Source organism: Saccopteryx leptura, chromosome 1 (genome assembly GCF_036850995.1).
Source record: "Saccopteryx leptura isolate mSacLep1 chromosome 1, mSacLep1_pri_phased_curated, whole genome shotgun sequence".
Taxonomy (NCBI): domain Eukaryota; kingdom Metazoa; phylum Chordata; class Mammalia; order Chiroptera; family Emballonuridae; genus Saccopteryx; species Saccopteryx leptura.
The window spans coordinates 14,356,934-14,418,832 of NC_089503.1; the positions used below are offsets into that span (position 1 = coordinate 14,356,934).

The 61,899-nt window shown below is 36.1% G+C and overlaps 3 protein-coding genes and 1 pseudogene across 3 annotated transcripts in view; all 4 read left to right on the top strand.

Moving 5' to 3' along the window:
• The window catches only part of LOC136388599 (olfactory receptor 5B3-like), a 939-nt gene extending 182 nt beyond the window's left edge, over window positions 1-757 (top strand). The window contains exon 1 of the mRNA XM_066360419.1: window positions 1-757. This exon is cut by the window's left edge and continues 182 nt beyond it. Within this exon, the coding sequence (XP_066216516.1) occupies window positions 1-757 (757 nt within the window).
• Window positions 758-26,804: 26,047 nt separating this feature from the next.
• LOC136387916 (olfactory receptor 5B2-like) lies at window positions 26,805-30,589 on the top strand (annotated as a pseudogene).
• A 17,968-nt stretch (window positions 30,590-48,557) lies between these two features.
• LOC136388600 (olfactory receptor 5B2-like) lies at window positions 48,558-49,505 on the top strand. Its single transcript, XM_066360420.1, has one exon. The coding sequence runs from the start codon at window positions 48,558-48,560 to the stop codon at window positions 49,503-49,505; it is 948 nt and encodes a 315-aa protein (XP_066216517.1).
• A 7,839-nt stretch (window positions 49,506-57,344) lies between these two features.
• On the top strand, window positions 57,345-58,305 carry LOC136388602 (olfactory receptor 5B3-like). The gene has a single exon (XM_066360421.1). It carries the CDS (start codon window positions 57,345-57,347, stop codon window positions 58,281-58,283), a length of 939 nt encoding a protein of 312 aa, XP_066216518.1. The 3' UTR covers window positions 58,284-58,305.
• Window positions 58,306-61,899: the final 3,594 nt, after the last annotated feature.

Consider the following 61,899-nt stretch of genomic DNA (forward strand, 5'->3'; position numbering starts at 1 on the left):
CGGTAACCTGTCTCTGGTGGATTTGTGTTACTCCTCAGCTGTCACCCCTACAGTCATAGCAGGATTCCTTCACGGAGACAAGGTCATCTCCTACAATGCCTGTGCTGCTCAGATGTTCTTTTTTGTAGCTTTTGCCACAGTGGAAAATTACCTGTTGTCTTCCATGGCCTATGACCGCTATGCAGCAGTGTGCAAACCCCTACATTACACCACCACCATGACGACAGGTGTGTGTGCACGTCTGGTCATAGGCTCTTATGTCTGTGGTTTCCTGAATTCCTCCATCCACACTGGAGACACTTTCAGTCTCTCTTTCTGTGAGTCTAATGTGGTCCACCACTTTTTCTGTGATATTCCGGCAGTCATGATTCTTTCTTGCTCTGATAGACATGTTAGTGAGCTGGTTCTTGTTTATGTAGTGAGCTTCAATATTTTTTTTGCTCTCCTGGTTATCTTGATATCCTACATATTCATATTTATCACCATCCTAAAGATGCACTCATCTTCAGGGTATCAGAAGGCTCTGTCCACTTGTGCTTCCCACCTCACTGCTGTCTCCATCTTCTATGGGACTCTTATCTTCATGTACTTACAGCCCAGCTCCAGCCATTCTATGGACATAGACAAGATGGCCTCTGTGTTTTATGCTATGATCATCCCCATGCTGAACCCTCTGGTCTACAGCCTAAGGAACAAGGAGGTCAAGAGTGCACTCATGAAGGTTGTTTTAGAGGTAAAATTTTCTTTGGGATTATAACTTTAACATTGTGCTGTGTAAAGTAATCTATTTCATTAAGACCACAGTAAAATTAAGGTTTCAAAGTAATATCTTTATCCACTCAAAAGTCTCTAAGTTAAGATGTCTTGAGTCCTGCTTGTCAAAAACCTTATTAAGGATATTAGTTTATTCACTTACTCTAGATGCATTCATCTCTACCAAATCAATGCAAATACACACAAGTAAAGCCACAAAGGAGACCATAAGCAAAGTGCACTTATGTGCCTCAAGGGGGTACCTGCATGTTACAGTAAAAATCAGTAATGTTGTACTTTTTGCTTCGGAAAAATGTTTTGAAATTTTTAATGTTAATATTTCATGTTTACTTTTGTTGATTTGAATGATATTCTGTTACTTCCCCATTTTTTTATCCTACTTCATTCACACCGATTTTCTTCTTATTTTTGCACAATCTGACAACTCTAAACACGTTCCTGCCTCATGGCATTTGTCCTTGCCCTTCCCTGTGTGAAATGTTCCCTTATTCCATTAAGATCAGTACTTAAATGTTACTCTACCTGTATTATAGATATTTTCCCTGATGACCTTTTACAAAATAATCATTCTTTACTTCTATATACATTGTCCTTTCACTCTGTGCTATTTATCATAGTCCTTATGAATTATCATCTATTGAATGTTTATTTCTTCACTCTATTTTATATCTTGCCCAACTAGAATGTAGACTCATGGTAAATTCCCAATAAATGTTTGCTAAAATAACAAATTAAATACTTAAGCTCTGAGTCCAATTGTATCAATATGGCAAATCTATAAATTACTGATTATAGTGTATCATCCATAACACAAGAATATGTATAGTACATTTCAAGAAGCAGAGCTAATTTTCTGCTTTGCTGAAATACATTTATGTACGTTCTCACTCATTGTGTGCACTCCAGTGCTTGACACAAGGATTGCCTGGATCCCATAAGCAAATGAGTCACCTGCAACAATCCTATAATTTTACTTAGAAGTGATGTCTCATTAAGTGGCAAGGAAAACATCAAACAAATACAATTCAGTAAATCACAAAAAACCCATTGAATATGAATGACATTATTTAAAAGTTTAGTATCTGATTATATGTTAAAATACTTTGTACATCTGAAATGATTCTAAATATATAGAATATAAACATGGTAATATCTGTCAATAACAAAAATATAGCATATTTAATATGCTAGTACAGACCATAATTATGGTTTTAATTTTAATCCTCAGGGAGTTTTATGCTATACAAAGCATAGCCATGTAAATGTGTGCCCTTGTCTAATTTGTTATCTCTATAAAATAAGAGACTTCAGTATCTCAATATTTGTAAAATTGTGCTTGAATATGTTAATATTTGGCATGCTAGTACTCTTGGAGCTTGCTAGCATAACACAAACATTGACTTCTGTCTTTATGGTGATATTTCCTCTCTTGGAACCATTTCTAATTATTATTTTATTTATCTTTTAACTTGAGTTTATTGAAGTGATAACGGATAACCTAATTGTACAGGTTTCAGGTGCCCAGTTCTACAACACAGTTTTGTATACCGTATTATGTGTTTACAGCCCTCTCCAAGTCAACTTCTGAATAATTATCTTAAATAATTTTTTAATTTTAGAAATTTTTTCAAAAAAACCATGTTTATTGAGAGGTGATTGATTTAAGAAAATATAATTGGTTTATTTACAGTTACAAAAAATTAAAAACAAAGTAGATGTTCAATGTAATCTTGTGGGAGTCTGAATAATGGCTTGTAGAAGATCATCCTAATTTCTGAAACCTTCTAATATTACCTTATATGGCCAAAAAGAATTATGTAGATGTGATTAAGGTAAGGATTTCAATTAATTTTAATTTAATTATTTGTATGGCCCTTAAAGGCACTCCCATATATATTATAAGAAGTCAGTGAGATTTGATAAGAGATAATTGATAAAAGAGGAGTGACCAATGTGACCTTGGGAGAAAGAAAATGATGGCTCTTCCAACAAATTAATTTTTGTCCAGGGAAACTGACTTTGGACTTCTGGATTCCACACTGTGGACTAACCATGTGTTGTTCAAGTTTCCAAGTGTGTAGTAATTTGTCATACCAGACAGAGAAAACTAATAAAATTCTTGCCTACTTTTCCATACAGGGTACATTTGTATAGCTAAGAAACCAAGACTGACACAATATTATTTTCTAAACTTCATATTTTATTCAGATTTCACTAGTTTTTCCATTAATATTCTTTCTTCTTCTTGCATTTAATTGTAGTGTCTTTTTTCTCTCTTATGGTCTTTGAGAAGCTGTGTCTTTTCCTGTTTTTGATGACCTTGAGGTGTTGAGAGTACTAGTCAGGTATTTTATAGAAAGTTCTTCAGCTGTGATTTTCTGATATTTTCTCATGATGAGACTAGGGTTATACTTTTCAAGAGACTAACATGACTCATTACTTCATATAAACAAGATTTGTCTCTTTATTCCCCTCATTTATTTACTCAGTCATTTATATTGATGTGTTCTCATTTATTTATTTCATACTCTGGATAATAACCAATATTAGGTTATTTAGTTTTTGCTTAAATTGTTCCACTTTCACCGTTTGTTGCTCTTTCAGTTTGTTCCTGTGTCCCTAGGACATAGTTCATTCTTTTTGGGTTTTTTATTTTATTTTTTCTTTTTTTTAACTGTAACTCTCTTGTTTAACAGTGAGAGACTTGATTCTCAACAAGTCCTTTTCATTAATCTATTGGTGTGACTAATTCACGAGTAAATCAGTTTCACAATTGCTAACCTATTCCCTCATGAGAATCAACTTTAGTTACTAAAGTACAGTAGTTTTATGGGCTTTTTTACCTTTAGCCTGCCTATACATATTTATTACAACATTACTCAGATCAACTCATTTTTTCTATCTGTATTCAGTGAGGTTAACTGATACCTTTGTAGTACAATTTTTTTAACAGACTGTTCACTCATGGGATTCTCCTGTGCTCCTGTCTGACATTTCACAGGTATATATGTTAAATTTCATGCTTTGCTGCATGTAGTTCTATGAGTTTTAACAAATGCAGAGTCATGTGTTCACCAGCCTAATACCATGAAAAAAGCTCACATTAAAATTTCCCTCTTTATCCCTTTTATAGACAACCACTTTTAACTCTTCAATCCTTGGAAATCATTGAGTTTTTCCCCATCCTTGTTATAAAAATGAAATCACACAACAAGGACCCATTAGGTCTTGCTTCTTTCTTCTTAAAATCCATGTTGGGCCATTCATATTGTTGTATGTATCAATATTATTGATACATAGAGTTTTATCACTTAACAGAGTCCAGTTTAATGACATCCTAAAGTTTGTTTAACCATTCATTTTTTAGCATTTGTTGCTTCCAGTTTGGCTATAATTAACTTCAATAAAATTTTTCAAAACATTTCCGTAGAGGTAAATGGGGGAACATATGATTTCCCTTTACATTTAACATTTAGGGGTTTTATTGTATCTGAACTGACAACAGTTGCAACAAAATTTGTTGAAAGGAATGTATTTTATCCATGCACTTGCTTTGCATCTTTCAGAAAAACTTAGTTGATTATATATTTGTGAGTCATTTCCTTTTTTTATTGAGAAGCGGGGAGGCAGAGAGACAGACTCCCACAGGGCCTCAAGCCAGGATCCAACTGGCAAGAACACTACTGGGTGATGTTCTGCCCATTTGGGGACCACTCTGTTGCTCAGCAACCAAGCTATTTTATTGCTTGAAGCAAGCCTGTGGAGCCATCCCAAATACCTGGGACCAACTTGCTCAAACCATTCAAACCATGGCACAGAAAGCGAAGAGAGAGTAAGAGAGAGAAGCAGATGGTCACTTCTCCTGTGTGTACTGACTGGGAATCAAACCCAGGACTTCTACACTCTGGGCAAACATTCTACCATAAACCAACTAGCCAGCGCCCTGTGAATCATTTTTTGATGTTATAATCTCTTCCATTTATTTATGGGTTTATCTTTTCCTTAGTGCCACTCTATCTTCATTATATGGTATAATAAGTTATAAAATGAGATGTTTAATATTCATACTTTTTCTTTTTCATAATTAGTTTTACTTATTTACTAGTTTTGACATTACATATACATTTATAATGAATATGTCATCAATTATTACAAAACAAAAGCCTTACTTGGGTTTACCCTGTGATCATATGGACTCTGCAAAGCAGTCAACTTTAAGTCTTCCAATCCATTACTATGGTATACCTTTGCACTCATTTCTCTAAAACTTCATTCACAGTATTTTATATTTTTCTACTTTTAAGACAAATACTTTAAGATGCTCAAAGAACCAAACAAAATCTTGGACAAAGAACTAAAGTAAATCAGAAAAATTGGTTCTCAAAAAACAGAGAATATTAATAGACAAAAATTATAAGAAGTAACCAAATAAAAATTTTGGAGCAATAACCAAGAAGAAATGAGGTAGATATCAAAAAGGATCAGATTGCCTAATTTCAAAACTCCATATATTAACATGCGTTGAAGACTCTCCTTTCTTAAACTCATTTTTTTTCTTTCATTGCTCTCATCTCATAGTTGAATCACAGAGATCAAGGATTAAAGGTCTATAATTTGTTAGCTGCCTTTAGCTTCCATGTCTATTTTAGTGTTAAGAAACATGTTCAATGTTTTATAAAAATATGGTCTTAATTCATAACAATATTTCAAATCTTTTTAAGCCGAATTTGATGTTTTTAGAAGGAAACATCATTCACTAATTATTTTCTACCATTATCCTCTTATCTCTTTCACTTTACAAGCCTAGCCCCTAAAGTCATTAGGTTTGTCAATCTTTGGCAAACATAACTGCTTGTAGAATATAATGTTTTGTAAACAATAATAAAATCTATAGGTATATATAATTATATTTAGGTATGTATCTTATACAAATGTATATAAATAAACATATTATGTGAAATAGATAATATTATAACTCCCATTTTACCATTAAGAGATCTGAGGACTTAGGAAGGTATGTAAATCTCTACAACTGCACAACTAGCATAAAGATAATTCAAGATTCACTATTCAAATTCATATGAGACCAAATAAAAAGCCTATATTTTTTGTCACCTCACCATCAACAATTATAGATATATTAGTAATAATAAGGATGAAGATATGGGGAAAAGATGACAATAAATTATGACAATTCAATTGCAACATTTCTGTAGTTTAAAGGAAGTTCATTTTACTCTCTTTCGTTTTTTTTTAAACTGCAGTGAATGGAAAACAGGTAGTATATAAGGTGAAATTAAGACTCACTCAATAAGAGAAGTACTTTTTTTCTTTTGCAAAATATTTTAAGAAAATAAACAGAATAATATTTCATAAATATCACTATACTTTCTATTGATGAAATTCTTACATTTAAACCCTAGCCTCAAGTCACAGTTTCAGAAAAAAATGTCCAATATATTTAGTTATGTGCTTAAATAACTTATAGGAGGTATAGCTGCCCCATGGATTTTGCATTACAGTTCTCACTAAAAATGTGCATAAAACATAAAAGTTTACCTTGCTGCTGAAAAAGAAAGATAGTCAATCCTGAATAGTGGTTCTGAAATCTGAGAACTACCTATAGAGTAATGCATATATACTCTTGGTGATGTCCTTTATCAAGAACTAGTCAAAGATTCCAAGATCTCTAAGACAAGTAAACATGAAGGAAAGCCTCAACATAAAGTCAGAAAACTGGATACAAGTCACAAAACCACCATTAATTTTTCCTGTGCTTATGGAGGAGTCACGTGTCTTTTCCTTACTTCTAAAATAATGAAATTACTTCTACCATATAATTTACAGAATTGTGTCAATGAATAGCAAATGAAGAAAGCTCTGTAAAACAAAGAAGGGTTATCATTTTAAAGTCCATCGATATAATACTAATCTTGAGATGTTTTCCCTGGATATGATTGTAGGCTCATAGAAAATCCTCACTTCAGGGGTCAGATAGAAGGCCTGCACACAATAACAACTACTCACATCAACATGAGTAAATGATGACCAGCGGGGCTCAGCACACAGTCTAGTTCTTTTAAATGGATATCTCCTTGTCTCATATTGGAATTTTAGAGGCTGGCTTACTGGAATCAAGAGGGAGTCATAGAGACATGGAATTCTTTGAGGATGTAACCTACAAGACTTCTACAGCTCTCATCTCAACTTCTTAGAAAAGAATGAGAGGAGATGATGTCAGAGTGATGACGCGGTAGGAAGCGATACCGAAAATCTCCCCAGAAACTCAACAAGTTCTTCAACCAGAAACAGAAAAACCTATCCTTGGAGTCTTCAGATGCTTCACAACACACCCGAAGGTAGGGTCGAGCGAAAGATTGGCTAGATATATGGTCAAACCCCGGGGGAAATAGGGAGTAAGAAATGCTCCGCCTTCCTCTCTAATCCAAACAGGACGGCTTTCACTGAGAACTGAGAATATAGAAACTAAGGCGGGCATAGGGAGTGAATAGATCCAGGCCGTGGTACAAACAACCAAACCAGGCTGTGGCACGGAGATCCAAGCCCCGGAAAAACCTGGGCAATTCAAGCTAACATGCGCGCCAAACCCAGACAAAGAAAGACAAGTGGGGCAGCCATTTTCTGCATCTCCTGGTCGGCGCGTGTGGATAGTGGGCAAGAGATTCCTACGAACACTTCAGGGGTGGGCGCCGCCCATGCTAACCCACAGAGAAGCAGAGTCAGAGGCCTCTGTGTGAGCAAAAAGCGGAATCTCCTAGGAGCCCCAGCACCCTGAGGGGACCGGGCACGGGGAGGGAGCTGGAGCCAACTCCAACGGCGGAACTTTTCTGTGCGGGAGGAGGGCTTTCTCGGAGTGAGAGGCATACTGCCTGAGCCTGATATTCTGGTCAGCGCACACGGAGAGTGGGCAGGAGATTCCTCTGAACTCCTCAGGGGTGGGCGCCCGTGTTTTCCCACAGAGGAGCAGAGTCAGAGGCCTGTGAGCGGGCCAGGAGTGGAAGCCCCAGCACCCTGGGAAAGCTGCACAGGGACAGAGCGAAAGCCAATTCCAATGCCGTAACTTTTCTGTGTGGCAGAGGGCTTTCTCGGAGTGAGAGAAAGCCTGATTCCAACTGGCCTGATATCCAGGTCGGCGCGCACGGAGAGTGGGCAAGAGATTCCTCCGAACTCTTCAGGGGTGAGCGCCCGTGTTTTCCCACAGAGGAGTAGAGTCAGAGGCCTGTGAGCGGGTCAGGAGAGGAACCTCTGAGCTGCCCCAGCACCCTGAAGGGGCCGCACACAGGGATAGAGCAAGAGCCAATTCCAACGCTCGATCTTTTCCGTGCAAATAGGAATTTCACTCAAAGTGTGACACGGCTGGTCTGACATCCTGGTGGACGTGCACAGAGAGTGGGCAAGAGATTCCTCCGAACGCCTCAGGAGTGGGCACCCGTGTTATCCCACAGAGGGGCAGAGCCAGAGGTCTTTGAGTGGGTGGAAGCCCCGCCTGATTATGCTAGCAGCTCTGACTGACTGAGCCTTACTCAGAGCCCTGTGCTGAGTGGGAATAGAGTGGGTAGTTGCCAGCTCTTTGAGCCTCTTACTGTCCAGGCAGAGGCAGCAGCAACCCCATAGCTGGATTATCAGGCTTCTAATTGTGGAAGGAAAGACTAGGAGAGAGGCTCTAGGAACACTCTCACAGTGAGAGACCCTCTCACTGTTGGAGCCTATAAACACTAATGAGCCTCAACTGCCAACGAGACTGAAGCCCAATACATGACATCGCCATAGAGAATTATCAACTGCAAACCTCTTCCAGAGTGTGCCACAGGGGCAGAACCCGGGGTACAAAGTCACCGACCAGGAAGAGAGACAGAAAAGAAAAAGCAAGATGATAACCTCTCAAAATCAAGAATAATCTGCAGACTTTATAACCTATCCCATTTTATTATATTTGTTCGTCTGTGTCTCTTTTCTTCATTCTTGATTTTTTTTTTCTATTCCAATTTGGTCATTTAATTCTCTCTCAGTCTTACTCTTGCCTCTCTTTGAACTACACTACCCATAAGTGTTACATCTCCCATTATCTTTTCTTTCCTCCTCCTTTCTCTCTATGAGGGTTGCAATCCAAAACCCCTAACTCTCTCTTTCTCTCTCCTCCTTTTTCTTTTTTCTTCTTTTAGTGGTTCCATCTTTTCTCTCTCTCTCTCTTTTCTCCCTCTATATTAGTCTCTTCCTTTCTCCTTTACGTCTTCTCTCATTCAAACCTCAATAACGAACAAATTATCTTATCTGGGACTCAAACTTAAGTTTGTGGCATTTTGGAGGGTTTTTACTTCACCTTTTTAACACATTAGCAGTGCTCCCATCCCTGGCTCTCCATTTTATCTAGTTCTTATTCCACTAAATACAATAGTAATTTTTTAATTTTCCACCCCTTTTTCCTGTTTCCCTCTTATTCCTCTCATCATAACTCTGAGTCAGCCAACACCTAAAAGCAAATCATTTTATTCTTGACCCAAATTTTTTCCTTATTTGCTTTTTGTGGGTCTATACTGCCCCCCTTTTTATATATATATATTTTTTCTTTTATTTATTTATTTTTCTTTTTTTTCTTTTTCCTTTACCCCTTTATTACTTCTCCCCAATTCAGGCCCTCCACTACAGGTATTGTTTGTTCTATTTAGTACAATATAATTCACAGTTCATCACAAGATTTTCTCAAGAAAGAGGGGAGAGGAGAGGAGAGGAAAAAAGGAGGGGAAGGAATAATTCCCTTTTTTCTCAAATTTTTATCTTATTTTATTTTTCTTTATTTAATGATTAATTTTTAAAAAAAACGCAATTTTTTATTTTTATTTTTCTTTTTTTCTTTTTATACCTTATAAAATCTCACTAATGCTATCAAGAAAACCACCCTCAGATGCCATTAAAGAAGAGAAAATCGAATATCATGAATACAAAAGAAAGAGAGGTAACACAGAGAGATGAGGAAAAATCTATGGAGAAAAAATTTAAGATATTGGAAACCTTGGAGTTAAATGACAGAGAATTTAAAATAGAAATCCTAAAAATACTCAGAGATATACAAGAAAACACAGAAAGGCAATTTAGGGAGCTCAGAAAACAACTCGATGAACACAAAGAGTATATCTCCAAGGAAATTGAAACTATAAAAACAAATCAAACAGAGACGAAAAACTCAATTCATGAGCTGAAAAACGAGGTAACAAGCTTAGCTAATAGAACAGGCCAGATAGAAGAGAGGATTAGCGAAATAGAAGACAAGCAACTTGAGGCTTAACAAAGAGAAGAAGAAAGAGATTCAAAAATTAAAAAAAAATGAGATAGCCCTACAGGAATTATCTGACTCCATCAAAAAGAATAACATAAGAATAATAGATATATCAGAGGGAGAAGAGAGAGAAAATGGAATGGAGAACATACTCAAACAAATAATAGATGAGAACTTCCCAAGCCTGTGGAAAGAACTAAAACCTCAAATTCTAGAAGCAAACAGAACTCCAAGTTTTCTTAATTCCAACAAACCTACTTCAAGGCACATCATAATAAAATTGGCACAAACCGACTGCAAAGAAAAAATTCTCAAGGCAGCCAGGGAAAAGAAGAATACAACATATAAAGGAAGGCCCATTAGATTATCATCAGATTTCTCAACAGAAACTCTACAAGCTAGAAGAGAGTGGACCCCAATATTTAAAGTCTTGAAAGAGGGGAACTTTCAGCCACAAATACTATATCCATCAAAGCTATCCTTCAAATATGAAGGAGAAATAAAAACATTCACAGATACAGAAAAGATGAGAGAATTTATCACCAGAAAACCCCCACTCCAGGAAATACTAAAGGGGGTTCTCCAATCAGATACAAAGAACAAAAAAAAATAAAGCCACAAGTAAAAGCTCCAAGAAGAACACAATAAAACCAAATTTAAACTGTGACAACAACAAAAAGAAAGGGGGGAGAGGATGGAGATTAACAGTAACAAAGGACAATGTAGTGCAAAAGTACTCACAAAATAGTGTGCTACAATGAACAGGATAGGAACCCTTTTCATTACTTAATGGTAACCACCATTGAAAAAACCACCACAGAAGCACATGATTTAAAAGAGATAGCAACAGAGGAAAGATGTATGGAATACAACCAAATAAAAACAAAAGATAGAAAAACGAAAGAGAAGGATCAAACAAAGCACAAAACTAACAGAAAGCAATCTATAAAATGGCAATAAGAAACTCACAAGTGTCAATAATTACACTAAATGTAAATGGATTAAACTCACCAATAAAAAGGCACAGAGTAGCTGAATGGATCAAAAAAGAAAATCCAACTGTATGCTGCCTACAAGAAACTCATCTAAGTAACAAGGATAAAAACAAATTCAAAGTGAAAGGCTAGAAAACAATACTCCAAGCAAATAACATCCACAAAAAAGCAGGCGTAGCAATACTCATATCTGATGATGCTGACTACAAGACAGCAAAAGTACTCAGAGACAAAAATGGCCATTTCATAATGGCTAAGGGGACGCTGAATCAAGAAGACATAACAATCCTTAATATATATGCACCAAACCAAGGAGCACCAAAATATATAAGACAGCTACTTATTGACCTTAAAACAAAAACTGACAAAAATACAATCATACCTGGAGACCTCAATACACCGCTGACGGCTCTAGATCGATCATCCAAACAGAGAATCAACAAAGATATAGCGGCCTTAAACAAAACAATAGAGCACCTGGATATGATAGACATCTACAGGACATTTCATCCCAAAGTGACTGAGTATACATTTTTCTCCAATGTACATGGATCATTCTCAAGAATTGACCATATGTTGGGCCACAAAAACAACATCAGCAAATTCAGAAAAATCGAAGTTGTTCCAAGCATATTTTCTGATCATAAAGCCTTGAAACTAAAATTCAACTGCAAAAAAGAGAGAAAAGAATGAGAGTATACACATGCTTTCATATTACCAGCTATTTCTTATTTTTTCCTATTTTCTAATTAAAATATAATTTATAAACAATAATAATATCTATAGTTTTTTGTGTACAAATGTTCAAGTTTTGTTAAACATATGTGGTTATGTAACCATTGCTGCAATCATCATATAGAAGAGTTTCATCAGCTAAACAAAACCTCTAAGCTTTTCCTTGTGATCAACCCCTTCTCCTACCCACTGCCCCAACCACTAACTGTTCTGTCCATATAATTCTGCCTTTGCAAGGGTGTCTTATAAATAAAATCATAGTATGTTAGCATGCTATATTTGAGATCCATTGATATCATTAATGTATTAATTTCTTAGAACTGCCATAAAAAGTACCACAAACTGTGTGGCTTAGACAACAGAAATTTATTATCTCATATTTCTGGAGGTTAGAAGTCTAAGATTCAAGTGTCAGTAGGGTTGTTCTGTTGGTTCCCTGTGAATCCTTTAAGAAAGAATTTGTTTCATGTCTGTCTCTGAGACTTTGGGTGATTCACTGGAAGTTGTTGGCATTTCTTGATTGTTGTTGCAAGGCCATGATCTCTATCTTTATCTTCACACAGTGTTTTCTTTTGTGATTGTTTGTGTTCAAATTTTTTCTTAGGTAATTTTTTATTTTTTTATAATGTATTGGGGTGACATTGTTTAATAAGATCAGATGGGTTCCATGCATATTTCTAAGATAAATGATCAATATATTGAACTGTGTGTCCACCACCCAAAGTCAAATCATCTTCAATCACCATCTGTTTGACCCTTTATACTTTACTACCACCCATCCCCTTTCTTCTGGTAACCACGATACCGTTGTCTGAGTCTATGAGTTTTTGCTTACTTGATCTTGTCTGTTCACTTGTAGCTTTTAGTTAATATCCCACATGAGTGCTTTGTCCCTGGCACCCTTTCGATTCTTCTACCTTCCAACCTCCCTGTTCATTCCCACTTGCTCATCTTCAGATGTTTCAACACACCGATCTCTCAGATATGTTGGTGCATTGAGCAGGGAATCTTTGTTGAATTAAAGCTGTTCAAACTGTTGAAAATTCCAAGGAGAGGGCAAGAGGATGGCTCATATGTCATTCTTCTAACAACACCTCCCAAATTTTTTCTTTTTTAAAAAACATGATTCATACTTGATTTGAAGTTTACCCTGTTCTATAATGACTTAATTTTACCTAATTAAATTTACAAAAATTTTATCATCATCTGAAGTACCTAGTGTTAGGATTCAACAAATCAATTTCTACAGAACACAATTCAACTCATAATCAATCAGTAGTAAAATATTTTTTATTCTTGCTAAATAGTATTACATTACATAAATTTCACAGATCATAACTACATTTCCCATTTGTAGGTCACCAAGGTTGTTTCCAAGATCTGGTTATTTGAATAAACTTACTAACCATCAGCTTAAAGCTGTTTGTGTAAAAATAAATTTGTGTTTCATTTACATAATTTATATGAATTAGCTTGCTTCATCAGATGATAATTGTATGTTTTACTGAATTGAATTCAGTGTTTCCTTATCAATCTTCTACCTTTTTTTCCATTATTAAATGTGGGATATTGAAATGACCCACTATGATTGTGTTACTATTTCTCCCTTCCAATCTGTTTATATTTACTTCATACTTTAGGGATATTTGATGCATATATATTTATAATTGTTATACCTTCCAGAAGAATTGACCTTTTTTAATCATTAGATAATATCTTTCTTTGTCTCTTTTTATGGTTTTTGCGTTAAAGTCTATTTTTTTTAATCTTTTTTTTTTCTTTTTTTTTAATTCATTTTTAGAGAGGAGAGGCGAGAGAGAGGGAGAGAGAGAGAGACAGAGAGAGAGAAGGGGGGAGGAGCTGGAAGCATCAACTCCCATATGTGCCTTGACCAGGCAAGCCCAGGGTTTTGAACCAGCGACCTCAGCATTTCCAGGTCGATGCGTTATCCACTGCACCACCACAGGTCAGGCTTTAAAGTCTATTTTGTGGATTCTATGACCACTCTTACTCTCCCAAGTGTGAAATAATTGCACAACAAAAAAGTCAAGGCAAACCTCTAATACTACAAATGGGAACTGAATGGGAAATGGTAGCCCTTATTCACTCAGCTTAGCCTGATAGGAATAGTGTTTCTACAACATAGACCTGTGGAAGATGAGAGATGCCAGCGCCCTCGCTGTCATAAGGTGAAACTGTAGCTCTACACTGATATCTAAATTTAGAGAGAAATTCTGACTTCTTGAGCTCATTTCCTTGAAGTAGAACTTCTACCAAAGAGCTTGGGAAAGAGGTAAAAAATAGCATGCTCATGGTCAGAAGGCTCCGAGGTGCCAAGTTGGGCTGGCTCTGGGCACTTGAGGTCTGCCCTCCTTGGTCACATGTAGTTTGCTCTTGCGATGTTTTCAGGTGTCAATTTACTGCTTCGGTCAGATGTGACTCTTCCCCAAAACCTAGAGGAAAGCAATTACAAACACAGCCATGTTTGGAAAGAGCTGTAAAACAATTGCAATTATAAATGCCAGTGTGAGTTCCTGGCCCCTAGAAGAAATTAGATGGAAAGGAATTAATAAAACATAAGGCACAAAGTATAAAAATATCTGGCAGAATTTCAAGATGGCAGCAGAGTAGGCTGATACACAACTGCCAGCTACCACCGCCAAACTGGATTACCAATTCATTTGGAAACAATCATTGTGAAAAACTAACTTTAACTAAAAGAACAGGTTTCAAAAACCAAGTAGCACAAAAGAATCCACACCAATTCAGGTAAAGTGTGTGGGAGGGACATGGTGGCTCCCCTGCTCCCAGAAGTGAGGGAAGACTGAGGCTGAGGGGCCAGAAGGGCTCTCATTAAAAGGAGAGAGACTCTAAGTGATGGGGGCCTTCAGTCTCAGGACCAGAGACCCAGCTAAGAAACCCAGGGACTGGAGGAGACAACATAGAGTGAGGAAAAGAGTGAAAGTTTTGTATGTGGGAAGCATCTGGGTATCCTTAAAGTGACAGAGCAGAAAATATTGCTCACAGCCACCTGCCTGGGGCTCTGGGGGTAAGGAGGGCTGAGAGGACTGACTCGGCTTGCATGAGAAAAGAGGGGAGACCAAGACAAATGTAGACAAGTAGAGGAGTGCCTGGGATGACCTGAGTTAAGTTGATTCATTCTCCTTTGTGGAGGTGGTCATAGCTGGGGGAGGGGTTGATCCTTCCACCCAGCACAAGTCAAAGTGGTTCTGGGTGTCCCACTTCCAAAAAGCTCTCCAGCTCCAATAAGCACAAAGGACACAGTGAAAAGAAGGTAGTAAGGGAGAGGGGCAGTAACTCAGGTTTCCAGAGAGACCTGAGCTACACCTCCCCTTTCTGAAACCAAGAATGCATCCCACCCCCAAAAAGCAACTGGCAGAACACGCCTTCAGATTCTCAGAGGTCACACCCACCACATTCCTGTATATAGTTTCAATTAAGACCCTTGTTGAGATCAGCTAACAAGCTCCCTGTTGAGTTAAGCAAACTGAAAGCAAGCAAACTGAGTCATTAAAGTGGCTCACCTAGTTACAGAGACTACAACTCAAACAAGCCTGCAAACCACAAACAGAAACAGTGGGAAGACAGGGTAACTTAAGACATATGAATCAACAAGAAAAATCCCCAGAAAAAGATCTGGATATAATCAAATTACCAGATTCAGAGCTTAAAATAATGATTGTTAGGATGCTTAAGGATCTCAAAGCTACAATGAATGAACTTAATGAACACCCAAATAAAAAAATTGTAAGCATCAAAAAGGACACAGAAATCATAAAAAAGAACAAGATAAAAATGACAAACACAATATCAGAAATGAAGACAACACTAGAAGGAGTTAAAAGCAGGCTGGATGAAGAAGAGGATCGAATCAGTGACTAAGAGGACATGATAAGCAAAACCATGGAAGCAGAACAGCAAAAAGAAAAGAGGATCAAAATATCTGAGGAAAATCTAAGAAAGCACTGTGACAACATGAAGAGAAACAATATCTGCATAATAGAGGTTCCTGAAGGAGAAGAGAAAGAACAAGGGATAGAGAACCTGACTGAAGAAATCATAGCTAAAAATTTCCATAAATTGATGCAGGAAAGAGTCACACAGATTCAAGTAGCAGAAATAACCCCATTAAAAAATAACCCAAAAAGCCCTACACCAAGACACAGCAAAATCAAAATAGCAAAGCAAAGAGATAAAAGAATACTAAAAGCTGCAAAAGAAAAGCAGTCAATCAACTACAAAAAAGACCCCATAAGGATGACATCTGACTTTTCAATAGAAACACTTGAGGCCAAAAGAAAATGGCAAGAAATATTCAAAGTAATGCAGAACAAGAACCTACAAGCAAGACTTCTTTATACAGCAAGGCTATCATTTAAAGATGAAGGAGAAATAAAAAGCTTCCCAGACAAAAACAAAACAAAACACAACAAAACAAAAAAATTTAAGAAATTTATTACAACCAAACCAATGTTGCAAGAAATGTTAAGGGACCTTCTGTAGACAGAACAAAGTAGAAAATAAATCTAGTAAAAGAGGAAAGTAGATTTAAAGAAAAAAATGGGAATAAATCCAAATACATATCAATAATAAGCTTAAATATAAACACATTACATGATCCAATCAAAAACCATAGGATAGCTGCATGGATAAGAAAACAGGACCCATACATATGCTGTCTACAAGAGACACACATCAAAACAAAAGATGCACATAGATTGAAGGTAAAAGGATGAAAAAAATATTTCATCTAAATGGAAATGAAAAAAAAGCTAGGGTAGCAATACATATATCAGACAAAATGGACTTTAAAACAAAGGATATAGTAAGAGATAAAGAAGGCCACTAAATAATGATGAAGGGAGCAATTCAACAGGAAGATATAACCATTATAAATATCTACACACCTAATATAGGAGCACCTAAATATATGAAGCAGATTTTGATGGACATAAAGAGCAAGATAAACAGCAATACTGTAATATAAGGGGATTTCAATATCCCCACAAACATCACTAGATAGATCCTCAAAAAAAATTAACTAAGAAACAGTAGACTTAAAGGACACACTAGATCAACCTAATTTAATAGATAACTTCAGAACCTTTCACCCTAAAGAAGCAAAATATACATTCTTTTAAAGTGCTCATGGTACATTCTCTAGGATAGACCACATGTTAGGGCACAAAAGCGGTCTCAACAAATTTAAGAAGATTAAAATCATATCGAGCATTATATCTAATCACAATGGCATGAAACTAGAAATCAACCACAACAGAAAAACTCAAAAATTCTCAAACACATGGAAACTAAATAGCAGGTTGTTAAATAACAAATGAATTAACAATAAGATCAAATAAGAAATAAAAAAAATTTAGAAATGAATGATAATGAGCATAAATTAACTCAAAATTCATGGGACACAGCAAAAGTAGAACTGAAAGAGAAGTTTATAGCACTACAGGCATACTTTAAGAAGCTATAAAAAGCTCAAATAAACAACTTAATCCTGCTTCTAAAAGAACTAGAAAAAGAACAGCAAGTAAAGCCCAGAAATAGTAGAAGAAATAAAATAATAAAGATCAGAATGGAAATAATGATATAGAGCAGTGGGTGGTTCTCAACCTTTCTAATGCCATGACCCTGCAATATAGTTCCTCATGTTGCGGTGACTCCAAACCAAAAAATAATTTTGGTGGCTACTTCTATGATTCGGAATGTAAATACCTGATATGCATTATGTATTCTCATTGCTTTAGGCAACCCCTATGTTTTGGCCATTCCACCCCCACTGGGGTTGCAACCCACAGGTTGAGAACCACTGATATAGAGGTTAAAGAAACTATACAGAGGATCAATGAAACCAAGACCTGGTTCTTTGAAGAGGTAAACAAGATCAATGAAACTTTAACTAATTTCACCAAGAAAAAAAGAGGACTCAAATAAATAAAATTAAAAATGAGAATGAAGAAATAACAACTGACACAACAGAAATACAAAATATTGTAAGAAAATACTATGAAGAACTGAATGACAAAAAACAAGACAACCTAGTTTCTTAAAACATACAATCTTCAAAAGATCAATCTGAAAGAATCAAAACACCTAAACAGACTGATTACAAAAAATGAGATCAAAACAGTTATCAAAAAATTCTCCCCCAAAAAAAGTCCTGGGACTGATGGTTTTACAAGTAAATCCTACCAAATATTCAAAGAAGAACTAACTCCTATCCTTCTCAAGCTATTTCAAAAATTCAAGAGGAAGGAAGACATTCAAGCTCCTTTCATGAGGTGAGCATAATTCTGATTCCAAAACCAGGCAAAGACAACACAAAAAAATAAAATTATAAGCCAATATCCCTGATGAATTTAGATGCTAACATCCTCTATAAAATATTAGCAAACAGGACCCAGCAATATATATTTTAAAAAAATCATATTCCTTGATCAAGTGGGATTTATTCTGAGGAGGCAAGGCTGCTACAATATTCGCAAATCAATCAATGTGATACATCTCATAAACAAAAGGAAGGAGAAAAACCACATGATAATTTCAATAGATGCAGAAAAAGCATTTGATAAAATCCAGCATCCATTAATGATCAAAACTTTAAGCAAAGTGAGAATACAAGGAACATACCTCAACATAATAAAGACCATATGTGACAAACCACAGCCAACATCATACTCAATGGGCAGAAATTAAAAGCAATCCCCTTAAGATCAGGAAAAGGCAAGGGTGTCCCCTTTCACCACTCTTATTCAACATAGTTCTGGAAGTCCTAGCCACAGCAATCAGACAAGAAAAAGAAATAAAAGGCATCCAAATTGGAAAAGAAAATGTAAAACCATCATTATTTGCAGATGATATGATATTGTATATAGAAAACCCTAAAGTCTCAGTCAAAAAACTACTGTACATGAAAAATGAATTCAGCAAGATGGCAGGATATAAAATTTAATACTCAGAATTCAGAGGCATTTTTGTACACCAACAATGAACAGTCAGAAAGAGAAATTAAGGAAACAATCCCCTTCATTATTGCAACCAAAAAAATTAAGTACTTAGGAGTAAATTTAACCAAGGAGATTAAAGACATACTCAATAAATTATAAAACATTGATAAAAGAAATCAAGAGATACGAACAAGTGAAAGCAAATACCATGCTCATGGTTAGGAAGAATAAACATCATGAAAATGTTTATATTGCCTTACCAGGTGGTGGTGCGGTGGAGAGAGCATCGGACTGGGATGCAAAAGGACCCAGGTTCGAGACTACGAGGTCGCCAGCTTGAGCATGGGCTCATCTGGTTTGAGTAAAAGCTCACCAGCTTGGACCCAAGGTTGCTGGCTCGAGCAAGGGGTTTTACTCTGTCTGCGGAAGGCCTGCGATCAAGGCACCTATGAGAAAGCAATCAATGAACAACTAAGGTGTCGCAATGAAAAACTGATTGATGCTTCTCATCTCTCTCCGTTCCTGTCTGTCTGTTCCTATCTATCCTTCTCTCTGAATATATCTCTCTCTGTCCCTGTAAAAAAAACAAACAAAAACATAAAATGTCTATATTACCCAAAGATATTCATAAATTTAATGCAGTACTAATTGAAATACCAATGACATACTTCAAAGATATAGATTACATATTCCCAAAATTTATATGGAACCAAAAAAGAACACGAATAACCTCAGCAATCTTGAAAAGAAAGAATAAAGTAGGAGGTATCACACTTCTTGAAATCAAGTTATACTACAAGGCCATTGTACTCAAAACAACCTGGTATTGGCATAAAAATAAGCATATAGATCAATGGAACAGAACAGAGAACCCAGAAATAAACCCATAGCTTTATGGACAACTGATATTTGACAAAGGAGGTAAGAGCATACATTGGAGTACAGACAGCCTCTTTAATAAATGGTGTTGGGAAAATTGGACATCTAACTGCAAAATAATAAAACTAGACCACCAACTTAAACCATTCACAAAAATAAACTCAAATGGATAAAAGACTTAAATATAAGCCATGAAACCATAAGCCTCTTAGAAGAAAACATAGGCAATAAGCTCTCCAACATCTCTCACAGCAATATATTTGCCAATTTATCTATACCAGAAAGCGAAATAAAACAACAGGATAAACAAATGGGACTATATCAAACAAAAAAGCTTTTGTACAGCTAAAGACAATAAGAACAGAATAAAAAGACAAACTACAAACAGGGAGAACATATTCAACAATACATCTGATAAGGGGTTAATAACCAAAATTTATAAACAACTAGTAAAACTCAACACCAGGAAGATAATCCAAATCAAAAAATGGGTGAAAGAAATGAATAGACACTTCTCCAAAGAGGACATACAGATGGTCAATAGGCAGATGAAAAAATGCTCAACATCACTAATCGTTAGAGAAATGCAAATTAAAACCACAATGAGATATCACCTCATGCCAGTCAGAATGGCGCTCATCAACAAAACAACACAGAATAAGTGCTGGCGAGGATGTGGAGAAAAGGGAACCCTCCTGCACTGCTGGTGGGAATGCAGACTGGTGTAGCCACTGTGAAAAACAGTATGGAGATTCCTCTAAAAATTAAAAATTGAACTGTCTTTTGACCCAGCTATCCCACTTTTCGGAATATACCCTACGAACATCATAATACTGTTCCAAAAGGAGAAATGCACCCTCATGTGTATTGCTGCATTGTTCACAATAGCAAAGATCTGGAAACAGCCCAAGTGTCCGTCAGTGGACGAGTGGATTAAAAAGCTTTGGTACCTATATACTATGGAATACTATTCAGCCATAAGAAATAATAACATCAGATCATTTCCAAGAACATGGATGGACCTTAAGAACATTATACTGAGTGAAATAAGTAAATCAGAAAAAACTAAGAACTATATGATTCCATACATAGATGGGACATAAAAATGAGACTCAGAGACCTGGACAAGAGTGTGGAGGTTACTGGGGGGGAGGAGGAAAGGGAGAAGGGAGGGGGTTGGTGGAGGGGAGGAGCACAAAGAAAAGCAGATAGAAGGGGACGAAAGACTATTTGACTTTAGGTGAGTGGTATGCAACATAATCAAATAACAAAATAACCTGGAGTTGTTTTCTCTGAACATATGTACCCTTATTTATCAAAGTCACCACATTAAAATAAATTTAAAAATATAAATAAATAAATAATGAATGGGTTAACAATGAGATCAAAGAAGAAATAAAAAAAATTCCTAGAAACAAATAATAATGAGCATACAACTCAAAATTTATGGAACACAGCAAAGGTGATCCTGATAGAAAAGTTTATAGCATTATAGGCATACCTTAAGAAGCAAGAAAAAGATCAAATAAACCACTTAATTCAGCAACCAAAAGAACTAGGAAAAGAACAGCAAATAAGGCCCAGAGGAAGTAGAAGGAAGGAAATAATAAAGATCAGAACAGAAATAAATGACAGAAAGGCTAAAAAAACAATACAGAGAATCAATGAAACCAGAAGCTGGTTCTTTGATAAGATAAACAAAATCGATGAACCTTTAACCAGACTCACCAAGAAAAAAAAAGAGAAGACTCAAATAAATAAAATTTGAAATGAGAGTGGAGAAGTAACAACTGACACAGCAGAAATACAAAAGATTGTCTGAAAATACTATGAAAATCTGTATGCCAAAAAATTAAACAACATAGGTGAAATGGTAAATTTCCTGAAAAATATAATCTTTCAAAAATCAATCTGGAAGAATCAGAAAACCTAAATAGGCCAATTACAACAAATGAGATCGAAACAGTTATCAAAAAACTCCCAACAAACAAAAGCCCTGGACCAGATGGCTTAACAGGCAAATTCTACCAAAAATTCAAAAAAGAACTAACTCATAGTTAGTTCTTTTCAAAGAATTAACTAGCTATTTCAAAGACTTAAAGTGAAGGAAAGACTTCAAAGTTCCTTTTATGTGGTGAGCAAAATTCTGATTTCAAAACCAGGCAAAGATAACACAAAGAAAAAAATTATTGGCCAATATTCCTGATTAATTTAGATGCTAAGATTCTCAACAAAATATTAGCAAGCCAAATTTAGCAATACATGAAAAAATAATACATCATAATGAAGTGGGATTTATTCTGGGGAGGCAAGACTGCTACAATATTTGCAAATCAATCAATGTGATTCATCACATAAACAAAAGGAAGGAGAAAAACCACATGATAATATCAACAGGTGCAGAAAAAGCATTTGATAAAATCCAGCACCCATTTATGATCAAAACTCTTAGCAAAGTGAGAATATAGTGAACATACCTCACCATAATAAAGACCATCTATGACAGTCCCACAGCCAACATCATACTCAATGGGCAAAAATTAAAAGCAATCCCCTTAAGATCAGGAACAAGGCAGGGGTGCCCCTTTTCACCACGGTTATTACACATAGTCCTGGAAGTCCTAGCCAGAGCAATAAGACAAGAAGTAGAAATAAAAGTCATCCAAATTGGAAAAGAAGTATAACTATCATTATTTGCTGATGATATGATACTGTACATAGAAAATCCTAAAGTCTCAGTCAAAAAACTACTGGACCTGATAACTGAATTCAGCAAGGTGGCAGGAAATAAAATTAATACTCAGAAATCAGAGGCATTTTTATACACCAACAATAAACTGTCTGAAAGAGAAATTAAGAAAACAATTCCTTTTACTATTGCAACAAATAAACAAAGTACCTAGGAGTAAACTTAACCAAGGAGGTTAAAGACTTGTACTCAGAAAATTATAAAACATTGATAAAAGAAATCAAGGAAGATACAAACAAGTGAAGAATATACCATGTTCATGATTAGGAAGAATAAACATCATTAAAATGTCTATATAAACCAAAGCAATTTATAAATTCAATGCAATTTCTGTAAAAATACCAATGACATACTTCAAAGATGTAAAACAAATATTCCAAAATTTCATATGAAACCAAAAAAGAACACGGATAGCCTCAACAATCTTGAAGAAGAAGAATAAAGTGGATGATATAACACTTTCTGATATCAAGTTATACTACAAGACCATTATACTCAAAACAGCTTGGTACTGGCATAAGAATAGGCATATAGATCAATGGAACAGAACAGAAAACCCAAAAAGAAACCAACACCATTATGGACAATTGATATTTGACAAAGGAGGTAATAGCATACAATGGAGTAAAGACAGTCTCTTTAACAAATGTTGTTGGAAAAATTGGACAGCTACCTGCAAAAAAATGAAACTTGACCACCAATTTACACCATTCACAAAAATAAACTCAAAATGGATAAAAACTTAAATGTAAATCATGAAACTATAAGCACCCTAGAAGAGAAGATAGGCAATAAGCTCTCTGACATCACTCGCAGCAATATATTTGCTGATTTATCTACACGGCAAGGGAAATAAAGGCCAGGATAAACAAATGGGACTATATCAAACTAAAAAGCTTTTGCACAGCTAAAGATAATATGAACAAAATAAAAATGTAAACCACACAATGGAAGAACATATTCGACAATACGTCTGATAAGGGGTTAATAACCAAAATTTATAAACAACTAGTAAAACACAACACCAGGAAGATAAACAATCCAATCAAAAAATGGGTGAAAGAAATGAATAGACACTTCTCCAAAGAGGACATACAGATGGTCAATAGGCAGATGAAAAAATGTTCAACATTACTAATCATTAGAGAAATGCAAATTAAAGCCACAATGAGATATCACCTCACACTAGTCAGAATGGTGCTCATAAACAAAACAAAACATAATAAGTGCTAGTGAGGATGTGGAGAAAAGGAAACCCTCCTGCACTGCTGGTGGTATTGCAGACTGGTGCAGCCACTGTGGAAAACAGTAAGGACATTCCTCTAAAAATTAAAAATTGAACTGCCTTTGACCCAGCCATCCCACTTTTAGGAATATATCCCAATAACACCACATCAATGATTCAAAAGAAGAAATGCACCTCCATGTTTATGGCAGCATTTTTTTTACCATAGCCAAGATCTGAAAACAGCCCAAGTGCCTGTCAGTGGGCGAGTAGATTAAAAAGCAGTGGTACACACAATGGAATACCATGGGGCCATGAAAAAGAAGGAAATCTTAACTTTTGCGACAATATGGATGGACCTTGATACTATTATGTTAAGTGAAATAAACCAGGCAGAGAAAGAAAAATATCATATAACCTCACTCATTTGAGGAATCCGACGAACAATATGAACTGAGGAACAGAATAGCAACAGAAGAGGGATCAAAGGATCCAGAAGGAAAGCAGACAGAGGGAAAGGGAATTATAGGATGGGATCAGAGAAGGAAAAGAGGGAAAGAGATTGGTGAAATTATATACACATAACACAGCGTTATAGAGAGCAGAAAAGCAAATCCTGGAGGATATGGGGGAGAGCGTTGTGGGGAGGTGGGCAAGTGGGACGGTGAGGGAACACAGGGGAGGGGGGATGCATTTGAGGGGACACTGGAATCTATGTAAATAAAATAAATTAAAATTTTTTAAAAAAGAAAATGGTCAAAGCTATACTGCCACTGGCTCTGTTTTTACCAAGTTGCATAGCTTTTCTTGAATAAATGCTTTTCCATGTTTCATATGTTTTTAGGAAAATTTCCAATTGTTGCTTTAAAAAAATTTTTTTTTACCAGTAGTATTGTTGTTTCAGTAAGCGAAGGTCCACTGAGCTTTTTATAATGTCATTTAGAAAGCCTATCACTACAATCACCTTTAATAAAATTTTAATAATGGAGTTATTTCAGATTTACACAAGTGTTTCAAAAATAACATTGAAAATTCCTGTATACCACTCACTTGGTTTCCCTTAAAACTTTACATCTAAATTTTATCATCATACATTACTGGCTTCATTTTTCCAAAACAAAGAATCCAATATTAGTATTTTATCCTTAACTGAAGTCCAGTTTGTTGAAATTTTACTAATATTTTCATTAATGATTTCTTAATTTTAAGATCTAATTTTAATAAACCTTGAAAAATAAAAAAAAAATCCTCTTTATTTAACTCACCATCTGGTACTGTGTTGCCAGCAATGTCTAATTCAGATAACCACTATTTAGTTCAAAGATAAAGATATGGTAATATAAAGGAAAATTAATAAAACAGGAAATAGAGTCATATTTAGGAATCAATTCAGGGTATGGTGACTAGACTATGCAAGCAAATTTATAAGAATTTCTCAGGTTTTTAAAGGATGTTTTACTGGAGAGAACGTTGGCCTAGGATGGTGAGGCCCAAGTTCAAAACCCCAAAGTCACTGGCGTGAGCACTGGTTCACCAGCTTGAGCATGGGGTCACTGGCTTGAGTGTAGGGTCATAGAAATGACCCCATAGTAGTAACTGGTTTGAGCCCAACATCATTTGCTTGAGCAAGTGGGCACAGGCTCACCTGGAGCCCCACCCCACAGGCACTTAGGAGAAAGCAAACAGTGAACAACTAATGTGCCACGACGACCAGCTGATTCTTCTCATTTCTCTCCTTCCTGTCTGTGTGTCTCTTTGGAAAAAAAAACAAAACTTATGTTCATAGAAAAACCTTTAGGCCTATGTATAGATCTGCCTTTTTTATGACTATCACACCCTAGGAACAACATAATGTCTCTCAGCTGAAGAACGACTAAACATTCTGTAATATCAGTAAAATAGAATACTACTGAAAACTATTTGCACTACCAGTAAAAGTAGCAACATTGATGAGGTGTAAATGCATTATATCAAGTGAAAGAAGCAAGACTCATAGACTACATACGCTAGAGTCCAGTGAAAGATATTCTTGCAAAGGTTGTTACCTACACGAAACAGTTCAGTGGTCTACTGAAGCAGTGGGTAGGGGAAGGAGTTGACAACAAAGAACCTTGTACTTTTGCATACATGTTGGAAATGTTCTATTATCATGATTCTGGTAGTAGCTACATTACCATTACACATTTGAACAAATTCTTAGAACTAGATACACACAAAAAATGTGTGGATCATACAGTTTCTAAATTATGCATTTAGAAAAAGAAAGAAATTATATGTAGTAGCAAAATATGCATGCACATTCATTATACAGCTGGGTCCCCATAGGCCAGGTATGGCCAACAGTTTTGCCCCCAGGCCAGATTAGAAAGAAAACATTTTTCACAGGCCGGATGAAATATTAAAATTAAAAAATGTTAAATACAAAAGCGATTTTTTAAGTAAACAAAATTTTTATGTAATTTGTTTATGAATAAATGTGAGTGAAAAAAATTTAATATACAATATTATTTTAATAAAAATATAATTACATACCATATAAATATCCAAACTCTATTGCAATCAATTGAAACAATATTTAATTAATAGAATGAGCTTGAAGGGGTTATATCGCAAATAAAACAATTATTTTGTTTTACAAACAGCTTGAACACGTTTGCAGTTATCAACTGCAGCTATTGTCTATGCTACAGTGCCACTTGATTCAGCACACTTGACCACAAAAATAACGAATTGTTTGGCCTTGGGTGCGCACTGTCAAATTCCGCCTAACAGAATGTGGGTTTCACATCCCTGCTAAACATCAAAAAGTTTGTTTCGAGTACAGAGTAGTACAAAAGTTGTAAATCTTTATAATGGAATTTAAAAAAATAAAATAAAGAAGTATGACAACTCCATTCAACCAGATATTGGAAGTTAACCCTAGATTAGTCACAAGCGGAATTCTTTTCCACGTATCACTATCTTCTTAAATATCTCGATTTCCAATAATCAAAGACACTTCCACTTCTGAGTAGCTGAGATTTTAAAGTAGCAGAGAATATTAAAAATTTAATCGCGGGCCACATAAACTCATTACGCGGGCCAGATTTGGCCCGTGGGCCGTATGTTGGCCATCCCTGCCATAGGCAGTTTAATTATTTCTTCCTTAAAAAGGTGGGATGAGGAGCTATAGATGCCCTCATGGGGCACATTCCCTGAGAGCCCCATATCTCTACAACTCACTCCTGGATCCCTGCGTAAACCTATGAAATACCAACAACAATCCACACATCATTTCAGAGGGACCACACTGCACGCTGGGTACTTTGATCATCATAAATTCATCTGAATGTTAATACTTCTCATTACACACAGGCCTGTGTCTACTGAGAATTGCTATAATCCTGCAACCATGGCCAAGGAAAACACCCCAAGATTTAAAAAAGGACTTTAAAATGGTAACCGCTTACACAGTTCATAGAGCTTCTCTTATTTGCTATTTACATACAGAATCCTGTAATTATGTAGGGGAAACTATTTTATTTTATTTATTTTACAAACAAGACAAAAGTAGTAGACTCTTCCAAAGGCAGAATTTGAATTCACTGTGGATTCAGGACTTAAGCCCCGGGTTCTGAGTCCTTGTTAGTTTTTTTTCCTCTAACTTTCTCCATGTTACAGAACTTGGAAAATTTCATTAACTACTAAAATATAGCTTGTTTATCATTATTTATCCATTATTTCATGGATAAATTTATGATTCCATACTCACTATTCAGGACTGACTGACCCTCCTCTTCAAGGAGCAAGGTAAGGTAAATAATTTATATACACTATTAGTGCAGCAACAAATACTGTGTATTACATGAGTACAAAAATAGTTGTTTTAAACTATTTTTTAAATAGTGAGTTGAGGCTGGAGTACAAATGTCAAACTTTCCATTAGTGGAGAGTTTAATGGTACTTATGAAATATCCTGCTGCTTCTCTGAAGAAGATGAGTAAAAATATAAGATAAATGATGCTCTGATTGGATAGGATGATAACTTCATCTTGTTCACTATTAATTGGTGTACCGGAGGCAATAGAAAAAGCATAAGTGTGAAATGACCGTTCTTTAAACTACAAAGCGAACAAAATGAATTTACAAGATTGAACTGTAATTCCACCTTTTTCTCATGCTGTCATTTTTATTACTACTGGCACCTATAAATATGCTGACACTCAGGCAGTGAAACACTCACAGAATTTGATTGTATTGGAACTGGGGTTCAGTTTTGCATCTTGACTCTTCTTCATAATAGTGATATAATTGTAAAATATCACAAACTTTCCAAATCCTTAATTTTTAATGGTAAAGTAAAAAATAAATACTACCCATTGCATACACACACATTTATATGTAAGGCTCTTAACATTTGGTCAAGATAATTTTGAGGTATAAATGATTAACAAAATAACACACATGGTATTTATATTTTTTTATTTAACAACAGATTCTTATTTTATTTCATTTTTTCCCTTAGCTCTCACTTCTACAAGACATCTCATGATTCCCAAAAAGCATTGATGAGAACAGGACATAAGTGACACACTTCATCCTCCTTGGACTAACCCATGTCCTAGAACTACAGGTCCCTCTCTTTATCATGTTCAGTCTCATTTATTTCATCACTGTGGTTGGGAACCTTGAGACAATTGTGCTGATTCTCTTGGACTCTCATCTCCACACTCCTATGTATTATACTTTTTCCTTAGTAACCTGTCTCTGGTGGACTTTGTTTACTCCTCAGCTGTCACCCTCAAAGTCATGGCCTGGTTACTTATAGGCAACAAGGTCATCTCCTACAATGCCTGTGCTGCTCAGATGTTCTTTTCTGGTGCCTTTGTCATTGAGAAAACTTACCTGTTTTCTCCACGGCCTATGACCACTATGCAGCAGTGAGCAAACCCCTACATTACAACACCACCATGACGACAGGCGTGTGTGTGCGTCTGGCCATAGGCTCCTACATCTACAGTTTCTTTAATGCCTCCTTCTATGTTGGAGACATTTTCAGTCTTTCCCTTTGTAAGTCTAATGTTATCAATCACTTTTTTTTTTTTCCTGAAGCTGGAAACGGAGAGACAGTCAGACAGACTCCCGCATGCGCCCGACCGGGATCCACCCGGCACGCCCACCAGGGGGCGATGCCCTGCCCCTCCGGGGCGTTGCTCTACCGCGACCAGAGCCACTCTAATGCCTGGGGCAGAGGCCAAGGAGCCATCCTCAGTGCCCGGGCCATCTTTGCTCCAATGGCACCTCGCTGCGGGAGGGGAAGAGAGAGACAGAGAGGAAGGAGAGGGGGAGGGGTGGAGAGGCAGATGGGCGCCTCTCCTGTGTGCCCTGGCCAGGAATCGAACCCGGGACCTCTGCACGCCAGGCCGACGCTCTACCACTGAGCCAACCGGCCAGGGCTCAATCACTTTTTATGTGATGTTCCAGCTGTCATGGCTCTCTTTGCTCAGACACAGATATTAGTGAGGTATTTCTTGTTTTTATGTCCAGCTTTAGTGTCCTTTATGCTCTACTGGTGAAATTTTTTTCTTACATAGTCATATATTTAACTACCTTGAAGATGCACTCAGCTCAAAATCACTCGAAGGCTTTGTCCACCTCCTCACCTCATTACTGTCTCCATCTCCTTTACGACTGTCATCTTCATGTACTTAAAGCCCAGTTCCAGCCATTCTATGAACACAGACAAAATGGGCTCTGTCTTCTGTTCTATGGTCACCCCATGCAAAACCCTTTGGTCCACAGCCTGAAGAACAAGGAGGTCAAGAGTGCATTAAAAACTGTGGTTGGATATACACTATGGAATACTACTCAGCCATAAGAAATGATGACATTAGATCATTTATAGCAAAATGGTGGGATCTTGATAACATTATACGGAGTGAAATAAGTAAATCAGAAAAAAACAAGAACTACATGATTCCATACATTGGTGGAACATAAAAACAAGACTAAGAGACATGGACAAGAGTGTGGTGGTTACCAGGGGTGGGGGGAGGGAGGATGCAGGAGGGAAGGAGGGAGAGGGTAAGGGGGAGGGGGAGGGGCACAGAGAAAACTAGATAGAGGGTGACAGAGGACAATCTGACTCTGGGCGAGGGGTATGCAACATAATTTAATGAGAAGATAACCTAGACATGTTTTCTTTGAATATATGTACCCTGAATTATTAATGTCATCCCATTAACATTAATAAAAATTTATTAAAAAAAAAAAAACTGTGGTTGGAAAGGCACATTTTTCAATGGGAATGAAATTTTGACTTCGTAGTATGCACACTAACACTGTTTAATTTCTCTGAATTTTAACATGCAGTGAATTACTTTTTAAGCCCCACACTGCATTTAAATTTCTAAGATGAAATCTTTAGTTTTTCAGAATTCTTTGTCTTTTGAAAAGAAAACATATTCAGAAATGTAATACCTGAATGAAGATAATTAAGGGAAAGCATTAGAAATTTTGGGACCTGCTTTACAGATGTCACTAATGATATATTGTTTATTCACTTGTTCCATTTACATTGTCTCTACCACATGAAAATGCAAATGTACATGTTAAACAGGGGCACAAACAAGCTGATGGACCAAAGCACATGTATGTGCCCCATGTGGGCGCTCACACTAGAGTGGGATATTGTTAGTAGTAAATGGAATACTGCTAGTTCTGGAAACTTTATCCCAGGAGAAAGGAAGAGAGGTGAATGTGTGTCTAACATCTTGCAGTAGAGTGCCCAAGGACAAGGAGGCAAGTGGTTTACTACAACAGACATCACTCAGTTATCTTAGAGGAAGGTGCACACCCTGAATCTCTTCCCCAGAAGTAGTGGAAAGGAGTGAAATATGCATCCAGTGGTCCAACCTACTAGTGCATTGCTGGAGAGAAAGAGGTGAACATTTTACTGAAGCCAACACTTTTCTGTGAGATGGGAAGAAAGTACAAACATAAGACTTCCCCTTCAGGACAATAAACATGGGTGCAGTGCAGAGCCATTATAAAGAGTTTAGGAATATCCCAATATCTCTAGCTATGGTAGTAGAGGGAAACCTTGTCCTATTAAAGTGCACAAAGAATAAAAGCTACAAGAAACACAAAAATTAGGAAAAATACACAACAAAAATATGATGAATTAGTCATTGATCTTAAAGAAATAAAGATCTGTGAATTGCCAGAGAAGGATTTCAAAATGATAATTTTAAAGAAGCTCAGTGAGTTAGGAGAGAACACACATAAACAGCTAAACAAAATCAGGACATGATCTGTAACAAAAGGAGAAGTTTGACAAAGGGATATAAAGTATGAAAAATAACCAAACAATTTCTGGAGTTGAAGACTTCAATGATGGACTAAAATTTTAATAAAGAACTTTATAATTAGACTTGATGAAGCAGAAGAATGAACAAATAAACTTGAAAATGAATTATTGAAATTATTCAGACTGCATAGCAAAAAAAAATATTTTTAAACCTTAAGTTTGTATGAGAAACAATAAAGCAGTATATGCATTGCACGTGTCCCAGAAACAGAGAAGCTTTACCTGTGGAACAGTAAACGTACTAATTATCATGGTAGGAGAAAAGACAAGTGCAGGTAAGTGGATATGCTGAAAACAATATATCAATTATTGCCACAGTCCATTGTCTAGAACTACTACGTGTCTCTCCTTGCTGTAAGTGAGAAAAGCACATATGGGTAAGCAGGTATATTGTTTTAGAACCACTGTTCTTATGATCAATGCAATATCAATATCTATTACATAAATATTAATATGTAACCTTATAAAACAGCTAATATGTGACAGAATTAGTGCTATACTTAATATATATGTCATGTGTTAATCCTGAAATCTTGTGAGAATCACAGGATAATTACTCCTTTTCTCTTTATGGAAGAGAAGTTGAAGTTTGAAGAGGCTAAATGACTTACCCTGATTTGAAGTGAAGCCAATTGGAATTGTGCAAATGTGTGCACAGAAAACATGGGTAACTGACATTTGTCTGTTCTAATAAACGTGTGATAAGTCAGGACGTAAATATGGGCTCAGAGATATCTGTGCAAAGAAAGAAATGATCGTTCCTCCTTAGTTGGAAAAATAAATTCCCAATCAAGAACTGTGATGGCAAGTTTGGTTGGTTCTTTTAGAAAGAGATTTGCTAAGGCGACTTCTAGAGATGTCTTTGAAATAGAGCAAAAATGAAAATGAAATAAAAGTTTAATTACATTATTTTAATTTTTTTCACCAAGATTTACATTCAATACCATTTCACATCAGTTTCAGATGTACAGCAAAGTGCCTGGAAAACCATGCACCTTACAGAGTGATCCCCTTCTTGCCTGAAGCATCGCCCAAGCTCTGTTATCTCGACATTATTAACTCTATTCCTGACTCTGCAAACTAAATCTCTCTGGTGATTCTGCAACTACTAATTTGTACTGCTTAATTCCTTCACTCTTTTCACCCAGCCCCTAAGCTCCCTCCTTTCTGACAGCTGTCAGTCTGTCCTCTGTGTCTATGAGTCTGTTGTTATTTTGTTTGTTTGTTGTTTGTTTGTTTTGTTCATTAGATTCCACATATAAGTGAAATCATGCAGTGTTTTACTTGCTCTGACTGGTTTATTTCACTTAAGAGTTTTAAACCTTTAAAATTCCAAATGCTGATAAAGATGTAAAACAATTTGAATGGAATGCTGTTGGGAAATCAAAATGGTATAGCCCTTTCAGAAAACAATTTGGCAGTTTCTCCTTACTGTACAACCAAACAGTTCTATTCCTAGATATTTACCCAAATGACATGAAAACTGAAGATTAGACAAAAATGTTTAGGCAAATGTTTACATCAACTTTATTTGCAATTATCAAACACTAGACCTAACACAAATGTTCCTGGACTGTGGAATAGGATAAATGATCTGTAATGTCAATATAGACAATACTGCTCTGCAATAAAAAATATTTCAGAATGACACCAGTAATAATGTGGTTGGGCTTCAAAGGCTAAGTGAAAGATTACAGACTCAAAAAGTATACATTCTAAGGTTACAGTTAAGGACATTTTTTTTAAAAATTATTTAAACAATTAACTTTAACAGAGTGACATTGATCAACAAGAGTAAATAGGTTTCAGGTGAACATTTCTATACCATTTGAACTGTTGATTATGTTGCATACCCATCACTCAAAGTCAAATCATCTTCCATCTCCTTATATTTGTATCTTTTTAAACCCTTCTCCTTCCCCCTCATCCCTGCCCAATTAGTCAAGTCCCCTTCCCTTCCCCTGGTAACCACTTTATTTTTATCTATATCAATATCTCTCATTTTTATATCCTATCTATGTGTAAAATCATACAACTCTTAGCTTTTTCTGATTTACTTATTTCACTCAGTATAATGTTCTCAAGGTCCATCCGTGTTGTTGTAAATGATCCTGTGTCATCATCTCTTATGGCTGAGTAGTATTCCATATTATATATGATATGTATCACATCTTCTTTATCGAATCCTCCATCAAGATGCACATTGGTTGTTTTCATGTCTTGGCCCCTGTGAATAATGCGGTGATGAACATGGGGGTACATGACTCTTATTGTTCAAATGTTTTTGCATTTTGGGGGTTGATACCCAGTAGAGGAATTGGTGGGTCATATGGTAATTCTATTATTAATTTTTTGAGGAAGGAACCCCCATTCTTTATTTTATAATGGTCATACGAATTTCTATTCCCAATAGCAGTGAAGGAGGGTTCTTTTTCTCCACAGCCTCTCCAACACTTGTTATTACCTGTCCTGTTGATAACAGCCAATCTAACAGGTGTGAGGTGGTATCTCATTGTAGTTTTGATTTGCATTTCTCAAGTAGCTAGTGAAGATGAGCATTTTTTCATATATCTGTTGGCCATTTGTATGTCCTCTTGGGAGAAGTGTCTGTACATGTACTTCCCTCATTTTTTAATTGAATTGTTTGCTTGTTTGTTGCTGAGCTTTGTGAGCTTTTTATATATTTTGGATATTAATCCCTTATCTGAGCTGTTTTTTGCAAATATTATATCCCATTTAGTTGGCTGCCTATTTGTTTTGTTGTCTGTTTCTTCTGCTGTTCAAAAGCTTTTTAGTTTTATATAGTCCCATTCATTTATTTTTGCCTTAACTTCTCTTGCCTTTGAGGTCAAATTCATAAATTGTTCTCTACAGCCAAGGTCCATGAGCTTACTATCTATGTTTTCGTCCATGTAATTTATAAATTCAGGTCTTATATTTAGGTCTTTGATCCACTTTAAATTAATTTTTGTGCAGGGGGACAAACTATAGTCCAGTTTTATTTTTTTTTCCATGTGGTTTTTCAATTTTCCCCACACCATTTATTGAAGAGGCTTTCTTTACTCCATTGTGTGTTTTTGGCTCCTGTCTCAAAGATGATTTGTCCATATATATGTGGTTTTGTTTCTGGGCTCTCAATTCTGTTCCATTGGTCTGTATGTCTGTTTTTCTGCCAATACCATGCTATTTTATTTATTGTGACTCTATAGTATAATTTGAAGTCCGGTGTTATGATACCTCTGGCGTCATACTTTTTCCTCAAGATCACTTTGGCTATTTGGGTGTTTTTATGGTTCAATACGAAAGTGGTAATATTTGGTTCTATTTCTTTAAAGAATGATATTGAGATTTTTATGGGGATTGCATTAAATTTGTATATTGCTTTGGGTAATATGGCCATTTTAACTATGTTGATTTTTCCAATCCATGAACACAAAATATTTTCTCAGTTCATTGTGTCTTTTTAAATTTCTTTTGGTAATGTTTTGTAGTTTTCAGTATATAGGTCCTTCACATTATTTGTTAAGTTTATTTCTGAGTATTTTTTGTTGCAATTATAAAAGTAGTTGTGTTTGGGTTTTTTTGTTTGTTTTTTATTATTAATTTTAATGAGGTGACATTAATAAACCAGGATACATATGTTCAGAGAAAACATCTCCAGGTTATTTTGACATTTAATTACGTTCCATACCCATCACCCAAAGTCAAATTGTCTTCCGTCACCTTCTATCTGGTTTTCTTAGTGCCCCCCATCCCCTCTCCATTTCTCTCCTTCCTCTCCCCACCACTGTAACCACCACACTCTTGTCCATGTCTCTAAGTCTCGTTTTTATGTCCCAACTATGTATGAAATCAAGCAGTTCTTAGATTTTTCTGATTTACTTATTTACTGGAATTTTGATGGGAATTGCATTGAATTTGTATATTGCTTTGGGTAAAATGGTCATTTTGATTATATTTATTCTTCCTATCCAAAAACAAGGAATATTTGTCCATTTCATTGTATCTTTTTTGATTTCCCTTGCTTTGTCGTTTTCATTATATAGGTCCTATGCATTCTTTGTCATGCTTATTCCTAGGTTTTGTTTTTTTTGCAACCATGAGGGGATTATTATTTGAGTTCGTTTTCTGATATTTCATTGTAGGAATATAGGAAGGCAATGGACTTTTGTATATTAATTTTGTATCCTACTACCTTACCGTATTGGTTTATTGTTTCTAGTAATCTTTTTGTGGAGTCTTTGGGGTTTTCAATGTATAGGATCATATCATCTGCAAAAAGTGAAACCTTTACTTCTTCTTTTCTGATATGGATGCTTTTATTTCTTTATCTTGTCTGATTGCTCTGGCTAGAACTTTGAGCACCATGTTAAATAAGAGTGGAGAGAGTAGAAAATTCTGTCTTGTTCCTGATTTAAGGGAAAAAGTCCTCAGTTATATGCTATTTAATATGATGTTAGCTAATGGTTTATCATAAATGGCCATTATCATGTTGAGATATTTTCCTTCTATACCTATTTTGTTGAGTGTTTTAAACATAAAATTCTGTTGTATTTTATTAAATCCTTTTTCTGCATTTTTTATTAGATCATGTGGGCTTTTGTTATTTGTTTTGTTGATATGGTGTATTATGTTAACTGTTTTACGTATGTTGAACCATCCTTGAGATTCTGGAATGAATCCCACTTGATCATGATGTATTATTTTTTAACATGTTGTTGTATTCAATTTGCTCGTATTTTGTTTGGTATTTTAGCATCTCTACTCATTAGAGATATTGGTCTGTAGTTTTTTGTGCCGTTCTTGCCAGGTTTTGGTATGAGGGTAATGCTGGCCTCATAAGATGTGTTTAGACGTATTGTTTCTTCTTCAAAGTTTTGGAAGACTTTGAGTAGAATAGGAACCAATTCTTCTTTGAATGTTTGATAGAATTCACTAGTATAGCCATCTGGCCCTGAAATTTTATTTTGGGGGAGATTTTTAATAGGTTTTTCTATTTCCTCCATGCTTATTTGTCTGTTTAGGCTTTTAGCTACTTCATGACTCAGTCTAGGAAGATTGTATTGTTCTAGGAATTTATCTGTTTCTTCTAGATTGTTGAATTTGGTGGCGTATAGTTTTTCATAGTTTTTACAATAATTCTTTGTATATCTATGATATCTTTGGTGATTTCTCCTCTTTCATTTTGGATTTTGTTTATATGAGTCCTTTCTCTTTTTTCCTGGTGACTCTTTCTAAGGGTTTGTCAATTTTGTTGATCTTTTCAAAGAACAAGCTCTTTGTTTTATTAATGTTTTCTATAGTTATTTTGTTCTCTATTTTATTTATTTCTGCTCTGATTTTTATTATTTCCTTCTGCTGGTTTTGGGTTGCCTTTGTTCTTTTTTTTCTAGTTCCTTAAGATGTGAAGTTAAGTGGTTTACTTGGGCTTTCTTGTTTGTTCATATAGGCCTATAGTGATATGAACTTTCCTCTTATTACTGCTTCTGCTCCATCCCAGAAATTCTGATATGTCCTATTGTTATTTTTATTTCTGTATCTTTTGATCTCTGTGCTTATTTCTTCTTTGACCCACTCATTTTTAAAAGTATGTTGTTTAGTTTCCACAGTTTTGTGGCTTTGTTACCTCTTTTTTGCAGTTGAATTCCAGTTTCAAAGCTTTATGATCAGAAAGTATGCTTGGTATAATTTTAATTTTTCTGAATTTGCTGATGTTATTTTTGTGGCCAAAATTATGGTCAATTCTTGATAATGTTCCATGTACACTAGAGAAAAATGTATACTCTGGCACTTTGGGATGAAATGTCCTGTAGATGTCTACAATATCCAATTGTTCTTGTGTTTTGTATAACGGCAATATTTCTTTATTAATTTTCTGTTTGGAAGTGTGATCTAGAGTTTTCAGCGGTGTACTGAGGTCTGCAAGTATGATTGTATTTTAGTCAGTTTTTTTTTTTTAGGTCAGTCAGTAGGTGTCTTATATATTTTGGTGCTCCTTGATTTGGTGCATATATATTAAAAAGTTTTATGTCTTCTTGATTCAGTGTCCCCTTAATCATTATGAAATGACCACTTTTGTTTCTGATTACTTTTGATGTCTTGTAGTCTGCATTGTTAGATATGCGTATGGCTATACCTGCTTTTTTTTTGGATGTCATTTGCTTGGAGTATTCTTTTCCAGCCTTTCACTTTGAATTTGTTTTTGTCCTTGTTGCTTAGATGTGTTTCTTGTAGGCAGCATACAGTTGGATTTTCTTTTTTATTTATTTATTTTTTTTCATTTTTCTGAAGCTGGAAACAGGGAGAGACAGTCAGACAGACTCCCGCATGCGCCCAACCGGGATCCACCCGGCACGCCCACCAGGGGGCGACGCTCTGCCCACCAAGGGGCGATGCTCTGCCCATCCTGGGCATCACCATGTTGCAACCAGAGCCACTCTAGCGCCTGAGGCAGAGGCCACAGAGCCATCCCCAGCACCCGGGCCATCTTTGCTCCAATGGAGCCTCAGCTGCGGGAGGGGAAGAGAGAGACAGAGAGGAAAGCACGGCGGAGGGGTGGAGAAGCAAATGGGCGCTTCTCCTGTGTGCCCTGGCCGGGAATCGAACCCGGGTCCTTCGCATGCTAGGCCGACGCTCTACCGCTGAGCCAACCGGCCAGGGCTGGATTTTCTTTTTTAATCCATTCTGCTACTCTGTGTCTTTTTATTGGTGAGTTCAATCCATTTATATATAGTGTAATTATTGACACTTAAGGGTTTCCTATTGCCATTTTATATATAGCTTTATGTTAGTTTTTTATCTTGTTTGGTTATTCTCTTTTGTTTTTTTTATCATTTGTTTTTGTTTGGTTGTAATCCATACTTCTTTCCTCTGTTATTCTTTTTTCAAGTCATGTGCTTCTGTGGTGGTTTTCTCAGGGGTGATAACCATTAAGTAATGGAAAGGGTACCCACCATGTTCATTGTAGTACACTATTTCATGAGTGCTTCTGCACTCCATCATCCTTTGCTACTGTTAATCTCCTTCCTCTCCCTTTTTTGTTTTTGTTGTCACAGTTTAAATTTGGTTTTATTGTGTTTTTGGTGGAGCTTTTACTTGTGGTTTTGTTTTGTTGTGTTTTTTTTTTTTTGTATCTGGTTGGAAAACTCCCTTTAGGATTTCCTGAAGTGGGGGTCTTCTGGTGATAAATTCCTTCATCTTTTCTGTGTCTGTGAATTTTTTTATTTCTCCTTTGTATTTGAAGGATAGCTTTGATGGGTATAGTATTCTTGGCTGAAAGTTCCTCTCTTTCAGATCTTTAAATATTGGGATCCATTCTCTTCTAGCTTGCAGAGTTTCTGCTGAAAAAAAATGATGACAATCTAATAGGCCTCTCTTTATATGTTGTATTCTTCTTTTCCCTGGCTGCCTTGAGAATTTTTTCTTTGTCATTGGTTTGTGCCAATTTCATTATGATGTGCCTTGGAGTAGGTTTGTTGGGTTTAAAATAGCTCAGTGTTCTGTTTGCTTCTTGAATTTGATGCTTTAGTTCTTTCCATAGGCTTCAGAAGTTCTCATCTATTATTTGTTTGAATATATTCTTCATTCCATTTTCTCTCTCTTCTCCTTCTGATATACCTATTATTCTTATGTCACTCTTTTTGATGGAGTCAGACATTTCTGTAGGACTTTCTTATTTTTTTTAATTCATGAGTCTCTCTCCTCTTCTCTCTGTTGTGCCTCAAGTTGCCTGTCTTCTATGTCATTAATTCTCTCTTCTATCTGGCCTGTTCTATTAGCTAAGCTTGTTACCTCATTTTTTAGTTCATGAATTGAGTTTTTCATCTCTGTTTGATTTGTTTTCATAGTTTCAAATTCCTCAGTAATATATGCTTTGTGTTCATTGAATTGTTTTTTGAGCTCCCTAAATTGCCTTTCTGTGTTTTCTTGTATATCTCTGAGTATTTTTAGAATTTCTATTTTAAATTCTATGTCATTTAACTCCAAGGTTTCCAATCTATTAAATTTTTTTCTATAGATTTTTCCTCATCTCTTTGTGCTACATCTCTGTCTTTTGTATTCATGATATTCAATTTCCTTTTCCTTAATGGCACCTGAGGGTGATTTTGTTAATAAAACTAATGATAATTAATAAAGAATAAAAAGAAAAATAAATAAATAAAATGATTTTAAAAATTATTATTTCTTTTTTTGAGAAAATAATGTGAAAAACTAAGAATTATATTGTGCTAAATGGAACAAAAACTACCTAGAACGGAGGGTCTGAGTTAGGGAGAAGTGACAAAGGGACAAAAAACGAGGTGAGGACCCACAGAATGCAGAAAAGGAAAAATTTGGATCAAGAAAAAATAATTTGCTTGTAAATGACGGTCGAATGAGAGATATAGTGAAAGAAATAAGAAGAAAACAAGAGAAAGAAAAAAGATACTGTTGTATTAAGTGGAACAAAAACTACATAGAATAGAAGGCCAGGGTTGGGGGGAATGCTAATGAGTTAAAAAGCAAAGTAAAAAGCACACAAAATGCCACATAGAAAAAATTTGAATCCAAAATAAAATAATTTGCGAGTGAGGATCTAATGAAAGGAAAAGTGAAAGAGAAAAGAAGAAACTAAGAGAGAGGAAGAAAAAAAAGAAAAAGAAGAAGATAAAAAAGAGAGAGTTAAGGTTTTTGGAGTGTTACTCTCATAGAAAGAAAGAAAAAAGAAAAGAAAAAAATGAGAAATGTAACACTATGGGTAATGTAGTTCAAGATGAAGAGAAAAGAATAAAATGAGAAGAGGATAAAAGGACCAAGGTGGAAGAAAAAATATAAAGATAAAGAAATGATAGGAAAAAAAAAGGTGGAAAAAGTTATAAAGACTGGATTATTCTTGATTTTGAGAGGTTGTTTCTTCCTTTTTCTTTCTTCTCCCTCTTTCTGGTCAGTGGCACTTTACCCCAGGCTCTGCCCCTGTGGCATGCTTAGGTAGAAATTTACAGTTGATGTGTTGCTATGGCAATGTTATATACTAAGCCTCAGTCTCATTGCTGTTTGGGGCTTGTTAGCATTTGCAGGCTTCAACAATGGGAGAGTTTGTTTTCCTGGAGCCTCTCTCCAAGTCTCTCCTTCCTGAAATACCAGGTGATTCAGCTATGAAGTTGCCCCTGCCACTGTCTGGAGTGTAAGAGACCCTTAGAGCTGGCAAATCCCTACTCTATCTCCACTCAGCACAGGGCTCTGGGTAAGGCTTTGCCAGCCAGAGCTGCCGGTGTAATCAGGCAGAATGGGAGCCAACTGCTCACAAGCTGTCTTTCTATGAGCCTCCAGGCATGCCTAGTATGCCTCAGCACTCTGTGGGAGCAATCTGCCCAGGATTTTTGTACTTTTTAACCTTTACTGGTTGGCAGGAAGATGCCATAGTCACTTCCTGCAGAACAGGAGGTCTTAAAAGCTGCCAAGTCCCTCCTTTTAGCACAGAGCCCTGAGTATGAAAGCTCTGCTGATCAGAGCCACCTGCTTAAGCAGGTAGGTGGGTGTGTTGACTTCTGTTCAAGCTCCTTTCTAAGGTTCCCCGGGTATGCCTAGTTAAATTTGCCTTAGCGTTTCATGGGATTGCTCTCTGCAGGATTCTTCCTTGTTAAAAAGCCTACATCAGGGGTCTGCAAACTTTTTACACAGGGGGCCAGTTCACTGTCCCTCAGACCATTGGAAGGCCAGACTATAAAAAAAAACTATGACCAGATCCCTATGCACACTGCATATATCTTATTTTAAAGTAAAAAAACAAAATGGGAACAAATGCAATATTTAAAATAAAGAGGAAGTAAATTTAAATCAACAAACTTACCAGTATTTCAATGGGAATTATGCTCCTCTCACTGACCACCAATGAAAGAGGTGCCCCTTCCGGAAGTGCGGTGGGGGCCAGATAAATGGCCTCAGGGGGCCACATGCGGCCTGCAGGCCATAGTTTGGGAACTCCTAGCCTACAGCCTATAACTTCTGCAGTGTTCTCTGAGGTCTGTTCCATAGAAATGTGCTTTTTACCCTGTATCTGCTGGCAGGAAGTTGCCCAGCTACTGCGAGCAGAGCAAGAGGCCTTAAAAATATTATGTCTCTCCATCGTGTTCTCTTAGATCGCTGACCTGAGAAAGAAGACCTTGTCAGCCAGAGCCGCTGTTGGCATAAGCCAGCTGGGCAGTGAGCAGACTGTGGGTTAAGCTAATTTCAGCAACTGGATCCACGGATCTGCTCCAGAGACTGTCTGCAAGCTGCCTGCCCAACCCTCCCCCTAGCACTTTTGTATTTTTCTTCCCTGGGAATGTGCTGTGTTAGCTTGTATGGCAGGTGGAGGTGCTCCGCCTGCCAGAAGAGGTCCGGGCGTAGGCAAATTGGCTTTCTCACACTCCCGGTGAGCTGTTGTTCGGGGAGCAGGGATTACACCGAGATTCTGGTCTCAGCTCACGCAGAAGGCTACTGCTGACAGTCTCCGACCCTGCCCATCTGTCAGGGAATGCGGGTGCCCACGCCCAAGGTGCTAGGAGGAACCACTCACACACTGTCCACGCTCGCCGACCAGGATATTGGGAGAAATGAAGGCAACCACTCACCCGCCTCTGCGGAGGTCCGCTGATGACGTTAGCTAACATGGGCTGAGCTGCCGCAGGCACACTATTTCTTCAGCTTGAACGTCTCTGTGCCAGCCCAGCTCTTTCCATTCCCCCAGCCCTCACTTTCTCTGGGTTCCAAGTGAAAGCAGCCCTTGCTCAGGTCAGTGAGGAAGGTGAAGTGTTCCATTTTCCATCTTATTTCCTTCAGGGTCGATTATATATTTAGCCACCTTTTCACCCAATCGTACCTTTGTTCAGTGTGTGTGTCTTACAGAGGATCCTGGGATCATTTTTCTATCTCTAGTTGTCGAACTTGTTGAAATTTTGAGGAGAGGTATCGGGAGCCCTCCTCACAGTGCCATTTCTCTGACCTCACCAACTTGTGTTTGTTTTGTTTTTGTATTTAAGTTCATATTCTGATATTTAATTGTTGGCATATAGAAAAGCAGTAGACTTTTGAATATTGATTTTGTATTGTGCAACTTTACAGTACTGGTGTATTATTTTTAATAGCCTTTTGGTGCAGCCTTTTCAGTTTTCTATATACAGGATCATGTCATCTGCAAAAAGTGCTACCTTTATTGCTTCTTTCCTGATATGAATGCTTTTTATTTCTTTCTCTTGCATAATTACTCTGGCTATAACTTCCAGAACTATGTTGAATAAGAGTGGAGAGAGTAAGACTTTAAATGACACTTTGAACTAAATTGACATAATAGACATTTACAGGCCATTTCATCTCAAAACATCAGATTATACATTCTATTCCAGTGTGCATGGAACATTCTCAAGGATATACCATATGTTGGGCCACAAAACTAACATTAACAAATTCAGGAAGATTGATATTATACCAAGCATATTTTCCTTGTCTTCTTCCTGATTTTAGAAGAAAAGCCTTCATTTTTTCACCATTTAGTATGATATTAGCTGATGGTTTGTCATATATGGCCTTTATTATGTTGTGGTACTTTTCATCTATTCTGATTATATTGAGTTTTTTAAATATAAAAAAATGTGGTATCTTATCAAATGCCTTTTCTGCATCTATTGATAGGATCATATGGGTTTTGTTCTATGCTCTGTTGATGTAATGTATTACATTGATCAATTTCCATATTTTGAATCATCCTTGTACTCCTGGAATGAATCCCACTTGATTGTGAAGTATTATTTTTTTAATGTGTTGTTGCATATCATTTGTTAGTATTTGGTTTAGAATTTTTGCATCAGTGTTCATTAGAAATAGTGGTCTGTAGTTTTCTTTTTTGCGTGTTGTCCTTGCCAAGTTTTGGGTTGAGTGCTATGTTGGCCTCATAAAATGTGTTGCTTCTTCTTTTTCTTTTTTTTTTTTTTTTTTTTTTTGTTTTGGAAGACTGAAAAGGATAGTTACCAAATGTTCTTTTACTTTGGTAGAATTCACTAGTGTAACCATCTGGTCCTAGACTTTTTTTTGGGGGGGGGGGTTTGATAGTTGTTTCTATTTTCTCCCTGCATATAGGTCTATTTAGGTTTTCCACTTCTTCAAGGCTCAGTCTAAGAAGATTATACAGTTCTAGGAATTTGTGTATTCCTTCTAGGTTGAATTTGGTGGCATATAATCTTTCATAATATTCTAGTGTGATCTTTTGTATATATATATCTATGATTTCTGTGGTAATTTCTCCTCTTTCATTTCAGATTTTGTTTATTTGAGTCCTTCCTCTTTTTTCCTTTGTGAATGGTATGTCAATTTTATAGATCTTTTCCAAGAAACAGCTCTTTGTTATATTAATTTTTTCTATACTATTTTTGTTCTTTATATCATTTAGTTCTGCTCTAATTTTTACTATTTTCTTTCTTCTGCTGACTTTGGGTTGCCTTTGTTCTTTTTTTTTCTAGTTCCTTAAGGTGTTATGTTAGGTTGTTTAATTCAAATTTCTTTTGTTTCTTCATAAAAGCTTGTAATGATATGAACTTCCCTCTTATTAATGCTTTGGCTGCATCTCAGAAATTTTGACATGTTGTGTGGTCATTTTTATTTGTCTGTATTTACCTTTTGATCTTTGCTTTTATTTCTACTTTAAACCTGTCATTTTTTTAAAGTATGATGTTTAATTACCATTTTTGTGGGTTTCTTTACTCCCTTTTTAGAGTTCAATTCTAATTTCAAAGTCTTCTGATCAGAAAATATGTTTCTTATAATATCAATCTTCCTGAATTTGTTAATGTTAGTTTTGTGGCCCAACATATGGTATATCCTTGAGAATGTTCCATGCACACTGGAATGGAATGTATAATCTGATGTTTTGAGATGAAATGGCCTATAAATGTCTATTATGTCAATTTAGTTCAAAGTTTCATTTAAAGTCAATATTTTTTTATTGATTTTGTGTTTGGATGATCTATCTAAAGCTATCAATGACGGGTTGAAATCTCCAAGTAGAATCATGTTTCTGCCTGCTTTTATTTTTAGATGTTAGTAGATGTTTTAAATATTTTTGTGCTCCTTGGTTTGCTGTATATATATTACAAAGTGTTAGGTCTTCTTGATACAATATCCTCTTTATCAATATGGAATGTTCATCTTAGTCTCTGGTTACTTTTGTTGTCTTCAGGTCAGCATTGTAAGATATGCATATGGTCACACCTGCTTTTCTTTGTATATTATTTACTCGAAAAATATTTTTCCAACTTTTACTTTGAATCTACTTTTGTCCTTGCAGCTTAGATGTGTTTCTTGAAGGCAGCATATGGTTTGGTTTTGCTTTTTGATCCAACCTTCTACTCTGTGCCTCTTTATTGGAGAGTTCATTCCATTTACATTTAAGATAATTTATTGATTTTTGAGGATTTTCTAGATCCATTTTATGTTTCATTTTCAGGTAGCTTTGTGTCTTGTTTGGTTCTTCCCCATTTTGTTCCTGTCATTAGTTGGATACAGCATGTTGTAAGGGCTTTCCAGTTTCTTCCAGTTTCAGCTATACTGCTTCAGCTTTCCTGATTTTTAGCTCTAACAATGGTGATCTCAGGCTTTCAGGTATTCCTTCCCACATCTCATCAGAGTTGGGAACCCGATGTGGAGTCAGAGGAGAGAACAGCTCTGGAGAGCTAGCTGTAGGGTTTGTCTCTGCTACTCTTGGTACAGCGAGGTGAGGAAGATGGGATTTAGGAGGCTAGGGGCTTTACTTTAGCTCTCTCTGTCTCCACTAAGTGCTGGGTGCAGAAAGACTAGGGGAACACTAGCTGTGACACCATGCTCTGATCATTTTGGTTTATCTTCCCCTCCGCCAATCTGTTTTACTGGTACTCCTGGCAGAAAGAGACCCAGTCACTGCAAGTTTCCCTCTCTGTACCTCTCAGACAAAATCCAGAAAGCCCAAGCTTCCCTCTTCCTCATAATAAAGCAGAGAAAAAGAAACAGTCACTCTGGGTTTGTCTCTTCTCCTCTCCAAAGCCCACCATGAAAGTATTTTATCTTCCATCCTCCTTCCCACGCCATCCCACCTTTAATTCATTCGGTTTCTGGGTCTTTCAGACATATCTGAAATCCCAGCTGGGATTCCTTTGCTCAGTTATAGTTGTTGAATTTGTTGAAAATTCAAGAGGATTGATCAGGAGTATGTCTCATGCCACCATTACCCTGATGTCATCAAATTGACTTTTTCTAAACATAAGACAAGGTCTTTCCTTGTCTCTTCTTATGGTTCTTTTAGTTATACTCTATTTTTTGGGTTGTAAGACCACTTTTATTCTTCCTAGTGTGAAATCACTGCCCAATAAAAAAGTGGAGGCAAAGCTTTAACACTACAAATGGGAACTGAATGGGAAATGGCATCCCTTACTCACTCAGCTTTGCCTGATGGGAATAATGTTTCTACAACATAGACCTGGGGAAGATGAGAGATGCCAGTGCCCTGGATGTCTTAAGGTGAAACTGTAGCTCTACACTGATACCGGGAGTTAGAAAGAACTCCTGACTTCTTGGACACATTTCCCTGAAGTAGAACTTCTACCACACAGCTTGGGGAAGAGAGCCAAAGGAGCAGGTAAAAGCTAAAATTCCACTGGCTCTGATTTTAGCAGTTTTCATAGCTTTCCTGAATAAATGCTTCTCCATGTTCTATAAGTCCTTAGGACAATTACAAATTGTTAGTTTTTTTAAAAAAATGTTTTACCAATGATATTGTTGTTTCACTGGAAAGAAGGTCCACTGAGCTCTTTGCAATGTTGTCTATAAAGCCTATCACTAAAATTACCTTCAATAAAATTTTAATAATGGAGTTATTTCATATTTACACAACTGTTTCAAATATAGCACTGAGAATTCTTGTATTCTACTCACTCACTTTCCCCTAAAACCTTATATCTAATGTTCTATCATCATACATTACTGTGCTGCATTTTTCCAAAATGCAGAACTCAACATTAGTACTCTATCCTTAATTGAAGTCCTGAGTTTATTGAAATTTTACAAGTATTTTTACTAATTACTTCTTTATTTCAAGATTTAATTTTTGATAAAACATGAACAAATGAAAATAGTTGTTTATTTAACTCACTATCTGGTACTGTGTTACCAGCAATGTATAATTCAAATAACCACTATTGAGTTCAAACATAAAGATATAGAAATACAGAAAAGAATTAATAAATCAGAAAGAAAATTATATTTAGGAAATAATTCAGGGTGTGGGGACTAAAATATCAAAGAAAATTGATAAAAATTTCCCAGGTTTTAAAGGACATTTTACTGGAGAGAGTGTTGACCCGGGATGCTGAGGACCTAGGTTCAAAACCCCAAGGTTACTGACTTGAGCACAGACTCATCAGCTTGAGCCCAAAGTTTGCTGGATTTAGTACAAGGCCACTTACTAGAGCAAGAAGTCATTGGCTGGCCTGGGGCCCCACCACTTGGGCATATATAAGAAAGCAATCAATAAACATCTAAAGTGCCATGGTGACCAATTCATGCTTCTCGTCTCTCTCTCTTCCTGTATGTCTATATCTGTTTCAAAAAAATAAACCTATGTTCATAGAAAACCCTTTAGGCATACATTTAGATCAGCTTTATTTATAACTACCAAACCCTAAAGCCAACATTTCTCTTAATTGAGAAATGAGAAACAATCAGTAATACACATAAAATAAAACTATACAAAAAAATTTGCATGACTAGTAAAAGTAGCAACATTGATGGGTCTTAAATGCATTATACCAAGTGAAAAAAAGCAAGACTCATAGACTATGCATACTAGAATCCAGAGAAAGATATTCTTGCAAAGGTTGTTACATACACAAAACAGTTCAGTGGTTTACTGAAGCAGTAGGTAGGGGAAGGAGTTGACAACAAAGAACCTTGTGCTTTTGCATACATGTTGGAAATGTTCTATTATCTTGATTCTGGTAGTAGCTACATTACCATTACACATTTGAACAAATTCTTAAAACTATACACACAAAAAAAATTTGTGGATCATATAGTTTCTAAATTATGCATTTAGAAAAAGAAAAGAAATTATATGTAGTAGCAAAATATGCATGCACATTCATTATACATCTAGATCCCCATAGGCAGTTTAATTATTATTTCCCAAAGAAGGTGAGTTGAGGAGCTATAGACACTCTCATGAGGCACGTTCCCTGAGTGCTCTATATCTCTAAAATTCACTCCTGGGTCCCTGCATTAGCCTCTGAAATACCAACAACACTCCACAAAACATCATTTTAGAGGGACAACACGGCACGCTGCATGCTTTGATCATCATAAATTCATCTAAATGTTAATAGTTGTCATTACAACCAAGCCTTCAGTCTACTTAAGAATTGCTATAAACCTGCAACTATGGCCAAGAAAATCACCCTTAGATAAAAAAGAGACTTTAAAATGGTAACTTTTTACACAGTTGTCTTATATACCTTCTCTTATTTTGTTATTTACAGACACAATACAGTAAATTACATGGGAGAAGTAATTGTATTGTGTTTATTTTAAAGACAAAGGTAAGGGACTCTTGCAAAGGCAGAATAAGAATTCATGGTGGATTCAGGACTTGAGTTCCAGGTTCTGGGCCCTTGTTACTGTTTTTTCTTCTAACTTTCCCCATTTTAGAGAACTTGGAACATTTTGATAACTCCTAAAATATAGCTTGTTTATCATTATTTATCCATTATTTTATGGATAAATTTCTAATATCATACTCACTATTTAGAACTGAAAGTCCCATCCCTTCAAGGAGCAAGGTAAGCTAAATATTCTGTATACACTATTAGTGAAGCTACTTGTATTGTGAGTTATTTGAGCACCAAAATAGGTAATTTAAACTATTTTTCTTAATAATGAATTGAGGCCAGAGTATAAATGTCAAAATTCCTATTAGTGTGGAGTTTAGTGGTATTTATAAAATATCTTGCTGCTTCTCTGAAGAAGATGAATAAAAATATAAGATAAATGATGCTCTGAGTGGGTAGGGTGGTAACTTCATACTGTTCACTATCAATTGGTTTACTGGAGGTTACAAAAAAGCATAAATGTGTAATGACCAATCTATAAACTACAAAGCAAACAAAATGAATGCACAAGATTGAACTGTAGTTCCAACTTTTTCCCATGCTGTCATTTTTAATATTAGTGGCACCTTTAAATATGCTGACACTCAGGCAGCTAAACACACACAGAATTTGATTGTGTTAGAACTGCAGTTCAGTAGTGCATCTTGAATCTTCTTAATGCTGGTGATATAATTATAGAAAATCACATAACTTTTCAAATACTTAATTATTAATGGTAAAGCAAAAATAATAATGATACCCATTGCATACACACACATTTATATGTAAGGCTTTTAACATTAGATCAAGATTATTTTGAGATACCAATGATTAATAAAATAATGCACATGGTACATATATATATTTTAATTTAACAACAATTTTCTTATTTTTTGTCATTATTTTCTTTAGATCTCACTTGTACAAGACATCTCATGATTCCCAAAAAGGATTGATGGAGAACAGAACAGAAGTGACATACTTCATCCTCCTTGGACTAACCCAGGTCCTAGAACTACAGGTCCCCCTCTTTATCATGTTCACTCTCATTTATCTCATCACTGTGGTTGGGAACCTCGGGACAATTGTGCTGATTCTCTTGGACTCTCGTCTCCACACTCCTATGTACTTTTTCCTCAGTAACCTGTCTCTGGTGGACTTTTTTTACTCCTCAGCTGTCACTCCCAAAGTCATGGCTGGGTTACTTATAGGCAACAAGGTCATCTCCTACATTGCTTGTGCTGTTCAGATGTTCTTTTTTGTAGCTTTTGCCACTGCAGAAAATTATCTCTTAGCATCAATGGCCTATGACCGCTATGCAGCAGTGTGCAAACCCCTACATTACACCACCACCATGACTACAGGCGTGTGTGTGCGCCTGGCTATAGGATCTTACATCTGTGGTTTTCTGAATGCCTCCTTCCATGTTGGAGACATATTCAGCCTTTCCTTTTTTTGTAAGTCTAATGTGGTAAATCACTTTTTCTGTGATGTTCCAGCTGTCACAGCTCTCTCTTGCTCAGATACACACAAGAGTGAGGTATTTCTTGTGTTTATGTCCAGCTTTAATGTATTTATTGCTCTTCTGGTAATATTAATTTCTTACCTTTTTATATTTATAACCATCTTGAAAATGCACTCAACTCATGGCCACCAGAAGGCTTTATCCACCTGTGCTTCTCACCTCATTGCTGTCTCCATCTTCTATGGGACTGTCATCTTCATGTACCTAAAGCCCAGCTCCAGCCATTCCATGGACACAGACAAATTGGCCTCTCTCTTCTATTCTATGGTCATTCCTATGCTGAATCCTCTGGTCTACAGCCTGCGGAACAAGGAGGTCAAGAGTGCATTAAAAGCTGTGGTTGAGAAGGCACATTTTTCTACAGAATTAAGATTTTAACCTTTAGAGTATGCATAATAACACTGTTTAATTTCTCTCAAACTCTTACCATGAAGTGAATTAATTTTTAAACCCCACACTACATTTAAATTTATCAGACAACATATTTATCTTTTCAAAACATTTTGTCTTTTGAAAACAAAACATGGGCCTGACCTGTGGTGGCGCAGTGGGTAAAGCGTTGACCTGGAAATGCTGAGGTCGCCGGTTCAAAACCCTGGGCTTGCCTGGTCAAGGCACATATGGGAGTTGATGCTTCCTGCTCCTCCCGCCCCCTTCTCTGTCTCTCTCCTCTCTCTCTCTCCCCCTCTCTCTCCTTTCTAAAATGAATAAATAAATAAATAATTAAAAAAAAAAAAAAAAAAAAAAAAAAAAAAGAAAACAAAACATATTCAGAAATGTAATACCTAAATGAGGATGGTTAAGGGAAAGCATTAGCAATTTTGGAACCTACTTCTCAAATATCACTAATGTTATCTGATTTACTCACTTGTTTCACTTACATTGTCTCTACCACATGCCAATGCAAATATGCATGTTCATCAGGGTCACAAACAAGCTGATGCACCAAAACACATGTATGTGTCCCATGTGGGCACTCACACTGGAGTGGGATATTGTCAGAAGCAAATGGAATACTGTTAGTTCTGGAAACCTTACTGCAGGAGAAAGGGAGAGGAGGTGAGTATGTGTCCAACATCTTGCAGTAAATTGCCCAAGGACAAAGAGGCCAGTGGTTTACTACAACAGACATGGCTCTGTTATATTAGGGAAAGGTACACACCCTGAATGTTTTTTCCAAAATAATGGAGAGGAGTGAAATACACATCCAGTGGTTCAACCTATAAGTGCATTGCAGTAGAGAAAGGGGTGAACATTTTACTGAAGCCAACACTTTTCTGTGAGAGTGGAAAAAGTACAAACATAAGACTTACTTCCAGGAGAGATAGACGTGGGTGATGAGTATATCCATTAAAAGGAGTTTAAAAATCTCCCAGAGTCTAGATAGGGGACACCTTGTCCTATTCAAGTGCACGAAGAACAAAAGCTACAAGAAACATAAAAATTTGGAAAAGATGACACACAAAAAGAATACAATGAATTTGTCATAGATCCTAAAAAAATAGAGATCTGTGAATTGCCAGAAAACAGATTCAAATGATTATCTTAAGAAAGCTCAGTGAGTTATGAGAGAACACACATAAATAAATAAACACAATCAGGACACAACATATAAGTAAAATGAGTTCAACAGAAAAATAAATCATGAAAAATAACCAAACAAATTCTGAGTTGAAGATAGAATGATGAACTAATATTTTAAATAAAGAGCTTTTTAATCAGACTTGATGAAGCAGAAGAATGATTCAGTGAACTTGTAAACAAGTTATTTAAAATTACCCAGACAGAGGAAAAAAAGAATATTTTTTAAGCTTAAGTACTTTTGAGAAACCATATTGCCATTTATGCATAATAGGTGTCCCAGAAAGAGAGAAGCTTTACCTGTGGAACAGTTAACCTAGTAATTATTGTGGCAGAAAAAAAGACACCTGAAGGGTTATGGATATGCTTAAACAATACATCAATTCTTCCCACAGTCCACTGTCTAGAACTATTAATTGTCTCTCATTAGCTGAAAAAGGACAAGCACATATGAGTAAGCAGGTGTATTATTTGAGTACCACTATTTTTATGATTGATGCAATATCTATATCTATAACAATAAATATTAACATGTAACCTTATTAAACACCTACTATGTGATGAAATTAGTGCTACGCTTAATATACATGTCATGCATTAATCTTGAAAACCCTATGAGAATGACAAGATAATTATTCCTTTCCTCTTTATGGAAGAGAAGTTGAAGTTTAAAGAAGCTAAATGACTTACCCTAATTTGAAGTGAAGCTAGTTGAAATTGTGCAAATGTGTGCACAGAAAACATGGGTAACTGTGACATTTGTCTGTTCTAATAAATGTGTGATAAGTCAGGACAGAAATATGGACTCAGATATCTGTGAAAAGGAAGAAATGAATGTTCCTCCTTTGTTAGAAAAAAATTTCCAGTCTAGAACTGTGATGGTAGGTTACATGGGTATGTTCTTAAAAAGATTTGCTAAGGAGACTTCTTGAGATGGTGAGATAGAACAAAAATGAAAACAATATAAAAGTTAAATTAAATTTAAAAAATTTTTAACCAGTATACATTTCCATTCAATACAATTACACACAAGTTTCAGATGTACAGCAAAGTGTCTAGAAAACCATGAACCTTACAGAATGATCCCCTTCCTGCCTCATGCACCGTCTGGTCCATTCCCTGTTATCTGAACAATATTAACTATGATATATTCCCCATGCTGCAAACTGCATCCCTGTGGCTATTCTGCAACTACCAATTTGTACCGTTTAATTTCTTCACCTTTTTCCTCCAGCCCACCAAACTCCCTCCCTTCTGACAGCTGTCATTCTATCGGTCATCTGTGTCTATGAGTCTCTTTCTTATTTTTTTTTTTTTTTTTTCATTAGATTCCACATATGAGTGAAGTCATACGGTGTTTTTCTTGCTCCTACTGGCTTATTTCACTTAACAATTTTAAATATTTAAAATACCAAATGCTGATAACAATGTAAAAATATTTTAATGGATTGCTGTTGGAAAATCAAAATGGTATAGTGACCCTTCAGAAAACAATTTGGCAAACTCAATCAAATAAACATATACTTTTAAATGACCAAACAATGCTTTCCTACATATTTACCCAAAAGACATGAAAACTTTCACAATTAGACAAAAATGTTTAGGCAAATGGTTACATCAGCTTTATTTGAAATTATCAAAGACTAGACCCAACACAAATGTTCCTGGACTGTGGAATAGGATAATGACCTGTACTGTTCATATATAGAATACTGCTCTGCAATGAAAATAGTTCACTAAGACACAGGTAACAATGTCGATGAACTTCAAAGGCTAAGTGAAAGATGACAGTCTCAAAAGTATACATTCTAAAGTTACAGTTAAGAACATTCTTTTTTTTAATAAATTTTTATTAATTTTAATAAGGTGACATCAATAAATCAGGGTACATATATTCAAAGAAAACATGTCCAGGTTATCTTGTCATTCAATTATGTTGCATACCCATCACCCAAAGTCAGATTGTCCTCCGTCACCTTCTATCTAGTTTTCTTTGTGCCCTTCCCCTTACCCCTCCCCCTCTCCCTTCTTCCCTCCCCCTGCCCCTCATAACCAACACTCTCTTGTCCATATCTCTTAGGTTCGTTTTTATGTCCCACCAATGTATGGAATCCTGCGGTTCTTATTTTTTTCTGATTTACTTATTTCACTCTGTATAATGTTATCAAGATCCCACCATTTTGCTGTAAGTGATCCCATGTCATCATTTCTTATGGCTGAATAGTATACCATGGTGTATATGTGCTACATCCTCTTTATCCTGTCTTCTATTTTTTTCTTTTTTTTTTTAACAGTGATTAAAGCCTTTAAGCAAACTCTTAGCCAATACAGCAAGAATCCATAAAAGAGTAGTGTACTTAACGTGTTCACCAAGTCCAACTTGGTCCCAACACCATGCCAAATCCCTGAAAAATGCAACCCAATCCCAGTTCAGTCAGTTAGGAGCTGTCACTAGGAGCAGGAGTCCAGGACGAGTCCACCTCCAGGAAAAGTCCACATGGCACTGGTATTGTTGTCACAATTCTATACTTTGCAGCTCACGTCCAAGTCCCAATGACCACTGCTTCTAGCTGGTAATGATTTAGGTAGACTGGAAAAGCCATCTGCAGCATGTGTGGAGATGGAGCTTCTGTTCTCCTCTGCCTGGAGAGATGAGACCAGGTTGCTTTTCTCTGGAGCTCTGCGACTGTGGCTTGGTAAAGAGAACCTTGGGATACACTAAGCTGGGTGGCAAAGGTAGATCCATAATAGAAGTTGGCAAAAGGGGGAAAGAGAGCTCTAAATTAGGAGTAGGTCCCATCCTGAAATATGAGTGGGGCATTGAGGTAGGAGGAATAAAGGAAACACTATATATTAAACAAAGCAGCAGAAATTAGGACTATCAACACCCACAACAGAGATCTTCAAGGGAAGAATAAAAAACCTGACTATTCAGGCAAGACATAGTTAAGTGGCCCTTGTGCAAATGAGATCCGTTACCTGCTTCTTGGAAGAAATACCCTGGGCTCGTCCACAGTGTCATAGATGAGGCCGATGGCCCTGGGCCCCTTCAGCCTTCAGTGGCAAACCTCAGCATTCTGGGCAAGGTTAGGTCATAGGTGGCTGAAGCAGGGCTGGAAGAGACTGAACCCTCCCTTAGAGGAGTGAGGGGGAAGCCTACCTTCCAGTGTCCCTGTTTTCTCACAGCAGAGGCATGTAAGCCTGGCCGGCTTTAGCTCAATGACCTTCCTTTCCACTATTGAAGCAGGACCCAGATGGTATCCTATGAGGCCCCTTTGGGGCATTAAGAACATTCTTAAAATGTCAAAATTATTTATACAGAATTGTTGATTGTTTCCAAGGAGCAGTGGGTGGGACAAAGGGTTACCAAGAGAAGAGTATAGGAATTTGTGTAGGTAATAGTGGTTTCTTGAACACCAACTTAACAAAATTCTGAAAACAGTACCCTAAAATTTTTGATTACTGAATGTAAACTATACATTAATTATAAATTGAAAAAATGCAAAGAAAGACAAATATTAGAAAAACGTGTGTACAATGAAAATAATCAGCATGTCCCCACAGGCAGTGTAATTGCTTCTTTCCTGGGGGAGTGGGAGGAGGGACTGTAGATGCTGTCGCAGGGGAAATTCCCAGAGAGCTCCACGGCTCGATAATTCTCTCCATATCCCCACACATTAGCTTTTGAAATCCCAATATGACTCAATGTGACATCATTTTAGATGCACAAATCCACATGCTGAATGCATTTGGTCATCATTTATTCATCTGAAAGTTCATACATGTTAGTACAAAGGCATTATCCTATGAGCTTGCCACCATAGTCAGGGAAACACCCTATGATAAAAATTACATGGATTGACTTTAAAATAAGAATCACTTGTTCAGATGTTTTACAGGTTTTCTCTTACTTGTAATTTACAGACGCGGTTTTGTGAATTATGTAACAAAGCTAATATTATTATGTTTGCTTTACAAGAAGGGAATAAGTGACCCCGTGAAAGGTACAGAAAGAATGCATGGTGGGATCCCTGCTTTGGTGACTTTGGAACCTTCTGAACCCTCCCATATATTTATGCCTATTCCCGAGGAGATACTCTGACTTCAGACTCTCTGTTCAGAACACTTTCGCTTCCAGCAGACAGGTAAGCATCTATATCCATGAACATTTTTAGGAAGAAGTGTACTTCATGCAAAAGCAGTGGCACAGCTATACTTATTTTGAGTTAATTTGAAAGCAAAAATATTTTTGATGTTTTTTTAAAATACTATGGTGAGACTGAGGTATAAATGTCAAAACTTCCATCAGTAAAGAGTTTACTGAAACTTTTGAAACATCTTTCTACTTTCCAAAAGTTATGAACATAAACAATAACATAGATGAGTCTGTGGTTGATCAAGTGGTACTTTCACCTTATTCATCAAATGCTGAGCCTGTCATTGGAGGTAAAAAAAAAAAGACAAAAAGAATGATATACTTTACAATGTAAACTGCAATTGAAAAATAAAATTTTTTTAAATAAAATGAAGAAAACAACAATAAAAGAAGCAAAAGAGTGAAATGATTCTTAACATCAAGAGTGTCTAATATGAATTTAAGAAATTCAAATTATCTTTTAAACTTTTTCCAGTAATCTCATGCTCCTTGTTACGAGCACATCTGCATATTTATATAGACAGGGAGTGGCTACAAATATAGACTTTTGATTAGAGAAAAAGTGGATTGAACTCTTGAACCTTGATTCCTGTACAAGCTGTGTAATTTTAGAACATCACATAACTTCCCAAATTCTCAGTTTCCTTAATGGTAAAGTAGGAAAATAATACTAAATACCTCACACATACACACATGTACACTCATACATAAAGACTTATTTGTTATAGAATGTCCTATATGGCAGAAGTAATCATATGTGTTAAGATTGGTTAACATAATGTCATCATGGGATAAGCTTGGGAAGTGAAGTTACAAAACTTTTCTGGCAGGAAAGGTAGAAAAGGGTAAAGGAGATTAAGGGTATGGTAATGGAAGGAGACTTGACATTGGGTGGTACACATAACACCATATCCAGGGGATGTGTTAGAGAATTGTACATCTGAAATTTACATAATTTTATTAACCAATGTCACCCTAATACATTTGATAAAAATTTTTTAAACTTAAGATTTTAAGAGAGAGATGTTAGTAGTTCACGGAAGATGAATACTTTCAAATTGAAATAAAAATATTTAAAATGTTGTTCCTGCACAGTACAGATTCAAATAAAAGATTTTACAACATAGCACTTTCCATTAAAATAGATCTATAGGCTAAAGACCTTCCATAAACAAGAATCTTTCAACTTTTTCTCTGATTCCACTATGAGATGACAGTAATGAGAGAAAGAGTAAGTTTAAGAAAAAGGGACTATTTCAAGTAAAAATATGGATTTCAAGGAAGAATTAAGCAAAATGATGGCTCATGTGGAATTGCTGGAACAGCCAATACTATTGGTGAAGCAAGAACTGGAGAAACTGGAGACACAGAAAATCTCAGTGTATAAGAAAAAGCAAACTGAAGAAGAAGGCTTTAAGACTTCAAACTCTTGCATACCTGAAGATTTACAGGTTGTCACTCATTTTTCCAAAACCAACGTAAAGATAATCATTGCATCCTAATAGACATATTACAGCTAGAACTCATCAGACTGTGCTGAACTCACAGAATTTTATTGCTTTTAATTGCTTATTTAATTCCCACCATAGCACTATAAATAAAGTAGGTTTTATTACTGTCTTAATTTTGCAGATGGGCATATATGATTCAGGTGAGTTCGATTAAGATTATTGATTCCTAGGTAATAAATAGTAGGGCTAATATGCACCTCATCTCAGAACCCATGCTCAGTACCTCATGCTTTGCCTTCCCTTCAGAACTGCCTCTGTTGGTTGTTCATGTTCCTACTGCTCCAATTATCCTACCACATCTTCTCTGCATATATATATTTCTCAGTTACTACACTGTGAACAGTCCAGCACAAAGTGTGGACCAATGGAGACAAAGAGTAACTGCAAATTGGGTTGAATTCAATTCAGTTTAAACACAATGAAAGACACTGGACTTAGGAACACCGAGAGTGGATCCAAGGGTTGGCTTGCATCTAAAGCACAGCTTGCCAATTAATATGTGTTTGAATATAAAAAATTAGTCAACTTCTTGTGCATCCTAATTTAAATGAGTGTAATAAAATAAGCTTAGAATGTTCTTAAGAGTCTATAATGAATACACTTTTAAAGTGTCAAGAGTGGCTCTGGCACAGGAACAATATGCAAGTATATGCTTTTACTGAGTTTGGGGAAAGTTAATTGACAGATATATTCACTCTGGACAAGCTTTCATTGAGCTGTTTAATTTTCTACATCTATAAAACTTTAAAATGTGAGAGATCTTCCATAAAGATTCTTCAGATTCAACAACATGCAAATCTATATATAATTAATTTACTAGGTTTTGTTGTCAAGTCCATTTTTAGCTACAGAATTTAAAAGTACGGGTTATTGCTATAATGAAATAATACATGTTGTATGTACATTTATCACTTTATCACTGTTACATTGTCCTCAGAGCCACCAAGCATTTTGTGATTCTCCACGTTGATGAAGAACACTACAGAAGTGACTGAGTTCACCCTCCTTGGACTAACCAATGACCCAGAACTGCAGGTCCCCCTCTTTGTCATGTTCACTTTCATCTACCTCATCACACTGATTGGGAATTTGGGGATGATTGTGTTGATTCTCTTGGACTCTCGTCTCCACACTCCCATGTACTTTTTCCTCGGTAACCTGTCTCTGGTGGATTTGTGTTACTCCTCAGCTGTCACCCCTACAGTCATGGCAGGATTCCTTCTAGGAGACAAGGCCATCTCCTACAATGCCTGTGCTACTCAGATGTTCTTTTTTCTAGCCTTTGCCACAGTAGAAAATTACCTGTTGTCTTCCATGGCCTATGACCGCTATGCAGCAGTGTGCAAACCCCTACATTACACCACCACCATGACGACAGGTGTGTGTGCACGTCTGGTCATAGGCTCTTATGTCTGTGGTTTCCTGAATTCCTCCATCCACACTGGAAACACTTTCAGTCTCTCTATCTGTGAGTCCAATGTGGTCCACCACTTTTTCTGTGATGTTCCGGCAGTCATGATTCTTTCTTGCTCCGATAGACATGTTAGTGAGCTGGTTCTTTTTTATATTGTGAGCTTTAACACATTTTTTGCTCTTCTGGTTATCTTGATTTCCTACATATTCATATCTATCACCATCTTAAAGATGCACTCATCTTCAGGGTATCAGAAGGCTCTGTCCACCTGTGCCTCCCACCTCACTGCTGTTTCCATCTTCTATGGGACAGGTATGTTCATGTACTTACAGCCCAGCTCCAGCCATTCCATGGACACAGACAAGATGGCTTCTGTGTTCTATGCTATGATCATCCCCATGCTGAATCCTCTGGTCTATAGCCTGAGAAACAAGGAGGTCAAGAGTGCACTCATGAAGGTTGTTTTAGAGGCAAAATTGTCTTTGGGATTATGATTAACATTGTGCAATGTAAAGTAACTTATTTCATTAAGACCACAGTAATATTAAGGTCTCAAGGTAATATTTTTACCCACTCAAAAGTCTCTAAGTTAAGATGTTTGGGGTCCCGCTTGTCAAACACCTTATTAAGGATATTAATTTATTTCAGTGGTTCTCAAAGTGTGCACCAGAGTGCACTGGTGTGCCCTAGAAGATTTTCACATGCACCCTATGGTATTCCAGAGAAATATGTGCCCATTGGGGCATAACTAAAAAATGTAATATAAAAATGTTTTTAATGTCAGAATAAATTCAATTTTGTCATATTTATTTCATTTAATTACCATAAAAGCAAGCTTAGACTTTATTTCTTTTCTTTAATATTTGACATAATTATTATACAATATTTCTTAGAAATTTGTATATAGTGCATTTTTTATAGGATTTTTTGTTGTTTATAGGATTTTAACAATTGTTTATAGGATTTTAAATGCATCCCAACTTCAAAAAATTTGAGAAGCACTGGTTTATTCACTTACTCTAGATGCATTCTTTTCAACCAAATCAATGCAAATACACACAAGTAAAGCCACAAAGGAGACCATAAACAAAGTGCACTTATGTTCCCCACAGGGGTACCTGCATCTTAGAGTAGAAATCAATATTATACCTTTGTTTCAGAAAAATGTTTTGAAATTGTTAATATTGATATTTTGTGTTTACTTTTGTTGATTTGAATATTTTGTTACTTCCACATTTTTTTTATCCTACTTCATTCACACAGATTTTCTTCTTATTTTTGCACAATCTGACACTCTAAACACGTTCCTGCCTCAGGATATTTTTCCTTGCACTTCCTGTGTGAAATGTTCCCTTATTCCATTAAGATCAGTTCTTAAATGTTACTCTATTATAGATTTCTTCCCGGATGACCTTTTATAAAATAGTCATTGTTTACTTCTATATACACTGTCATTTCACTCTCTGCTATTCAATAGTCCTTATGAACATCACCTATAAAATGTTTACTTCTTCACTCTATTATATATCTCCCCCAACTAGAATGTAGACTCATGGTAAATTCCCAATAAATATTTGTTAAGAGAATGAATAAATTAATTAAGCTTTGAGTCCAAATGCATCAATATGTTGAATCTGTAAATTATTGATTATAGTGTATCATCCATAACACAAACTTTCTAGATAGATGTATAAGTACATTTCAAGAAGCAGAGCTAATTTTCTGCTTTGCTGAAATACTTTTATGTACATTCTCACTCATTGTGTGCACTCCAATGCTTGACACAAGGATTGCCTGGATCCCATAAGCAAATGAATCACCTGCAACAATCTTATAATTTTACTTAGAAGTGATGTCTCATTAAGTGGCAAGTAAAACATCAAACAAATACAATTCAGTAAATCACAAAAACCCATTGAATATGAATGACATTATTTAAAAGTTTAGTATCTGATTATATAGGAAAATATTTTGTACATCTGAAATGATTCTAAATATATAGAATATAAACCTGACAGTATCTGTAAAATAACAAAAATATAGCATATTTAATATGCTAGTATAGCCCATAATTATAGTTTTAATTTTGATCCTCAGGGAGTTTTATGCTATACAAAGCCTAGCTATGTAAATGTGTGCCCTTGTTTAATTTGTTATCTCTATAAAATAAGAGACTTCAGTATCTCAATATTTGTAAAATTGTGCATGAATGTATTAATATTTGGCATGCTAGTACTCTTGGAGCTTGCTAGCATAACACAAACATTAACTTCTGTCTTTATGGTGATATTTCTTCTCTTGGAACCATTTCTAATTATTATTTTATTTATCATTTAACTTGATTTTATTCGGGTGATACTGGATAACATAATTATATAGGTTTCAGGTACCCAGTTCTACAAAACATCTCTGTACACCATATTGTGTGTTTAACCCCTTCTCCAAGTCTATTTCTGAATAATTATTTTAAATAATTTTTTAATATTAGAATTAATTTACAGTTACAGAAAAAAATTTAAAACAGAGCAGATGTTTAATGTAATTCCATGGGAGTCTGAATAATGGATTGCAGAAAGATCATCCTAATTTCTAAAACCTTCTAATGTTACCTTATATGGCCTAAAAGAATTATGTAGATATGACTAAGGTAAAGATTTAATTCGGGATTTCAATTAATTTTAATTTAGTTATTTGTATGGCCCATAAAGGCACTCCTATATATGATATATTTATAAGAGGAAGTCAGTGAGATTTGATGACAGATAAATGTTAAAAGAGGAGTGAGTGACCAATGTGACCTTGGGAGAGAGAAAATGATGGCTCTTCAAACAAATTGATTTTTTTCCAAGGAAACTGATTTTGGACTTCTGGATTTTATACTGTGAAAGACTAACCATGTGTTGTTCAAGCTTCCAAGTGTGTGGTAATTTGTTATACCAGCCTAATTTTCCATACAGGGTACATTTGTATAGCTGAGAAATCAACACAATATTATTTTCTAAACGTCAAATTTTATTCAGATTTCACTAGTTTTCCCATTAATATTCTTTCTTCTTCTTGCATTTAATTGTAGTGTCTCCTTACTCTCTTCTGGTCTGTGACAAACTTTCTTTTCCTGTTTTTGATGACCTTGACAGTGTTGAGAGTACTAGTCAGGTATTTTATAGAAAGTTCTTCAGTTGTGATTTTCTGATATTTTCTCATGATGAGACTAGGGTTATACTTTTCAGAGACTAACATGACTCATCACTTCATATAAACAGATTTGTCTCTTTATTCCCCTCATTTATTTACTCGGTCATTTATATTGATGTGTTCTCATTTATTTATTTCATACTCTGGATAATAACCAATATTAAGTTGTTTAGTTTTTGCTTAAATTGTTCTACTTTCACCATTTGTTGCTCTTTCATTTTATTCCTGTGTCCCTTAGACACAGTTCATTCTTTGGAGTTTTTTTATTTTTTGTTTTTGAGCACTCCCTTACTTTCTGTTACTATACGATGTTCTAGGTTTATCTTGTATTTTCCATTTCATTATCACAAAATTGACTATTTCCCTAAAGAATCCCCTTTTTTTTTTTTCTTTTTTTTTTTCTTTTTTCTTTTTGAAGCTGGAAACGGGGAGAGACAGTCAGACAGACTCCCGCACGCGCCCTACCGGGATCCACCCGGCACACCCACCAAGGGCGAAGCTCTGCCCACCAGGGGGCAATGCTCTGCCCCTCCAGGGCGTCGCTCTGCCTCGACCAGAGCCACTCTAGCACCTGGGGCAGAGGCCAAGGAGCCATCCCCAGCACCCGGGCCATCTTTGCTCCAATGGAGCCTTGGCTGCGGGAGGGGAAGAGAGAGACAGAGAGGAAGGAGGGGGAGGTGGGGAAGCAAATGGGCGCTTCTCCTAAGTACCCTGGCCAGGAATCGAACCCAGGTCCCCCGCACGCCAGGCCGACGCTCTACCGCTGAACCAACCGGCCAGGGCCAAGAATCTCCTTTTTTTATTAAAGAGTGGCATTTAAAACCAAGATTTTAATCCTGATTATTCTTGTTGATACTGGAGTTTTACTTGTCCATGGAGGTTGGAGGTATATATTATATCTATGTAGTCTGTATA

Coding starts and splice junctions, on each gene's coding strand:
- LOC136388600 (XM_066360420.1), top strand. CDS start 48,558: ATGGAGAACAGAACAGAAGTGACATACTTCATCCTCCTTGGACTAACC.
- LOC136388602 (XM_066360421.1), top strand. CDS start 57,345: ATGAAGAACACTACAGAAGTGACTGAGTTCACCCTCCTTGGACTAACC.